Raw genomic sequence first — 72,089 nt, forward strand, 5'->3', positions numbered from 1 at the left:
AGAGAAAGATTCCTCTACAAAAGTACAAAGACAGGGGGGAAATGTGAGGCTGTCACGGCTAACGCCATGACAGGCAGCCTAGATTAGGAGTAGGCCTGGTTTCCCGGAGTAACATAATTATCAGGCCACCTGGAGCCAGCCAATCAACATGTGCCTAGCAAGAAAAAGGGAACCTATCAGGGGAAAGCTGAAAGCCCACAAGGATTGGGCCAACAAAAATTGCCTTGCAACTGTGTAACCAATCCGCTTGCGCCAACTACCCGATTGTACCCAATAAATACCCGAGAGAACTGGGGCTCGGGGCCTTTTCGTCCTCACACCCTTGGTGAGGGCGGGAGGCCCTGGCTCGAGTCAGTAATAAATTCCCCTATTGCAAGTTGCATTGTCTCGAGGAGTCTTCTTTCCCGATTGGGGATCCGGACTACAGGCAGAACAAATGAACTAACTTACAAAACAGAAACAGACTCACATTCTTTTTGTCTATTTCTAGTCTGACATAGAAAACAAACATGGTTACCAAGGGGGGAAGTGAGGGAGGAGGGATAAATTGAGAATTTAGAATCTATTGTGTAGCACAGAGGACTGTATTCAGTATCTTGTAATAACCTATAAAGGAAAAGAATCTGAAAAAGAACATATATATGTGTGTCTATATATATAAAAACTGAATCACTTTGCCGTAGACTTGAAACATTGTAAATCAACTATACTTCAATTAAAAATAAAAACTGCTGCTTTGGGAAAGACAATATCAGGGGAATCAGCAGACAAGTCACAGATGGGGAGAAAATATTTGCAAAAGACACATTTGATAAAGACTGTTATCCAAAACATGAAAAGAACTCTTGAGACACCACAAAAAGTCAAAAACCAATTAAAGGATAGGACATTAACAGACATCAACCATCAACATGCCAAAGAAGATATATAGATGGCAAACAAGCATATAAAAAGATACTCCACCTCAAATGTTATTCAGTTTCAGTTCAGTTCAGTCACTCAGTCGTGTCTGACTCTTTGTGACCCCGTGAATCGCAGCACGCCAGGCCTCTCTGTCCATCACCAACTCCTGGAGTTTACTCAAACTCATGCCCATCGAGTTGGTGATGCCATCCAGCCATCTCACCCTCTGTCGTCCCCTTCTCCTCCTGCCCCCAATCCCTCCCAGCATCAGGGTCTTTTCCAATGAATCATTAGGGAAGTGCAAATTAAAACACACCATTTTTCATTACACATCTGTTACAATGGTCAAAATCTGGAACACTGACAACATCAAATGCTGGTGAGGATGTGGAGGAACAGGAACTCTCAGACATTGTTGGTAGAAATGCAAAATGGTATAGCCATTTTAGAAGATACCTTAATAATTCTATAACAAAACTAAGCATATTCTTACCATATGATCCAGCAATTGAACTCCATGGTAATTATACTCTGAAAGGAACTGAAAACTTTTACTCACACAAAACCCTGTGCATGGAAGTTTTTAACAGTTCCATTCACCATGGCCCAAACTTGGAAGCAAACAAGATGTCCTTCAGCAGATGAATAGACTGTGGTATATCCAACCACAGAATATAACTCAGAGCTAGAAAGAAATGAGCTATCAAGCCCTGTAAGGAATCTGAAATTCATATTACTGAGTGAAAGAAGTCAAACTGAGAGTACTCCATATTATATGATTTCAATTATTTGACATTCTGGAAAGGGCAAAACTATGGAGACAGTAAAAATGATCAGTAGTCGTTGGGGGTGGCAGTTGAGGGGGAGAGATGAATATGTGGAGCGCAGAGGATTTTTAGGACAGTGAAAACACTCTGTATGGTATTATAACCATAGTTATATAGTTGTTAGTCATTTGTCCAAACCTACTGTATAACAAGAACCAAGAGTGAACCCTTAGCTAAATTATGGATTCTGGGTGACTATGATGTGTCAATGTATGTTCATACTTGGTTAAAAAAAATTTTTTTTTCCATTCTGGTGAGTGATGTTGATAAAAGGAGAGGGCTATGCATATTGGGGGACAAGGATTATATGCAAATCTCTGTACATTTATTTATTTATTTTGGCAAGATGTAGATTTATTAATATAGTATTCTTGTAGGCGATGCAAGCATGCAGCCAAGGGAGCTCTGCTGCAAGGACTAAGTAGACTACAATTTTATAGCCAAGGAAAGGGGGAGGGGCAAAGACAACCTTCTTCGAGTAGACATGAGACTTTCTGTACATTTATCTTAATTTTATTGTAAGCTCAAAACCACTCTCAAAAAATAAAGTCTTAAAAAAAAAAGTGGAAGGAGAATTGCACACAGACTATGAGGGGGTAAATGGAGACTGGTGGTTCCTGGCCCTGATAACCAGCCCCTTGACCATGTACACAGGGAACTTAAGGATGCCTCTGGATGCAGCTTTTGTGGTTGCAGAGGCTGACCAAGCTGAGGGAGGAGGAAGTGCCAGAGAGACACAAGGAGACTTCTCACCTGTGAACATGTTATTTAGGCCACAGATGCTAGGAAAATGCCAGGTATTGAGGAGTGCCTCAGGTAAGTTACAGAGTATAGGTGGATAACATGGCCTCCTCTTACCCTTCCTCAGGAGCGCGCACAGTCAAATGAGCAAGACTGGGGACAGCAGGACAGGGGTCACAGAGGCCAGCTCTGATGTCAGACTGCCCAGATGTGACTCACCAGCTTCCATCATTTGCTGATTATTTGGGAAAATTCCTTAATTATTCAGGTCAGTGTCCTTATCAGAATGGGGATAATATGACCATTGTTGTGAGACAAGCAAAATAAAATAACATGCTTATTCCCTCTAATAATTCTTGTCACCCTTATTATTATTGTTGTTCAGTTGCTCAGTCATGTCTGACTCTTTGTGATCCCATGAACTGCAGCACTCCAGGCCTCCCTGTCCTTCACCATCTCCTGGAGCTTGCTCAAACTCAGGTCCATTGAGTTGCTGATAGCATCCAACCATCTCGTCCTCTATCATCCCCTTCTCCTGCTACCTTCAATCTTTCCCAGCATCAGGGTCTTTTCTAATGAGTTGGCTCTTTGCATTAGGTGGCCAAAGTACTGGAGCTTCAGCTTCAGCATCAGTCCTCCCAATGAATAATCCCTTATTATACAGATATCATTTTACTCTTGGATAAGCAGTTTACCTTCCTTGCTATCAACCTTAACCTTTATCTCCCGATACCTAGAACTTGTGCTCCTTAGAGACCTCTTCAGAGGTCTTCCAGGTAGTGAAGTGGGAGACAGGGAGAGATGCAGGGGAGAGTTATTCAATCCCAGGGTCTGGATTTTACCTTTGCAGGAGGGAGGGACAGGAAACATTTGTTAATCTCTTACCATGTCCCAAATTGGGCTAAGTAGGCTGATTACATATGCTTTTTCATTCTAGTAGTATTTTTATCTTCATTTTAATTTAGATTAAGCCTCAATGTACAGATACATTCAGATCACATTTTCAGTAAGTGGCAGAATCAGTATTTCAGAATTCAGTCCTTTTCCTCAGGTTACAGTGAGCCTGGATTTCTCACAGTATGCACTAATTTATTCATTCACTGTTCTTTCAATGAATACTTAATAAGGCCTTTAATAAAGGGTACTGGTTGCTCTCAGTAATGCTCTCTTCCTTCTTCCTTATTTACTGAATTTTTAGTTTTTAGATGAGCACATGACTGCTAAGAAAAACCCTCAACCTCCCTTGCAGAGGGAAGGCTGCCATTCAGGCATAGCTTTTTGCAGGACAGTGGAAGCCTCAGGGTTAGGTGATGGTGGGGGCCATCAAGACTATTTGACTAAGTCCTCTGGCTTTGATTCTATACTTGCCCAGCAACTGATTATCATGTTACTTGAGAGAGAGAGAGGTGTGAAAGAATCTATGATGTTTTACTAGAGCAGCCAGCTGTCCCCCTTCTCTCTCAGTTGACTCTGCCAGAATTAATTTTTAAAAACATAGTTGCTTTGGGACTTCCCTAGTGGTCTAGTGGTTAGGACTGCAAGCTTCCACTGAAGGGGGCATGGGTTCCATCCCTCATCAAGGGCTATTTCAAATGGAAAGCCTTGCTTCTTTCAACAAAAAGGTCGTTTCGCTTCTTTTAAAATTATTTTTGTTTTCTAATTTGAGTTGCTATGAAAAGTGAAAGCTCACTCATTCAGGAACTAGGAGCATGAAATATTAACAGTTTCATAATCTTTTTTTCTTTGTGGCCAGGGCAAATCTAATGAGTGACCTTAATACTGACACACATCCAAGAAAGACCCAGACTCAAAGGTGCAAGGTAGTCAGACTGAAAAACTCGTTTGCCACATATAAGAACTTAAAAAAAAATTGCTAGAGTTACCAGTTTACATAGCCTGTTCATGGTAGACAACGGGTAACTTTCTCATATGATTATCATACTCACAAAGGTTGTAAAATACCATTACATACAGAAAGGCAAAAATATTAGACACAAAATTGAGGAGAATCGAAGGAAATATTTCAAGGCGTTATTATTTGGGGAATCAAAGTAAGTCAGGATGATTTTGCATTTTTGGTATTACCTACTATGAAGTATGGTTACGCTGGAAGTAGGCAAAGCCGCAGATGCTGCCTTAACACAGCTGTCGATACTCTAGTTATGTGCCTGAGAAAGCAGGGCACAGCGTATCTGACCTTCTGCGCATGCTCCGTCCCGGCTCCAGGGGCGGGGTGAGAGCGCGCGAGGACTTGTGGGAAAGTCCAGGAAGGCGGGGCCGGGCTGAGTTGCTGCCGGCCGGACGCAGTGGGAGCGGGGCTGGTAACGGCCTGGTGAGGTGAGCCGGCTCTGCGGTTATCCCGGGCTGAGGCAGCGAGGAGGCTTTTGGGGTCGCCCGGCGGGAGGAAGGCGTGCTGCCGTGGTCCCGCGTGAGGCGGAGAGGGCTAGGGCGAGGGCGTGCACGGGGGCGCGGCGCGGCGGTATCCAGGTAGCTGCGCTCCCGGGAGCGCGTTTCGGGAGGGGCTGGCCCGGAGCAATCTGGGCAGTCCTCGGTCCCTCGACCCCAACTGCTCTGGGCCTTCGGTGATTTGCGGTGGTCCAGGATCGCGGATCCATTCTCCCGAGAAGACCTGCGTGGGGCCCGCCCCACTTAGTCGTGGGTGTACCGTGCTCGGCCGCATATTGGGTATGAAAGTGATACCTTCAGGCGCTGGAAGTTTCTGGTTGCCAGCCTGGACGCAGGTTCCGTGGTAGCGGAAAGATGATGGGTTAAATGGAACAGGTTTCTACCTCCCACGTATCTCAGTGACTTGCGCTTTTATTTACGTTTTTGAGCCCCTCGGCAAAGCATTGTACTAGTTTTGGTTTTTAATGAGATATACATAGTGTGCACTGCCTGAAAAAAGCTTAAGTTTAGTTCCTGAGGCAAGGCTAAGGGGTCAGAAGACGTATCTGCGGTTGCAAACATCTTTTAGGAGAATCCCTTTTCTAATCTCTAATATCTCTCCCATCTTAACCTCCTCCACCTCCCCATATTCGGGGACCTTGCCTCATCACTCATCTACTCTCCTATATCTTCTTTAACTTCGTTTTTCAGCTCCTCAACAATTTTAGGTTATCAAAGATGAAATACTAATCTCCATGTAATCTCACTTATTCAGCTCATTTTACTTCTCTCCTTTAAAAAATGGCCTATTTGAACTCTAAATAATCTTTATATGACTGAATACAGTGTATTTTATTTCACACATATGACCTCTGTGGCCTTCTTGAACTCATGAAAATTCTCTTCTGTGACAGTAACTCCAGGTTTTCCTTCCAGCTCTCGAGATGCCACTGCCTGATTTTTAGTGTTGGCATTTCTTCCTCAGTTTCAGTTCAGTTCAGTTCAGTCGATCAGTCGTGTCCAACTCTTTGTGACCCCATGAATCGCAGCACGCCAGGCCTCCCTGTCCATCACCAACTCCTGGAGTTTACTCAAACCCATGTCCATCGAGTCGGTGATGCCATCCAGCCATCTTATCCTCTATCGTCCCCTTCTCCTCCTGCCCCCAATCCTTCCTAGCATTAGGGTCTTTTCCAGTGAGTCAACTCTTCGCATGAGGTGGCCAGAGTATTGGAGTTTCAGCTTCAACATCAGTCCTTCCAATGAACACCCAGAACTGATCTCCTTTAGGATGGACTCATTGTATCTTCTTGCAGTCCAAGGGACTCTCAAGAGTCTTCTCCAACACCACAGTTCAAAAGCATCAATTCTTCGGCACTCAGCTTTCTTCACCGTCCAACTCTCACATCCATACATGACTACTGGAAAACCATAGCCTTGACTAGACGGATCTTTGTTAGCAAAGTAATGTCTCTGATTTTAAATATGCTATCTAGATTGGTCATAACTTTCCTTCCAAGGAGTAAGCATCTTTTAATTTCATGGCTGCAATCACCATCTGCAGTGATTTTGGAGCCCCCCAAAATAAAGTCTGACACTGTTTCCACTGTCTCCCCATCTATTTCCCACGAAGTGATGGGACCAGATGCCATGATCTTAGTTTTCTGAATGTTGAGCTTTAAGCCAACTTTTTTTCACTCTCCTCTTTCACTTTCATCAAGAGGCTTTTTAGTTCCTCTTCACTTTCTGCCAGAGGGTGGTGTCGTCTGCATATTTGAGGTTATCGATATTTCTCCTGGCAATCTTGATTCCAGCTTGTGTTTCTTCCAGCCCAGCGTTTCTCATGATGTACTCTGCATATAAGTTAAATAAGCAGGGTGACAATATATAGCCTTGACGAACTCCTTTTCCTATTTGGAACCAGTCTGTTAGTCCATGTCCAGTTCTAACTGTTGCTTCCTGACCTGCATACAGGTTTCTCAAGAGGCAGGTCGGATGGTCTGGTATTCCCATCTGTTTAAGAATTTTCCACAGTTTATTGTGATCCACATAGTCAAAGGCCTTGGCATAGTCAATAAAGCAGAAATAGATGTTTTTCTGGAAGTCTCTTGCTTTTTCGATGATCCAGTGGATATTGGCAATTTGATCTCTGGTTCCTCTGCCTTTTCTAAAACCAGCTTGAACATCTGGAAATTCACCGTTCACGTATTGCTGAAGCCTGGCTTGGAGAATTTTGAGCATTACTTTACTAGCATGTGAGATGAGTGCAGTTGTGCGGTAGTTTGAGCATTCTTTGGCATTGCCTTTATTTGGGATTGGAATGAAAACTGACCTTTTCTAGTCCTGTGGCCACTGCTGAATTTTCCAAATTTGCTGGCATATTGAGTACAGCACTTTCACAGCATCATCTTTCAGGATTTGAAATAGCTCAACTGGAATTCCATCACCTCCACTAGCTTTGTTTGTAGTGATGCTTTCTGAGGCCCACTTGACTTCACATTCCAGGATGTCTGGCTCTAGGTGAGTAATCACACCATCGTGATTATCTGGGTCGTGAAGATCTTTTTTGTATAATTCTTCTGTGCATTCTTGCCACCTCTTCTTAATATCTTCTGCTTCTGTTAGGTCCATACCATTTCTGTCTTTTATTGAGCCCATCTTTGCATGAAATGTTCCCTTGGTATCTCTAATTTTCTTGAAGAGATCTCTAGTCTTTCCCATTCTGTTGTTTTCCTCTGTTTCTCTGTTCCCTAGATATTAATATTGTGTAGACCCCTTCACTTCCCTCCCCCATACTGTCACAGTAATTAAACATGTCCAAATCTCTTCTGCCATTATGCTAGTGACACCTGAATTTACATTTCTAGGCCTCAGTAACTGCTTACTGTGTCCTGACATCTCATAAGAGCTCAACATCAATTTATGCCAAACTGAAAAAATCTATCTTCACGCTTGTTCTGCCATCCTGAAACCTCTTTTCCTTTTGAAATTATGATTCCTGACTCAAAATGGTATTACTTATCTTACCAGGCTCCCAAACCAGAAATCTAAGACTTTGAGTCCTTCTCTGCTCCCCAACTTCTCAGTCTAATGAATTATCATGTCCCTTTTATTTTACCACCTTAATGTTTCCTGTGGCTTTCAGATCATTGGTCACATCTCATGGCCTGGCATTTCACAGTCTGTCCCATCCTCCTCCTTAGCCCTCTCTTCCGTCCTCTCCTTCCTACTCCCTCATTCTGCCTGCCCACTCCTCCACATTAAATCACTTGACTGGCCCCTTTTGAAACATGGCAAAATTGCAGCAGCTCTAGTGACTCTTTGCTTAAACCTACCACCCTACCATCTGATTTATACCTGTCCTTTGTGGTCAGTTCTGTAGCATCTGTACATACCTCTAGCACAGTGGTTCTCAACCAGGGGTTATTATGCTTCCCAGGGGACATTTGATAATGTCTGAAGACATTTCTGGTTGTCATAGTCCAGTGGGAAAGGAGTAATACTGACATCTAGCTAGCAGAGGCTGGGGATGCTGCCAACCATCCTACAATTGCACAGGACAGCTGACCTACAACAAAGAATTATCTGGCCCAAAATGTCAGTGGTCCCAAGGTTGAGAAGTCCTCCCTAGCATAATATTTTGTTATTCAGTACCTTGATATATTTTCCACTTGAGAAGGGACATTGTCTTGTTTTTGCATCCCTAAATCTTAATATAGGGCTTAACACATAGCCAAAGTGAAGTCACTCAGTTGTGTTCAAGTCTTCGTGACCCCATGGACTGTAACCCACCAGGTTCCCCATCCATGGGATTTTTCCAGGCAAGAATACTGGAGTGGGTTGCCATTTCCTTCTCCGGGGGATCTTCCCGACCCAGGGATTGAACCCAGGTCTCCTGCACTGTAGGCAGATGCTTTACTGTCTGAGCCACCAGCCAAAGTTCAATAAATGTTGAAAGGAAAAGGAGTAAAGGAGGTATTTGGTTAAATTTATAAACTCTAGAGATGTGCAGCCAATCTGCTACCATAGGCTATTTGCTAATTTCAGTAATTTCCTCCATATTGCCTTTCATTCACATTGCATGGATGCCCACAGTTTTCTGTTTATTTTACATTTGATTATTCAGCAAACGTTGATTGACTCATTTAAAACATAATATACTGATATTTTCTTCTGCATCATTTTAAGTTCCTTTCTTTACATGTATCTTGGCCATTTATGAAGAGGTAAAAATCATTAATTAGCTAGGTTTCAAAAAAAAAAAGAATAAAACAAATAATTTTATTTAATTCTTTTTAGAGATTGGTCGGTCAAAACTCTGCAGGCCATAATGGCTTCGACAAGTAAAGCAATTGAATTACAACTGCAAGTGAAACAAAATGCAGAAGAGTTACAAGACTTTATGAGGGATTTAGAAAACTGGGAGAAAGATATTAAACAAAAGGATATGGAACTTAGAAGACAGAATGGTGTTCCTGAAGAGGTAAATTTCTTAATTAAATTCCAACTTTAGCATCCAGGGAAACTCTTCATTTATTTATTTTAAAGTAAAGCACTTTAAAGTGTTTAAAGTTTAAAGTGTTTTGTGGAAATGCTGATTAAAGAGATTTACTTTCTGTCAGTATTTTGAAAAATTCTACTCTTAAGAGTCTTTGTTCTATTTGCTGGTTCCCAGGGATTTTCTCTTAAGCACCAAAAGTCTTTGTAATAATTGTATTAACTATCAATATATTAGGACATTTTTAAGGCTTAGTCCATAGTTACTGAGAGGAAGACCATGTGATAATTCTTAAGGTAAATGAATAGCATCATAAAATAGGCAGGCTTGTATATATATCATATATAATTATACACTTAATGATATATTAACATAACAGTATTGCCCTAAACACAGAGAGTACCTAGACTCAACCAAACAGTTTTCTTAGGACAGTGCATTCAGATGTGGACAACTTTTTCATACTGTTTATAATGTGGAGGCAGTTTGGTTTGCCATTGTACTGTTGCTAAATCATTGTATTAAGGCTGAAGATCAAGCAGTTTTTTAATTTTGAATTTAGGATTGCAAATTAAGTGTATCATTAAAATTTCTGGGTAATATTTTTCTTATAACTGAACAATGTTCAGTATTTGTTAAAGGATGAATTAAATTTTTCAGGGATAAGTTTATCATTAGAAATGAATGAATTGGTATTTCTAACCATTTGAAAACTAAACTAAAATTACTTTTACTTGAAAACATCCTTCAGTGAGAGTTTTAAACATCACTAGTTACACAGAAAAGTAACAGAGCTGCCTCAAAACGTGTTGTTTTCCCTTTCTAGAATTTACCTCCTATTCGAAATGGGAATTTTAGGAAAAAGAAGAAAGGCAAAGTTAAAGAGTCATCTAAAAAAACCAAAGATGAAAACACAAAAAACAGGATAAAATCTTATGATTATGAGGCATGGGCAAAACTTGATGTGGTAAGTTAATCTGACTATGTGCTTTTTAGTCTTTGAGTAAAATTTTCTTGGAGTTAGTTGAAAGTCATGGACTAAATGAAAAACAATGTAAAGTTCTTAGGGCCTGTGTCTTTCTCTTATAGACTATTTTGTGTGGAATAAAAACGTAAATACATAGCTGTTCAATTAACTTTCCTTTTCTCCTGTGGCCCTCTTTCAGTGAATAATGGTTAAAACAGCTGGATTCTTTTCTTCCTGTTTTTTCTTTTTATTTGCGTGGATAGTACGTAGAAGGGGCTTCCCTGGTGGCTCAGTGGTAATGAGTCCGCCTACAGTTCAGGGGATGCGAGTTTGATCCCTGGGTCAGGAAGATCCCCTGGAGAAGGAAGTGCAGCCCACTCCAGTATTCTTGCCTGGGAAATCCCATGGACAGAGAAGCCTGGCGGACTACCATTCATGGGGTTGCAAAAGAGTAGGACACAATTTAGCAACTAAAAAACAGCAATAGTGCATAGAGGTTTAGTGAACTCTTCACCCAGTTTCCTCTAATTATTACATCTCATTTAACTATATATTTTAGTTGCTCAGTTTTGTCCAACTCTTTGTGACCCCCATGGATTGTAGCCCACTGAGCTCCTCTGTCCATGGAATTCTCCAGGCAAGAATACTGGAATGGGTTGCCATTTCCTTCTCTAGGGGATCTTCCCAGCCTAGGGATTGAACCTGGGTCTCCTGCATTGCTGGCAGATTCTTTACTGCCTGAGCCACCAGGAAAGCTCTGTTTACCTGTAGTCCAGTATCAAAACCAGGAAATTGACATTGGTATGATGTGTGTATAGTTCTGTGGCATTTTATGACCTGTAGATTTGGATAACCACCATTGCATCACGAGAAAGATCTCTTTTATGCTATCCATTCATAGTTGCACCCACCTCCTTCCTCCTCACCATCTCTAACCCCCTAAACAGCTAGAATTCTGAGACAGTAATAATACAAGAAAAGAAAGACTCTACCAATATCTTTTTTTTTTTTTTAATAGGCTGAAGAACCTGTTGAATAATGGTTTAGAGAATGCCTTTGGGTCTGGTCTTAGGTTAGGGCTGTGTGACAGTAAAAGTAGGGCCATCTTAATCTCAGGAAGGTAGGCTTCACCTTTCTAGACTGGGGTTTTGCATGCTTCTGGTCTCCTGCACATGAGACACAGCGTAGTTGGAGAATTATTTACCATCGGTACTGTGCCTCTGTCATAGTTTATATGTGCATTGGCATTAGAAGATACTGCCAAATGGTTTTCCAAATATGGAACCATTCATTTTTTGTGACTTTACCCCTTCTTATGTAGCCTTATTCTTTTCATAAATTGATATGTGCTTATAATGCCCTTTCCTGAAAGGCCCAGTGTCAGATGATTTCTTAGAGAGGTGGTTTATTCATTCAACAGATATTGATTGAACTGCTTTGTGTGGCCCGTGCGCTCATGATTGAACTGCACTGTTTGACATTGTCATTTTATTGTATCTGTAAAAGATATTGCTGTTTACTTACCACTCCAAGCTAGTTCAGATGTGAGCAGTGGCCTTGGCGTTCTGCTGCCGTTAGTTTTCTACATGTGTCAGTGTAGGAGGGTTGGACGGTCTTGGCTTTCATATTGGTAGGCTGGTGGTATTTCTATTCTTATTTTTTTCTTTTTTTTGGGCGCTATTTCTAGAATCTTTATGCTAAAACCCATAGCTGCATTTCAGTCCATCTTTTTGTTTTGTTTATTTTGTTGTTTTTTAAATTTTTTTGGCTGCGCTGTGCAACAGGCAGGATCTCAGTTCCCTGACCCCAGCAGTGGAAGCGTGGAGTCACTGGACTGCAAGGAAAGTAACTCAGTCCCGTCTTTTAATATTCATTTATTTAATGAAACTAAGCATAGATCTTATTTCATTTTAAAATTTATCAAGTTTTTTTCTTACATAAATTGTTTAGAATAGTAATAACTTGTAAAAGACAGAAAGGATTTTATTTATGTAATAAAATTTTTGTTTATATGAGCTTTAATGAACTCTTTAATTCTCACTGGTTTAAAATTTCTTACTCAGGCATACCCTGGTGGCCTGGGATTCTGAGCTTCCACTGCTGTGGCCCAGGTTCGGTTCCTGGCTGGGGAATTGAGTTTTTGCAAGCCACATGGCATGGCAAAAAAAAAAAAAATTCTTACTAAAAATCATTCTTTTATTATATATGGTGACGCTAGTGGTAAAGAACCTGCCTGCCAGTGCAGGAAACATGAGACCTGGGTTCTATCTCTGCGTCGGGAAGATCCCCTGGAGAAGGGCATGGCAACTCACTCCAGTATTCTTGCTTGGAGAATCCCCATCAACAGAGAGGCCAGGTGGGCTACAATCTATGAGGGCGCAAAGAGTTGGACACAGCTGAAGCAACTGAGCATGCATGCATGCATTCTAAAAAAATAGTTTAAAAAAATACTGATGCAGTCCATGAAATGATTTATTACCCTGAAAGGAGTGTCTGGGTCAAAAGAAATTGGAAATTGCTGGAGGAGCTTGTTGTGTATTTTCTTTGATAGTCAGCTATATTTGAGAATACATTGATAAACAGTGTAACATAGTTATTGAGAGCTCCTTGGAGGAGGCAGACTGCTTAGGTTCAGATCCTCATTTGGCCACTTCCTAGCTGAGTGACCTTGAGTGAGTTTGCTAACTTTTATTTCTCAATTTCTTCAAGTGAAAAACATGGATGATTATTTCTACCCTCATAGGTTGCTGTGAGAATCAGGAGTTAATTGTACTCTGCAAGCAGTTTTTAAATCAGAAAGAAAAAAGGTTTTCAGACAAAACCCTTTCCCTGTTTTTGGATGCAGTTGCATAGATTTGGGTTAACTGCAAACTTCCCTCATGTAAAACAGTAATACTTCACTGCTAATAGTTGGTGATTTAGGGTTGGTTTGTAGACTTAGTTTACTTTATATGAGTTCAAAGTCAGATTGTGTAAGTGGTTTGGGTCTTGGTTTTCTAAATAAGAATATTCTATTCTCTGAATTAACTCCTAATAGTGAGAGGTTATTTGGATTATTTTTATAGGCCTTTAAGTCCTTAGGTTATAAAAACTTAAGTTCTGTTGAATGTTCTTTTTTGGGGGGGCAGTATATCTTTTTTTTTTAATGGTCATGTAATTATGACACTGTTCCCCTACTTTTGATTTCAGGATAGTATCCTTGATGAACTTGACAAAGAAGAGAGTACCCATGATTCTGTGTCTCAAGAATCCGAGTCAGATGAAGATGGGATTCATGTAGATTCACAAAAGGCTCTTGCTCTAAAAGAAAAGGTACTTTCTAGTCAGCTATGGGTTCCTTCGGTTAGGCAGAATTTGTAGAAAAATCATGTGGCCCCCAAGATTTCTACAGTGTAATTTAGTGGGTGTTCAAGTTGTTTTTGGCTATATCCCTATCAGGAGGCAGAATAGCACAGTGGTTAGGAGTGTGTGCTCTGAAACCAGATTATCTAGGTTCAAGTCCTGTGACAAGGTCTTTTAAATTGCCTGTATGTATTCAGTTTTCTTAGCTGTACAGTAAGATTAATATTATTACTAAATCTAAATGGGTTGTTGTGTTACTAAAGGAATTATTATATGTAAAGTACTTGGAGTGTGCAGAGAGTTGTTCCAGGGCTTTAAGTAGTAGACTGAACTACTAATCAGATCAGTGTGTGATTCTTGACATGTATATTGTATCCCACTACTCCATATCACAGACCGTCTTTGGTTGCATTTCGAAACATATGACATCTCCCTGAGAAATGTCTCTTTATTATTAAACTGGCTATATTGCTTTTTAAAGAGGTGGCACTCTTCAGATTAAAATTTGTCTTGATGCCTTTCTTTTGTTGAATTTCTGTGGGTTATTGTGAATAAAAAGTATTTAATGCTAGGTATTTTACTCATTTTTCTGCCAGGGCTCCTGGATTGGGCCCAAACTGGGACCATTAGCTTTGTTTTGATTACATGGCCAATGAGAGAGGAAGAGATGAATAATGAAAGAAAGTAGCTCTGGAATTCTGTGTCAGTGTGCATCTGACTTATATGCTTTTACAGGGCAATAAATACTTCAAACAAGGAAAATATGATGAAGCAATTGAGTGCTACACCAAAGGCATGGATGCTGATCCATATAATCCGGTGTTGCCAACAAACAGAGCATCAGCTTACTTCAGACTGAAAAAGTAAGGAGTTTCCATAATGTGTGTGAATATTTTATGTGCATATGGAGACTGGGTTTTTTTTTTTTTTTAATCTTTCTTACTGAAATGTGTAGAAATGCTTGAGAAAATTTTCCATTTCTTTTCAACTATAAATTCTTATTCACTCTCTTTCTTCAACTTAAGCCTTTAAACATTCAGGTGCTCAAACCATGCTCCTTGTAGCTCACTTTATTGAGGTGTTCCTCCTATAAAAATTGAATAAGATGCCCTTTTCCTAATTTACAGAAGGAAAAAAGTTAACTGGGTAAAAAAATTCTCTATAAGTTAATTTTCCTTCATTATTTTGAAATATTATATATTTACTGTTTAATACAGAGAACTTTTATTATGGTAAGCTTAAAATATGTTCCAACATTTAAATCATACTGACCCTTAAAATACATACTTAATGTTGAAGAACTTAAATGTATATGGTCTTAATCATAAGCAGAGAAATGACCTAGCATAAAAATTTTTAAAAAACCAAATACTATCAAGGAGGATGTTCTTACTGATTTAATTACTGTTTGGAAATATCAATTATATTGGTGTCTGAGTTTTTACTATTTTTAATAGCATATTTTAAAACCCCTGAAATATTCTGACAAATTAGGAGTATTTATCTTTTATAATATTTGATATCTACAGTATGTGTAAATGATGAAGAATAATTTTAAATAAATCTGCGTGTACATGCTACTCAGCTTAAGAATCAGAACATTATTTTTCAAAGCTACTTTTGATATTCTCTTCCATATCCTGACCCTTGTCCCTCCCAGTTAACCACCATCTTGAGTGATCATTCTTTTGATTAAAAAAAATTTATTATATATGTGTATATCTCTAATACATTGTATAACATTGCTTATTTTTGAGCTTTAAAACTATATCATTGGATATAGTTTTCTGTGGCTTGTCTATTTCTTTGAATACTGTATTTCATATTTTAGTTCATCTCATAAGATTTGTTCGTGTTTTGCATGTATCAATAGCTGTAGATCTCTCATTTTCACTGTTAAATGCATATGCAGTTCCTTTTTAGGAATATACCGTTATGTGTCCATTCTCTAATTGCTGGATTGCTGGTTGGTTCCTTTATTCCTCACCTTCTTGTCTTCTTTCTTTTCCTGCCTTCCACCCTCCTTCCCTTTCTTATTTAACGACAGTGATACTGAGCACTTCAGTATGTGTTTCTTGGTGCTAGGTCTTAGGATGTGCACATGTTCAACTTTTAATGATGGTGAGCAGTTGTCACAATGATAGTTGTATTTGCTTACATTCCCATTAGCAGTGTATAAGAATACATGTTACATATCCTTACCAACGCTGGTATAATGGGGCTTCTGAATTGTTTTTAGTCTAGGGGCTGTAAAGTGGTAATTCATTGTGGCCTTAATTTGCATTTCCCCAATTTCTCATGTGGTTGAACATCTTCTTATGTGTTTATTCATCACTTATCTTTTTTTCCTGTGATATGTTTGTTTTATCTTTGGTCCTTTTTTCTGTTAGGCTGTTTTTCTGTTGATTTTTAAGCATTCTTTTTTTGGGGATACTAATTCTTTAGTGTTTATATCTTCTCTCAGTTTGTAGCTGATCTTCCTTTTTAAAATGGTGTCTTAGTGAACAGAAATTCTTATTTTAGTGTGTTTCATTTATTAATTTTTATAAAATGTTGGCACTTTGAAAAGTATGATTTGTGAAAATAGTCCTCTTCTTTGAGTTCATAACAATCTCCTCTATTTTCTCCTAAAAGTTATGTTTTACTTTTCATGCTTAAGTCTCCTTGTGTGTGTGCTGAAGGTATAATTCCAGTTTCATATCCCAGTTGTTTCAGCCCTATTTATTGAATATCCATGCTTTCCCCATGGATCTGCAGTTCTACCATTGCCATATGTCAAGTTTGCATAGATCTGTTTCTCATTTCTTTATTCTCTTCATTGATCTGTTTCCCATTACTATAGCCATTCCATACTATCTTTAATTTTTATAGTATTATAATAAATCTTGGTATTTGGTATAGGGCCTTATTATTCTTTAGGAATGTTGGGTATTCTTGGACTTTTACTAATCAGTATAAATTTTAGAATTATCCTGTCCAATTCCTTGAAACATTTGATTACAATTGCATTGGACTTATAGATCAGTTTGGAGAGAATTATATTGTTGTATTTTTGTGTCTTATAGATGAATATGAAATTGCTGTACTTATCTTTCATGTCTTTGAAGACAACCTTGTAATTTTCTGCATCTGAATCTTGTACATCTTTTGTTAGATTTATTAGTTTTTTTTTTTTTTTTTTTGGTTGCTGTTGATATCTAGTAGAGTAGCCACCTTGCTTAACTTTCATTATTTCTAACAGTCTTGTCTAGATTGTTTTGAATTTTCTTGGTAGACCATTATATCATCTGAGAATGTCAGTTTTATTCCTTCGTCTCTAGTCTTTTTAGCTCTGTTTCTTTCTCAGGGAACTCAATTGATCAGGACCTCTAGTAGAGTACTGAGAAAAAGCAGTGATAGTGGGCATTCTTTTCTTTGCTTTAAAGAAACCGCTTACATCAGAAGTTACTGATTTTAGTGGCTTAACTAAAAGGAGATGGTAGCACAGGGAACTCTGCATAGTACTCTGTAATGGCCTCTGTGGGAAAAGAATCTAAAAAAGAGGAGATAAATACGTATAAATACACACACACACGTATACATATATGTATAACTGATTCATTTTGTTGTATGCCTGAAACTAACACAATACTATAAATCTACAATAAAAATTAAAAAGAAAATAGAAAAAAAAAATGAGAAACATGCCTTCAAATGGAAAGTAAATCCCCTTTTCAGAGATTTCAGAAACAAATTTTTTGAAGTTTTGGTTTAACAGATGATTTTTATTAACTTCACTTTATTTTTCTTTAAATTGCAGATTTGCTGTTGCCGAGTCTGATTGTAATTTAGCAATTGCCTTGAATAGAAGTTATACAAAGGCTTATGCAAGACGAGGTGCCGCTCGATTTGCTTTGCAAAAATTAGAGGATGCCAAAAAAGGTATTAATGTTTTCCAGGTCATCATTATCTAAAAAGTTATTTAATAGTTTAACTGATTCTATACACAGAATACTAGATAATCACAGTTACTATCTTCAGAGATCTTTCTATATTGAATAAAACTGGTTTTTGCAATTTAAAATGTATTTTGATATTTTGGGAAAAGACCATGTTATTTGCCACTGATTAAACTTTGGTTCATATTCTCATTCAACCACTGTGTTACTAGGGGAAGGTTATGTATCTTCTCTGATTTTCAGTTTCTTATATGTGAGACAGATTAAAACATCTTGTTGGCTTTTGTGAGGCTAGAGGTAATGCATGAACCTAACACATTTTTATTTATTTTAAAATTTTAATCCTTTTATTATTTCATAAAAGAGGCTTGTGTAGTGTAAATCAGAAAATCGGAATGACGTTTATGTCTGAAAGATTGTGCTCCTTCTTGGTTTTATGAGATATAACTTATGATAGCAAGTGTTCTTTCTGAGGCTTGAAGAAGGAGGTGATCTGACACAAGGATTCAGGGTTTTATCTGTTCTTGGAGAATGGAGGAAAGCCAGTGGAATAATGTCAGTATTTCTTAGTTCCTCTTAATTTTGCTTATAGGATAGTTTTGTCCCCTGAAAGGAAATGACTGCTATTTTATACAGGTTTTTGAATACCATATATCTTTTTTTGATTGATTATTTATTGTTGGTTACACTGAGTCTGTGTTGCTGTGTGCAGGCTTTCCGTGGTTGTGACTAGTGGGGGCAACTCATCATTGTGGCATATGTGCTTCTTACTGTGACTTTCTTGTGGTGGGGCCCAGGCTCTAGGGTGTGTGGGCTTCAGTAGTTGTGGCTCAGGGGCTCAGTCCTTGTGGCCTGTGGGCTCTGGAGCACGGACACGATAGTGGTGGTGCATAGGCTTAGTTGCTCTGAGACATGTGGAATCTTCTCGGACCAGGGATTGAATGCGCGTCCCCTGCATTGGCAGGCAGATTCTTATCCGCTGTACCACCAGGAAAGTCCCATATATCTTTTTTTTTAAAAATTAATATATTTTTTAATTGAAGGATAATTGCCTTACAGAATTTTGTTGTTTTCTGTCAAACCTCAATGTGAATCAGCCATAGGTACCATATATCTTTTAAATATTCTGTTATATTCTGTTTTACTCAGATTATGAACAAGTATTAGAACTGGAACCAAATAACTTTGAAGCTACAAATGAACTCAGGAAAATTAATCAGGTAAACTGTAGTCATTTAAATTAAGTGTGTTACTTATTACCTTTATTTGACAAAGTAAATGTTTTTGTATAGACTTGTACTATGTAATGTAGACATTTTTCTAATTTTAATTCTTTGTACTAGAGAGTTTTTTTAACTAAACACATTGTAAGCTAGAGGTGGTATATTGGTATTTAAAGATTCTTAATTGTTACCTTAAAAAGCTGTCTGAGATTTTTAGAACTACTGCTGCTTTATTTTATCCAGATGACAGAATTATTTTTCTTTATCCCACTAATTTTTCTAATTTGGCTTGTGCTTTGTTTTTGTACTAAACTTTCACATATTTCTTTGATTTTTGTAGTTTTAAAGTTGCTCCATCTTTATGGTTTATACAGGGAAAATAATACTAAATTTTTTAAAAGTAAGAAAATAGATATTACTTAACTGTAAAATTTGCTGTCAAATTATACTTAATAGTTATGTATTCCTTTCACTTTACTTTTGCATCATTTATAATTATTTTGCCATCTGTTGAAAGTAGCAATGATTGAGGAATGTCTGCCTTTAAATATTGCCATTACATATTGCATATAAAAACTCTTGGTAAATACATCAACTTGACTCTTAATTATGAACTGTATTGTATATTTTTGTGTTTTATCCTTGGTCAGATAATGACTATGAATAGTAAATTTGAGAAATTTGGTAATGTGGTCTCAATTACCTTCTTTGTTTTTAAAAATTGTTCCTAGAACAGTGTAGACATTCAAAAGAATCTTTGTTGAATAAATAAATGAACAGCTCTTTAGTGAATATTACTTACTTTAATTGGAATAAGATGTACATTAAATTTATTTGCTGTTTAATTTTGTTATTAGAAAGATTTTGAATTGGAGTAAATGTTTTAATTATTTGAAATGTGGCAGGAATTCTAATATGAATAGTTTGTTATTTTAAAGTGAAAAAAGTATGCATCTTCCATTATTTGTTTTATTTAGCTGACTGCTATGTCTTCTAGGCTTTAACTTCCAAAGAAAACTCATATCCAGAGGAAACTGATACAATGGTTAAGTCAGATGAAGGAGAGAAAAAACAAATTGAAGAGCAACAGAATAAACAACAGGCTATTTCAGAGAAAGATCGGGTAATCCAGGATTCTAACATATATATGTTTTCCCGAGTTTACTCTTAGTTTTTTGTGTATCAGTTAAGTTTCTGTCTTTCCTAATATTATATTAAAATTCTTCTTCAGTAGAAACTGAAAATTAAATATACTAAAACTTCTGGAGCCTACTAATTAAAACTGAGTAATTGATGACTTAATACATAATTGTAAAAAAGTATTATATATAAATTTAGGAAACAAATTATTTTTGAGCATTTTGACATATATTTACATACAGATGGTTGTAAAGTTAACATAGAAATAAATCACAGTGCTTCCCCGGTGGCTCAGTGGTAAAGAATCCACCTGGCAGTATAGGAGACACGCATTCGATCCCTGGTCTGGGAAAATCCCACATGCCACGTGGCAGCCAAGCCCGGTACCACAACGACTGAGCCTGTGCTCGAGAGCCCCGGAGCCTCACTCCTGAAGTCTGCTCTAGAGCCCGTGCTCCTCGAGAAGCCACCGCAGTGAGAAGCCCAACCGTTGCAGTGAAGAGTAGCCCACCACTCACTGCAACTAGAGAAAGTCCACGGGCAGCAATGAAGACCCAGCACAGCCAGAAAGAAATAAATAAAATTATTTAAAAAAGAAATAAATTAAACCTGATTCTTATTTATTTTTCATTTTTTTCCCCCTTTTTGGCCTCACCACAGGGCACATGAAATTTTAATTCTCTGACCAGGGATTGAACCCACGCCCCTAGCAGTGGAAGTATGGCATCTTAACCGCTGGACTGCCAGGGATGTCACACAATGAACTATTTCTGATCAAAATTTCTTTAAATGTAATTTAACATATTATAGGCTTTCATGGACCTACAGAGGATTGCTAATAAAAATTTATGGAATGATTATTGATTGTGATATATCTGACTCTGATTATAAATAAATGTTAAAATGAAAATCTAGTACACCTTCCAATACAATTTGATTTATTCTCTGTTTAGGCATATTAATGTTAATGAATAGTGAGCTGTGCAGTCTGGTACTCTGTTCTTTCATAAAAATTGTTTGGATTATGAAATTCTTTTGTACAGATTCTATTTTTTTTTTATTGTGCCTCGCAGCTTGGGGGATCTTAATTCCCCAACGAGGGATCAAACCAGTGCCCTCAGCAGTGAGAGCGTGGAGTCCTAACAGCTGGACCACGGGGAATTCCCTGCACAGATTCTAATATAATTAAAGTATTTGGGCCTGTATTTATTAAAATGTGTTTTCCATTTAAACTTCGTCTAGTCTTTAATTGGTAAAATAATGGTTAGTGCTGCAAGATAATATAGTAGTATACTATTTTTTTTAGTACTGAAAAGAGAAGAACACTATTATAGAAACCAACCCAAACTAACAGATTCTAAAACATCTCATGGATTTTTAGCAATTAAAAAATAGCTTAATTACTGATATAGTAATAATTGGTATACTAGCAGTGTTGCTAAAAATTTGAATTCAACTAATTTTTTTTTTAATTCTCCATACTTCTTTCCAAAATGGTAGGGAAATGCATTTTTCAAAGAGGGGAAATATGAAAGAGCCATCGAATGCTATACTCGAGGGATAGCAGCAGATGGCGCTAATGCCCTTCTTCCAGCTAACAGAGCAATGGCCTATCTGAAGATTCAGAAGTAAGTATTGGTTACCTTTAATTCTTTGCAGGATGAAAATGAAATTTACCATAAAATGGTATATTATCTAAATAATTAAATTTAACTCAGTCTTAAGCATTAGAAGAGAGAGGGTGTGTGTGTCATAGTACATATTCAGTAAATGTTGTTGTTGTCTAGTTGCTTAGTCGTTTCTGACTGTTTGTGACCCCATGGACTGTATGTAGCTCGCCAGCCTCCTCTGTCCACAGGATTTTCCAGGCAAGAATCCTAGAGTGGGTTGCCATTTCTTCTCCAGGGAACTTTCTGACCAAGAGATCGAACCTGCATCTCTTTTATTTAGCAGATGGATTATTTACCACTGTGCCACTAGCTCTAAAGCACTTACTCAGTTTTGGTCTGGCATTACACAGTTTAACACTTCTTTAATTGCTTTATGCTATTCTGAATTAGTGATTTAAAAATTATTTTTAATCTCAGAACCCTTTGGGCAGAATCTTATCTGGAAGCGTATGCATATATAACAAGACAGAGAACTGCTGTCGTTGAACTGCTGATTGATTACATACAGAACTAAAACTTGGTCCTGTGATACTAACCACATATTGCTGGATGCACTCAAGGGCTCCATGTTGGACAATCAGCAGAATAATATATCTGATGATAGAAACTATGTCTTTGTTGTAATACTACACACTAGTTATAGAATTAAAGATTCCTATAAATATTATAAGTAGAGATTCTAAACTTTTTGGTGCCACAGACTGCTTTGGCTGCATGGTGCACCTTTCTCAAGATAATATTCAAGTGTGTATTTATACATTTAGGAATACAAAGGAAACCAACTATATTGAAATAGAGTTTTAAAAATATTAAGATTTGTGATATTAGTTCAGTCACTCAGTCATGTCCGACTCTGCGACCCCATGGACTGCAGCACGCCAGGCTTCCCTGTCCATCACCAACTCCTGGAGCTTGCTCAAACTCATGTCCATTGAGTTGGTGATACCATTCAACCGTCTTGTCCTCTGTTGTCCCCTTCTCCTGCCTTCAGTCTTTCCCAGCATCAGGGTCTTTTCCAGTGAGTCCGTTCTTTGCATCAGGTGGCCAAAGTATTAGAGCTTCAGCTCAGCATCAGTCCTTCCAATGAATATTCGGGACTTATTTCCTTTAAGAGCTTCCCTCATAGCTCAGTCGGTAAAGAATCTACCTGCAATGAAGGAGAGCCAGGTTCGATTCCTGGGATGAGAAGATTCCTTGGAAAAGGAAATGGCAACGCACTCCAGAATTCTTGCCTGGAGAATCCCATGGATAGAGGAGCCTGCCAGGCTACAGTCCATGGGTTTGCAAGAGTCGGACATGACTTAGAGACTAAACCACCACAATTTCTTTAAGATTGACTGGTTTGATCTCTTTGCAGTCCAAGGGACTCTCAAGAGTCTTCTCCAATACCACCTCAATTCTTCAGGGTTCAGCCCTGTTTATGGTTCAACTCTCACATCCATACATGACTACTGGAAAAAAGATGGCTTTGATTAGACGGACCTTTGTTGGCAAAGTAATGTCTCAGCTTTTTATTACGCTGTCTAGGTTGGTCATAGCTTTTCTTCCAAGGAGCAAGCATCTTTTAATTTCATGGCTGCAGTCACCATCTGCAGTGATTTTGGAGCCCAAGAAAATAAAAGTCTGTCACTCTTTCCATTGTTTTCCCATCTATTTTCCATGAAGTGATGGGACCGGATGCCATGATCTTTGTTTTTTGAATGTTGAGTTTTAGGCCAACCTTTTCACTCTCCTGTTTCACCTTCATCAAGAGGCTCTTTAGTTCCTCATCACTTTCTGTCATAAGAGTAGTGTCATCTGCATATCTGAGTTTGTTGATACTTCTCCCTGCAATCTTGATTCCAGCTTGTGCTTCATCAAAATTTGTGATATAATCGTATGTATACTTTTAAAGATTAACACTCTACAGAGGCTTCCCTGGTGACTCAGTGGTAAAGAATCTGCCCGCCAATGCAGGAGGCACAGGTTCACTCCTTGATCCAAAAAGATGCCACATGCTGCAGAGCAGCTCAGCCTGTGTGCCACAATAGTGAGCCTGTGCTCTGGAGCCTGGGAGCCACAACTACTGAAGCCCATTTGCTCCCTAGAACCTGTGCTCCACAACAAGAGAAGCCACCACAATGAGAAGCCCCTCACTGCAACTAAAGAGTAACCCCTGTTCACTGCAACTTGAGAAAAGCCACACAGCAATGGAGACTCAGCACAGATATAAATAAATAATTAAAGTTATTAAAAAGAAATTAAACACACTACAAAATGAGAAACTGCATTTAAAATACAGGCACGTTATAGACAGTGTCATACTGAGCGAAGTAAGTCAGACAGAGAAGGAGAAATATAATAATAACATCCCTTATATGTGGAATCTAAAAAGAAATGATGCAAATGAACTTACTTATGAAACAGAAAGAGACTTACAGATTTAGAAAGCGAATCTGTTGTTGGCCAGGGGGAGGGGATAGTTAGGGAGTTTGGGAAGGTCATGTACACACTACCATATTTAAAATGGATAACCAACAAAGACCTATTATATAGCACATGGAACTCCTCAGTGTTATGTGCCAGCCTGGATGGGAGTGGGGTTTGGGGGAGAAGGGATACATGTGTATGTATGACTGAGTCCCTTTGCTGCTCACCTGATACTACTGTAGCATTGTTAATTGGCTATACCCCAGTGCAAAATGAAAACTTAAAAAGAACAAAAATTTCCAAACCTAAAATAAATACAGGCAAGTTAAAGGTAAAAAATTTTTAAAGACGTATTACTGTGAAAGTTTGAATAAAACCACTAGAATTTTGGGATGTTCATTGACACATCTTCTACATATTGATCAACCAGTACGTGTATCTAGGGAATGCCCAGAAAGCAGCACAGATGATTACATTACCAGTGTGATAACGGTAGCTCAGTGGTAAAGAATTTGCCTGCCAGTGTGAGGACACGCGGGAGACGTGGCTTTGGTCCCTGGGTCAGGAAGATCCCCTGGAGGAAGAAATGGCAACACAGTCCTTAACATATGGCTTCACTCTTGGAGTCTAAGTGACTGCTAGGGACAGAGTTGCCTGGTGGTTGGCCAGCTGTGTCATAGGAGCGTTTACGAACAGGTGCTGTGATCACATGCAAACAAACGTCAGGTTACACTACCCCGTTTCTGAAATAGTTGTGCTACCTCAAAGATACCTGTGACAAATGTGGTGTGATGTGAAAATATCTGTGATTTTTATTGGTGACAAAGTCATAGGTACTGTTTTTACTAATGTGGTTTATTATCTGCAGTTGTAATTGAAAGGAAAGCTACATGTCATTTAAAAGTTAATGGTAGTAAGGATGTAGTATTTTTCCCATCCAGATTTTCAGATCTCTCAAAGGATCACAGGATATCATAGAAGAAAATATTAATTTGTATTTAACTTCATTGAAACTAACAGACTCACTAGAGAGGTATTGTTTTGATTAGACCAAGTAAAAGTCATTGCATTTCTTACTAACTTAGGAAAATTTTGAATTTTGCTATTCAGGAATTGCAAATGATTTAAAAATTGTAAGGCCTACATTTTTAGGTTTGATTAATGCCAAGAATAATACCTTCTAATAGATGAGAGATTATATCTACATTTATGAGGGCTCTAATTTATTGTGTTTTGTTGCTTTAGTTGATAACCACATAAGTATATCACAGCAAGTTTTTTTTTTTTTTTTAATTTAAAAGACCTATGTGAGTCTTACTTGAATCTCTTTCTAGTATGTCTTTATTTTTTTTGGCCATACTGCCCAGCTTGCAGAGTCCTAGTTCCCTGACCAGGGTTCAAACCTGTATCCTCAGCAATGAAAACGCTGAGTCCTAGTCATTGGACCACCAGGAAATCCCCTTTAGTGTGTCTTCTAGATTTACAGTTAATATCTGAAGTTTTCTCTACTAAATAGTGAGTGCTGTCAGGTATTATAGACTAGATGAGGAACAGGGAAAAGAGCAACTTTTCAAACAGGAGTTTGAACCAAACCAAGATGTAAAGGGATGGTATGATTAGTGAGGTGAGGAAACAGGTCTGGTGTCCCAGTGCAGGTTCAAAGACACAGGATGCAAAAATTCCTTGGTACCTTCTGGAAAGGGCAGGAGGTTCATATGATGACTGATATGCAGGGGCACTGGCAGAGATAAGGCTGGAGAGTCAAGCAAGCCCCCAACTTTGTGCTTGGCAGAGAGCGCGACTTCATCCTAAGAAGTGTGGAGCCCATGCAGTATCTTGAATGGGAAGATGATGTAATCAGTCATGTAGAGAATAAACTGGTTGGGGCATGGACATGAACACACACAAACATAATCTTTCTTTTGCTCAGAAGTGAATTAAAGAATACAGAAAAAAAGAATTCAGGGCTGTTTAACCTTGTTCATACTAGGTCTTATTTTGAAGGTAGGATGGCATTCATTTAGGTCTTGGGAAGAATGTGATCACAGAAGATTCTTTTTTTAGAAAAAATTTTATTATGAAACTTCATAGTAAACTTTGTGTACCAAATCATCTAGTTTTCACAAGCCATACCTTTTTTGTCATATTTGGTTCTACTTTTTTCCCACCTGAGTTATTATAAAGCAAATCATGGACATGATATTTCATCCCTTAAGGATGCTTCATACATAAGCACAATACCATTATTATGCCAAGTAAATTCATAACAGTTCATTAATGTCATTTTAATATATGAGGGTATCAAGATTTTTATTTTTATTTTTTCAGCTTTTCTTAACTTTTTTGTTGTGAAGCAGTACCCATTCAGACTGAATTGATTGCTGATTGCATGGATGAGTAGAATTTATGAAAAGTATTAGATGATACTCTTTCATATACATAATGAATTTGAAGTACTGAGTGTGTTGTTTTCCTTAGGTGATGTGTAGTATGGGTAAATCTTAATGAAGTTTGGAGAATTGATGCCAGTTATTGTTAATGTAGTAACTGTACATGTTGAGAGTTGGTGGGGAGGTATGCTGTGGTATTTTGTCTGCTTTATTCATATTTTGCCATCATTAATTCTGTCCTTCCACCAGACTAATTTGACTTCACTTAATCTGTTACCTTCTCCCTCCTCAACCAGAAGATTCCAAAATTTGGTGAGAATAAAAAATTTAGAAATTAGTCTTTTCCCTTAAACAGAGATTGGGGAATTGGTAACTGAAATTATATGTATATTTTTTATATTAGAAACTCAGTTTACATGAAGTGTTCTATAAGCTACATTTTTCTACTTAGCATTTATATCATATTTAATAGGTATGAAGAGGCTGAAAAAGACTGCACACAAGCTATCTTGTTAGATGGCTCGTATTCGAAAGCTTTTGCCAGAAGAGGAACTGCAAGAACATTTTTGGGAAAGCTCAGTGAGGCCAAACAAGGTAAGACTATTTTTATAACTGGCACTCACTCTCCCTGTTGACAATCCCAAGTTATAGTAGCAGACATTTTCCTAGCCTTTCCATGGTTTGAGGATACAGAACTTAGAGAAGTACATTTTCTTTCACAGTTTAGGTTTGCAAATTTGGAGAAATTCAGCTTCCATAGTGGGTCTGGTTATCTTCTAATAGCAGTATAGACTGGCCAATTGTCAATCAAGATTAATGAAAAATTTGAGTTATAGGTAAGAAGGAAAAAAGCAGGCAAAAGGCAAGAGTGAAAAGGAAGGGAATCAACAACCAGGAGATAGAGGATAATATGAGATCTGTAATGATGTCTTCCTTTTTTCCTTGATTGCTGATTATTATTTTTTTCACAATCCGTCTTTTTAGTATTTATTCTTAGTCATTTTGAAGAACCAGCTTATTTTCTGTTTTATTTATTTCTGCTCTTTTATTTCCTTCCTTCAGCTATCCTTTGGCTTAATTTGCCAGTTTTCTAACTTCTTGATGCATCAGTAGTTACACAGTTGATTTTCAGCCTTTGTTTTGTGACATGTTCATTTAAATCTGGCAGTTTATAAAGTCTGGCTTCAGCTGTAGCCCATGTATTTTTTTTATTATGGTAAAATATACATTACATAGAATTTACTGTTTAAACCATTTTTAGGTGTACAGTTCAATGCATTGAGTACATTCACCTTTTGTGCAACCATCACCATTGTACATCTCCAGAACTTTTTCATCATTCCATTTTGAATACTCTTGTCGTTTGACAGTAGTTCTCTATTCCCACTTCCCTCCAGCTCCTGGTGACCAGCATCCTATCTTCTGTCTCTGAATCTGATTGTTCTAGGTACCTCATATGAGTAAAGAGTCATACAATGGTTATCCTTTTATTTCTGGCTTACTTCATTTAATGTGTCTCCAAGACTCATCCATTATTGTAGCATATATCAGAATTGGATTCCTTTTTAAGGCTGAATAGTATTCCATGATCTGGAATTCTCTTAGATTCTCTCTTACATTTGGTGAGTTACCCCATCCTTTGTTATCAGGGTGAGCTTTGATAAGTAGATGACCTCTAGCCCTCAGGCCTCAGTTGTGTCACTGTGAAGTGGAGTTGTAGTGAAGGCTACCTGAGAATTGATATATAAAGCAAAGAGAAAAACACTCAAGAAGCGTTAGTTCTTATTATTGCTCACCAGTTTCCTAGCATCCTGAGTAAAACTTCTTGAGATATAGGTATGGGATTACTAACTAAATATATGATTTCTTGAACTCCATAAGGTATTTGCATTAATTTATTATGTTTCTTAAAAATTCGTTTTAGATTTTGAAATCGTTTTACTTTTGGAGCCTGGAAATAAACAAGCAGTAACTGAACTTTCCAAAATTAAAAAGGTAAACATTCTTCTTTCCACCAAAATATGGTCCTATCTTCTGAAGCATAAATACCTTTATTTATTGTGTGATTAACCTGAGAATATTTTGATAGTCATAATTACAAATTTATTTTCAAGGAATTAATTGAGAAAGGACACTGGGATGATGTCTTTCTTGATTCTACTCAAAGGCAAAATGTGATAAAACCCATTGATAATCCACCTCATCTTGGATCAACTGTAAGTAAACCCGAATTTTTCTCCTTGCTATTTAAACATCACTGGTATAATAAATAGAGTTGAAACAAGCTGTTGAATTAGTAGATCTCTTAAAAGATATGTTGAGATCTCTTCCTAGAACCAGTTTTAGAATCTTAAAGAAATACTTCTTAGGAAGATTGGCATAAGAAAATTGGAGAAATGGAACTGTTTTAAGTTCTGGCATAACTTTTTAAAGTGTCCTTTAATATAACACTAAATATTTCTTCATATTTTCTGATTAAAAAGGAATTTGAAGCAGTTTGTGCTTCAAAATTTGTGCATTTTGTAGTTAAACATCTTTCATTTCTTTTACTGTTCCTTTTTGAGATTGGGATTTTATTACAGTATGGCAACTTCTGTGGGGTTAGATCTAAAATGAGCACTTGGGCAAAAATCTAGTACAGGCATACCTCATTTTATCGCACTTTGCAGATACTGCATTTTTTACAGATTGAAGATTTGTGGCAACCCTCTGCTGTGCAAGTCTGTTGGCACCATTTTCCCAATAGTATTTACTTTCTGTCTTTGTGTCACGTTTTGGTAATTCTCTCAATATTTCAAACTTTTTTGTTAATGTCATATTTGTTATGGTGCTCTGTGATCAGTGATCTTTGTTTCTATTACGAAAAGGTTATGAGGATGAAGGCTTAGATGATGGTTAGCATTTTTTTGCAATAAAAATTTTTAAAGTTATATACATTGTTTTTTTAAAGACATGTTGCTATTTCACACTTAAAAGATTATGGTATAGTATAAATGTAACTTTTACTATACATTGAGAAACCGAAAGCTTTAGGTGACTTGCTTTATTGCAATATTCACTTTATGTGATAGTTTGTAACTGAACCTGCAGTATCTCTAAGGTATACCTGTATAGGCAAAATTATTCTTAAGAATATATGCTGCATATTGTTTTTAGTATACCATACTGTTTTTTGTTAAGTCTCACAAAGCCAGTTTTTCCTGCAATATTGGAACAGAAAGAGTAGATGGTAAAATTCAGTGATTTGTCTTGTGTTGGACTTTTAAAATTGAATCATTTAAGGCATGTATTATTATATATATATATATATATGTGTGTTAGTCTTTCAGTTGTGTCTGACTCTTTGTGACCCTGTGGACTGTAGCCCGCCAGGCTTCTCTGTCCATGGGATTTTCCAAGCAAGAATACTGGAGTGGGTTGCCATTTCCTTCTTCAGGGGATCTTCCTGACCCAGGGATTGAACATGCATCTCTTATGTCTCCTGCATTGGCAGACGGGTTCTTTGCCACTATCGCCACCTGGGAATTCATATATATGTGTATATGAATTTATACATATACATATAAATTTGACTCTCTGGTAATTTCCGATGTTTACTTAGTATCATATATGGAAATTATGAAAGATAAAATACATATAAAAAAGTACCCAGGACAAATTAAAATTTAAAGGATAAAACCACCAACTGGGTCAAAAAATTGAAACGTATCAGCCTCCAGAAACCTCCCTGTGTGCACTTCACTGATCATAATTCCCTCCCTGCCCCTTGGGAGTAACTGTTAATGCATGGATGATGCTTTGAGAGAAATGCTGATTTTACAGTGAAGTCAGAGCAGATATTTTTATTCTTTTACAAAGGAAGAAGGTGAGGCAAAGAAAGTGTTTTGCCAAGTTCTTATTTCAAGTAAGGAACAGAAGAATTCTTTAATACATTTCCTGGGTTCCTATTTTGTCTTTATTCTTGAATTTTCTGAGATAGCATTTCATGTGCCAGGCATAAATCTAGTTGCTTTTGTACATTCATTGTCACACATCATATTTTTTACCTATTATTCTATTTTTTACAGTAAAAGTGATTAAATGATTAATCAATGTGATTTATACTTTTACATCTCTGTAAAATTTTGTCACAAAAATTAATTCCAAAGTTTTAAAAAAATAAGCCTTTGTCAGACTTTGCTTGTCCATAATTATAAAAACACTGCCATGTGGTAAATCAAATATCTGTATGGAAGAATGTTCTGTGGCCAGTGTGTCCTAGACAGCTTTTATAAATCTGTTGAGTTTTGTTCTCCTTCAGGTTATAAATCAATTATGTTAGTAATTGTGAAAATGCAACATGAATTTGAATCTTTTGTGGCTGGATCTCAAAACAGAACACCTCCATGAATTGAGAGATCTGAGTTAACCATTTTGTAACTATCCAACACAAGCAAAATCATTATCTCAGTAGGAAGGGGAAAATTTGCTCTTTATTTTTGTAATAGGTCTCCATTTTAAAATCTGGGCATTATTTTAAAAATAGTATGGCAGTTTGGTATGATGCTTTTGGTTTGATTCGAGTCCCGCCTGATAAAGGCTTCCCAGGTGGCACTAGTGGTAAAAAAAAAAAAAAAAAAAAAACCCTCTTGCCACTTCAGGAGACACAGGTTCGATTCCTGGATCAGGAAGATCCCTTGGAGAAGGAAACGGCAACCCACTCCAGTATTCTTGCCTGGAGAATCCCATGGACAGAGGAGCCTGACAGGCTATAGTTCATAGGGTTGCAAAGAGTCAGATACGACTGAAGCAACTTAGCAGGCAGGCCACTTCTTAAGCTTTAAAATCTTAGGCAAGTATAATCCCTATGTGGCTTTTTCTGCTTAAGCTGAAAATAATTCATAGGTTAGTTGAGATCAAAGAAAATGATGTCCAGAAATGCTGCGGCAGTTTCAGGTGAAACAAATGTTAATTTCCTTTTCAGTCCTCTGTGTGAGGCCACCTGAACACTGAGGAGAGTGGTCAGGGAAGGGGTTACTTTATTCAAGTGAGAGGCTCAACCACGGAGTTTTGTACTTAAGGGCTGGCAGGTTTGACTGCTTTTGGCATGTCTTCTCTAGAGAGACTGTAGGTGACCAGTAATGTAGACCTGCTGGGCCTGGAGTTCCTAGATAGGAAATGAGTTAGTTTCCACTAATTTGTTTTCTATTATTTTATTTTCATTTTCCTGTTTTCCCATATGAAAATTTCCCCTTTCTACTTGGTCTTCTCTTTCTGTTTATTCTCATTTCTGTTTTCTTTTCCTTGAAATGGTCATAATATAGAGCTAAAGAAAATGTTGTGTTTATAAATCTCAATTTAAAAAGAGATGAATTTGGGAATTCCCTGGTGGTCCAGTGGTTAGGACTCTGTTTTCACTGTCAGCCGCTGGGGTTCAGTCCCTAGTTGGGGCACTGAGATCCCACAAGCTGTGAGGTGTGGCCAAAAAAAAAAAAAAAAAAATCAATTTATGCTTTTATGTTTTCTTATATCTTTCAGCTATAGTGGTATCTTTTATGTTTTTCTCCTTTTACCAGTATACTGTCATCCCCTCATCCCTCCCAGCCATCATCAGTAACATTGAGCAGCTCTCAGGAGCCACTGGTCATCCCTTAAACAGATCATCTGTTAGGAAATTCATTAACTTAGATCAGTTTACACATCTCTTGTCATTGACAAGATTTGGGTTTTGTTTTTTGCCTTATGGTGTGACATGCAGGATGTTAGTTCCCTGACCAGGGATTGAACCTGTGTCCCCTGCAGTGGAAGTGCAGTCTTAACCACTGGACTGCCAGGGAAGTCCCCACGATTTGGTTTTAAATGGGACTGCGTCAATATAATTCAGTAGTCGTAGTCTATTTTTTACAGTCTGTTCTTTAACACTATTTTTTAACATAAACACATGTTCATTCTTGGTCAATATTTTGATAGAAAGCTTACTGGTTTTGATAGTTCTCAGCAAAACAGAGGCCTTAGATTAACATGACTATCCTTTACGATAGAACTGCTAACAGGATTCTGTTAACAAACTTATAATAGCTTCTTTATTTATGTGTATTCATCCAGTAACACTCAGTTGTTACCATTAGGTCGTTTCTTAGTTATGCTAATGAAATGTCTGGTTTTAACACTGAGTTTAGTATAAAAGGTTTTTATATTTCAATTTTTTAATTTAAAATTCAGTCGTATAGTTGGAATGAAAGCAATATACTGAAGAAAGTCTTTTTTTAAAAACTAAAGTATTACATGTAAGCTGAGGAAGAAATTGAAAATGTTTAACATCTGTTATGATTAAAATAAATAGTGAATGCTATTTATTTTAATAAATTAAAAACCATTATTATGGTCAAGTTCTTACCAACTTTGTGAATATTATTTGACAAATCTTTAATCCTGGGCTGGTTTTATCCAGCTGCTACATATGTAGAAGATGCAGTTAGGTTTAAATATTAGTCTCTTTCATACAAAATGCTGTTCATTGCCTGACCGTTCTGCTTAGCTAGCCTACAGTACTGATGTCATTTGGCTGTATTTTTTCTTGGTTTTGTTGCCTCTGGGATAAACTCAAGACTCCCTGAGATGGTACACAGATCCCTTTGTAAGCTGTCTTTAAGCAGCCTTTCCGGCTGTGTCTCACCTCTCCTCTTGCACCAGCCGTGGTGGACGTCTCACCTCTCCACTGGCCGTGCTGTGCCCTATCACACTGCTATTCCTGTGTGCTTTTTCTGTGAAGCTCCCTGATGTCAATTTTTATCTTCCTTCCTCCGTTCTTTGGGCACCCCGTATCTTCACCTTTTATAGTGCCTTCTAATTATTTCTGCATGCACCGTCTTTCCCCCATTTAGACATGCATATGGTAGGTGCCGTGACTCTTTTTGTTCTTTGCATTCTCAGAAAGTATGACTCCAGATTGAATTTACTTACAGCTGAAATATTGGCTGAAAGAACATTGCAACCTTTAAATTTGTGACCTTAAAATAAGAAACCTTCATATATTGATGTAAATAATTGATTTTAATTGTTTCAGAAGCCACTCAAGAAGGTTATTATTGAAGAAACTGGTAGTTTGATACGGACTGTTGATGTGCCGGATAGCACCGCTGCGGTGGCTGCTCCAGAGTGTAACCCTGCTGACCTGGCGCGTGTGGCAGCAGTCGCGGGCATGGCACACAAGAACTCAAGCCAGGGTGACCTTGTGCCCACAAGTGGCGTCCCGAAAGCCAAAGTACTGAAAATAGAAGAAATTAGTGACACTTCAGCTCTTCAGTGAGTGGAAATACTCTTATTTGATCTGAATGGTAATAATTCCACTGGAAAATTGATAGTACTGATAAGACTTCTGGTTGTATTCTTCCCCAGAACCTTTTGAACTATCCAACTTTAGATTCTGTTCTTTTTTTTTCTTTTTACTTAAATGTAAGAGAGGTTTTGCTGAAGGAATTATTATTCCTTTACCATAGTGAGGAATTTAGAAATGATAAAAGTACATTGAACACGTTGATTTCATCTATTTTCTTTTCTAGAACTTAAGTAAATATGTTTCACTTTGTAATTCAGCAAAAACTTTTTATTTTTTGGAGGGAAGCTTCATAAACAATGTAGAATTTAGGCATTGTCATTATTCTAGCCATTGATATTTATGATTATTTGTGAAAGTGAAAGTGAAGTCACTCAGTTGTGTCTGACTCTTTGCGACCCTGTGGACTGTAGCCTACCAGGCTCCTCCGTCCATGGGATTCTCCAGGCAAGAATACTGGAGTGGGTTGCCATTTCCTTGTCTAGGGGATTGACCCAGGGATCGAACCCAGGTCTCCCACATTGCAGGCAGACGCTTTAACCTCTGAGCCACCAGGGAAGAAGGCTCTTTAAATTTTTTCAGAATTTTTTTTCTTAGGTTCACAATTTTTTAAAAAGTCATATGTTTTCTTAATCATGAGAATATAAAAGACATAGATTAATAGTTTACTTTGGGGTATTGAAATTTTATTATATATTCTTTCATTGCTACTCAACAGTCCTATTAAAAACGTTTTTTTTTTAAACTTTGAATTCTAGTAGTTCTATTTAGAGTGAGTATAGATTGTGGGAAAACTTTTAATTAGGCAGACTTTTTTTTTAAAGGAGAAAGCATTTCTTTCTTTTTGAAATCTTTCTTGAAACTGTGATAATTCAGATCAGAGTGAAAGGTTGAGTTGTGAGAATATGTGATATAATAATGCCGTATGGGTTTCCCTGACGGCTCAGACGGAAAAGAATCTGCTTGCAATGTGGGAGACCCAGGTTCGATCCTTGGGTCGGGAAGATCCCCTGGAGAAGGGAATGGCAACCCACTCCAGTATTCTTATCTGGAGAATTCCATGGACAGAGGAACCTGGTGGAATACAGTCCGTGGGTTTGCAAAGAGTCAGACACGACTGAACACTAACACTGTTACTATTAATGCAGTATATGGAAATAGTTTGTCAAAAAGTGGCAAGGCTGTTAGCTCAGCTAAGGAGAATAGGCAATATATAGTCAACACACGAAAATTTGTAGAAGTAAAATGTCTTGCCAAAATTATACATATATTATCAGCTGAAAGAATTTACTACTGGCAGAATATAAACGGATAGCACACTATTAATAAAGTCAGAAATTTTAGAATCTCTGTTGATGTTTCTGTATGTAAACTTTGACTATTTGTGTTTCTTTTCTGATTAGTTGATGTTTCTGAAATATTTCAGCTCTCATGTCAGTTTGAGAAAGGACGTATGTCAGTCCTTCAGTGAGAAGACTCCTCTAGAGGTAGACAGAGCACCTGCCCAGTTTATCAGGACTGTTCTTCCTCCAGTGCCTGCAAACTCATTTCAGCTTGAATCTGATTTCAGACAACTGAAAAGTTCTCCAGATATGTTGTATCAGTACTTGAAGGTAAGACGTAGGAAGCTAGTAGTTCTCTTGTAAGTTAAAGGTCAGAGAACTTCTTTTGTCTCTATATAATAGTAGGGTTGTATTTGCTTTGTGAACAGTATGATTCTGGGCTTCCCTGAAAGCTCAGTTGATAAGGAATCTGCCTGCAATGCAGGAGACCCCAGTTTGATTCCTGGGTCGGGAAGATCTGCTGGAGAAGGGATAGGCTACCCACTCCTGTATTCTTGGGCTTCCCTGGTGGCTCAGCTGGTAAAGAATCTGCCTGCAATGCAGGACACCTGGGTTTGATCCCTGGGTTGGGAAGATCCCCTGGAGAAGGGAAAGACCACACACTCCAGTATTCTGAGTGACTTTCACTTTCATGTTTCTTTCACAGTGTGATTGTAGAAAATGCTCTTATTCCTTGCCTAATACATATATCATCCTGATCAGGCCATTTTAAGTATTTGCAACCAGGGAACCTTTGAAATAGGTTCTGTGTTAAATTCTGTTTTCTAACAGAAACTTAATCTAATTTCATACATCATGACTTAAACTTAATTCTCCATTCTTCAAGATGAGGAAAGAAGCTAAAATACATTGAGTGCCTTCTGTGTGCCAAACTATGCTTACAGTATTTAGGTAATCATTCTCCTGAAAATGAACTTTTATTTGCTCAAGGAAAAGATTCAAATCATATGAAATTCACCAAATTATGGATTTTTTAGCACTTTTTCAAGTGTAATTACTATAATAATTTCTTATAATTGTGCGGTATATAATATTTCAAAATATATTAGCTCATGTAGTTCTATTTTTTAAACTCTCTTTTTATTGCTCCTTGAGCTCTCTTGTTTCCTATTTCTCTTGGGTGATATACATCTCTCCATGAGATTTTTCTGTGAATTGAGCAGAGCGATTATCTTACAGTCCCTCTAACTTTCTGTCATAGTTACATTTCAGTGTGATTCCCTGTTATTATTCATTAAATACTTATGCATAGTAGTTATTCTTTACTATGTTGATCTAAGCAATTATTACATAAATAATTTGTGATTGGGAATATTGCCATAATTTTCTAACTCCTTATATTTTTCCCAAAGCAAATTGAACCATCCTTGTATCCCAAGTTGTTTCAGAAAAATCTAGATCCAGATGTATTCAACCAAATCATTAAACTTCTGCATGACTTTTACATTGAGTAAGTAAATTTAGTTATACTTTCCTACTGTAATGCTCAGCTACTTTTAGTGATTTGGAAAATTCATCCTTTTTGGTATCATACTGCTACCTATTATATTGCAGAATTAGCTATATTGTAAATTTTACTGTGGCAGTAGTGTAAAGAAATACAAGTATAAACAATGAAAAGGGAAATGATTAGGAGAGAAAAGGACTTACAGATTTTTTTAGAGAAAGGTGGAGTATAGAAGTGACAAGTATTATAGCAGATTAGTAATGTCTATTCTATGCCTCATATTTAAGAATATTAGTTTCTTCAGTTGACTTGATAAGCTCTTCATTTGGGCACTTAAAATATAGACAGTGTGCAGGAACAAAAGATAAATGAAGACTTTATTTATATATAATTAGAAATATTATTTTAGTAAGCAGAACTAAATGAGCTGCTTTTAATTGATCATTCGCTTTTTATTTGGGCTTCAGGAAAGAAAAGCCGTCACTCATCTTTGAAATCTTACAAAGACTTTCTGAACTAAGACGGTTTGATATGGCGGTGATGTTTATGTCAGAATCTGAGAAGAAAAGTGAGTTCTATAAAAAAAGCTTTCTTTTACTCTTTATTCTTGTGTGTTCCTTTATTCAACAAATGATAGAGAATATTTATTGAATTCAATTATGTACGGGTGCATGCAACTTAATTGCAGTTTATTAAATTGAGTTACAGCTAATTAAGTAAAATTTTTTGGTCTGAAAACAACATTGTGAGGTGTAGGTATGATTATCATTTTGTTTTTACAAAGGGGGAAACTGAGACATGTATAGGTAAGGAACTTGACTGAGGTTCCACAGCTAGGAAGCCAGACCCAGGATTTAAACCAAGGTGGTCTGAACTCTTCTACTTGAAAATATAGTATCAGTGTAATGGTTGAGCTCCTGGCATGGTGGAACACGTGCAGGGTCCCTGCCACAGGAGCATGCAGCGGGGTGGGTGCATAGGTGGTCGCATCTGTTTTTTTCGGCTAATATCTTTGAGTTTGTTTGATTTAAGCTGAATTCTCAAAAAACTACAGGAGTCAGATGAAGGGAGTGAGGATGTGTAGAGGTTTTGAGGCAGGAGAGGGCAAATTGAACTCAGAAAGTTAAAAGGAGTGCAGTGTGGCTGAATTGTAGAGTTAGAGGGTAAAGAGAGGCAGGTGATGAACTTGAAAAATTATATCCCTTATTTATTTCTACATCTCAGTCTTTGGTATAAAGTCAGTTTTGCGGAACCCTAATTTAAGTAAAATCAAACTATGGAGACACTTCAATTACAGTTGTCCCTTGAACAGTGTGGGAGTTAGGGGAACGAGCCCTCCACACAGTTGAAAATCCACATACAATTTTACAGTCAGTCCACAGCATCCGAGGTTCTTCATCCAGATTCAGTCAACTCTGGATCATATAATACTATAGTATTTCCTACTGAAAAATATCCATCTGTAAGGGGATCTGTGCAGTTTAAACTCATGTTGTTCATGGGTCAGTGGTACTCAGAGTTTTAAGCTATAGTCTAGTTTTAGAAAGAGAAGAATCATTAGGATGTACCTCCTGGACTAAACACACTTTGGGCTCCTTTTCTGTTTCTTCTTTATGTTTGTAGCAGTGACATTGAGTCTGAATCACTAAAGAAAATACTCTTTATGTTGTATTTGAGGAAGTGGACCTAGTTTAGAGAGATTCTTAATAAACTTAAACGAAAAGAATTCTCACTTAATCTTTAGTAACAGTCTTCAGAAACAGTCCTGAAATTCCCTGAAGGTATTAGTTTGTTATTACTATTCTGACTTCATTTTCTATCACTGTTTAAAGTCATTCTGCCTACCACACTGACTGTGTTTATTAATGCACCAAATTGCCAGGCTTCTTGTAGCCTCAGAGTCTTTGTGTTTGACTGTTTCTCTCAGCCGAGACTATCCTTCCCTGCCTCTTCTTCATTTCATTCAGTTTCCACCTAATAGTCACTACCTCAGTCACCTTTCCTCACAGACCTACTCACATTAACTGCCCGCCTCCCCTTCCTCATCACCGTCTGTCATCTTACCTGGCTTTATTTTCTTCATAAGACAGAACTGCAATAGCAGACAGTATTTTCAGTATTTATTATTTCTCTATCCCTAATAGAATGAAAGCTCCATGACAGGAGGAACTATCTCCCTTGTTCTCTAGGTCTCAGAGTATTAGAATAGTGCTTAGTACATAAAAACCTTAGTATAAGTGCTTGACTGAATGGATTTTTTGTCACTATGATGTGATTACTTGAAGTGTACTCAAAGAATGTGAGTTGGTCCTTCAAACTGGCCTACCAACAGTATTGTCTTGGTTGGATCACTGCTCTCTGCTAGGTTAAACATGGAAGCATTTAGAGTAGTTCCTAGCATGTAACTAAATATTCAATAAATAGTAGCTATTGTCTTTTATTATCATTGTTATTAGTAACAACTGTTAGCTAGTTTTAATGTTGAGGGATGTAGTATGAACTCTATAGCAGTGTTTTCCAAAATGTTAACTGTGAACGGTTTACTGGTATGAAAAATAAAGATTTTATATGACTCATAAGGAAATCTTATTTTTAACTTTTAATTGTTATATATCTTATATATTTAAAAAATACATAGCTTGCCCATCAAACATGATTTTTGTGAATATTACTGCTAATTTTCTATTTATAGTAGTGATATAAAATTTTATTTTAAAATAAAATGTTTTCACGTTTGAAAAACAGTTAATTGGAGTATTAAGTAAATAAAAGTATACTTGTTACACAGGGCAAAAATCTTTTTAGGTAGTATAGAATGAATTATGTTTAATCTGCAAAGTTCATGTCATTAAGGATATAGGGAAAACTGTTTATTGCTAAAGCAAGATATTCTGGCAAGAAGCATCATTGGGTTGCTATATAATTTTCTGTTCTTAGGTTGGCTCTTTAAATATCTGAATTAGAATTTACAAATAACCCTAATGATTGCTTTAAAATGTAAAAAGTGTTTAATAGACTTTATTATTCCCTTTAATTTTTGCTTTACTTTATAACAGTGGAGATTAAAATGAAATTTTTTTCTTTTTCAGTTACACGTGTATTATTCAATCACATAGACAAATCAGGATTGAATGATAACTCTGTTGAAGAACTCAAGAAAAGATATGGTGGTTGATTTCCATTTTTGCTGAAATTATTGCCTCTTTAAATTTAATATGTAAATTTTTTCTACTGGAATGAAATGTTTTGCTTTTTAAGAAAATAAAATCATACAGAAAAAGGACTATTTTTGGACATAGGCTAATTAGCTGTAAAGTGAATTGTGATTAACTAGTGAGAAATATACTTAAGTGAACTATTTATAAGTTTTTTCTGAAAATAAAAATATAAATAATGAGGTGTACTTGTAAAGATCAGTATTTTATTTTGTAAGTCACTTTAAATGTTTAGATGTATTCTTCAGTGCCTCATGTTACATTATTTTTATATTTTCATGAGTTTTTGTAACCACATGATAAGGTTGCTTCATAAGCTTATAATAAAATTATATTTATATATAGAGAATTAGGTAGATAATCATGTTTCATTATAAAATGGTTTCATATCATTGTGCCAGTTTAGTAACATAAAATTGCTTAGTTGCAGGATGTGTATTTTTAGTGTTTATTTTGAAGGGAGACTTTATTATTTAGATTTTTTGAAAGATTACTTGGAGAGTCACAGCATCCTTAAATTTTAATGCTACAGCTTTTTTTCCACATGATAGCCATGTTATATGTCAAATATAAGACAGATAGTCTAAAGCAAGGTGGAAACGTTTAAACAATTGGAATTTTCAGGTAGTAATTAGTGTATAGCTTGCGTGTAAATGGTTCATGCGAGTGTGGTGACTGTGAACTTTTGAAATCTGAGCTAATGTTCTACTTATCCTTGTTCGGCATGGTACCTGGCCCAGTCCTTTGCATAAAGTTAGGTGCTCGCTTGATATTTATAAAATTTAATGGAACTCATGGCAAGAATCAATTTTAGTAAATTTCAAACTAGCAACCTAGCAAATTTTGGGCATCCTGTAAATATTGCTAAAGTCAATTAATTTTAGAGACCTCTGGTCACCATCTATAGCTGTTGTTAGCATCAACAAGACAGTCAAAGTTAAGACTTTATTTTTGTTGGAGCATACATATTATTATGCTTGTAATTACTTGAGGAATAATCAATCTGTTTAAAAAAGATAATTTCCCCAGTTCATGGTATAACTTATTAAGATGATCACAATTTGTATAGCTCAATGTTTTACAACATACTTGGAGTTTATATATTATATGTTGCTAAATGTTTAGTCTTGCTATGATATATAAATAGGCAATGAAGTTTAGCCATAAAGTATAGCTTATACACAAGTTTATACATAAGCTATGTAATGAATTTTAAATGACTTGAATTTTTCCTAAGTCATTAAGAAGAAAGTGATTTTGCTGAGATTTGCATGCAGGAGGGTGCTTGCAAGGCTTGGCTGTGGGGAGATGGTTGAGGGAGTGGGAGTCAGATTACGAAAGGCCTTTCATGAAGTGACAAAATAAGCCAGTTTTCTGAAAGTGATGGGGAACTAGTGAAGGGTTTTAAGTAAGGGAGCGACATGTGGTTTGATTTTTAAGATTATTCTGGTAGCAGTGATGAGGGTTGGATTGCAGTGATGGTGTGGCTGGAAACAGACCAATTAGAGGAATATAGAAGTTGAATAACATTTGAACTAATAATAGTGAATAACATGAAGTACTTATTTGCCTGACATTAGGGACTTTATGTCAATTTTTTTTTTCTCATTTAAATCCTCAGTAACCTTAGGAGATAGGTTCTGTTATCTCTGATTTACAGATTGAGTAAATTGAGGCATACGTAGGTTGTGTGACTTGCTCATGGTTACCTGGTAATAGGTGGTCTTTACCCAGAGGTTTCTTGCTCAGCTGTCATTCTATACTGACTGGTGCACAGGATTGGAAGACAGGATGAGTTTAAGGTTTATTAAGGACGGGGAATCCACAGGGATTAGTGGTATTCATTCACTTCCATTCAGACATTCCTTAAGAGTCCATTGCGCTGGAAGGTGACTAAGTGCTGGGTGAAACACAGGCACAGTTCTGCTCTCTGGTAACTCAGTGTAGCTGGGGAGTTAGATAAACTAGCATTTATGGTATAGTGTCATGAGTGCGCTGATAAGAGTTTGGAGGGGGCACTATGGAGGTTGCAGCTCTGAATCCGATTGGGTGACACGGGGTAGGAGGAGGCAGCGTTTTATATGAGACTTGAGCTGTGGGAATGATGGTCCAGGTGCATGAGGGGAGGGACAGGGTCCTGGCAGAGGTGAAGGTCATGGAACGTGTTAGAGCCCCTTGACTTGCCCTGGGGATCATAAGCAATTCCATATACCATCAGGGCTGATGTATGGGATAGAATTAGAATTTGATTGGCTACATTCTCCTTTCATTTGTTTCTTATTTGTTAATTTTTCATGTATGTACATCCTGACTCCATACTAGATTTTGAAGCTGCTTGAAGGTCATGACACTGTCTTGTATGTCCTTAGTGCTAACATTGGCTTTGTCCACGGCAGAGGTTCAGTTAACATTTATGGCTGGATCAATCTAGATTATTACCACCTTTCTTCCCAGATTAGGTTTGAGTTAGTGCATTTCTTCTCTCACTGTGGTTATTTAATGCAAGACTGTCATTAATCCTGGCTCTTTGAAGCTACAGATATATCACATCTGCTAAACAATTGGTTTCTCCTTAGTAAGGTTCAATGATGTTGACGCAAACTCCACAAAGAAGCTGTCGATTTAGCTTACTACGTATCATCCTGTTCTTTTGGGGGGGAGTTGCTACTGATTGATTATGATAGCAGACAATTTGCTACAGCTAATCTTCACAGATGTTTTTAAAGAAATCATGTTTTCATGCTTTTACAAATCTGAGAAGGTGGGAGGTAGACTTTCAGGAGCTTTTGCTTTTGTAAAAGAGATGAGAGGTTCAGTTGTTTTCCGGAAGTGAGTTATAAAGCAGGTGGCATTAAAAAAGAAAGAAAAACTTCTGATTCACTGGAGAAACACACTGTTCACAACTCTTTCATAGAAATCACTTGGAAAGTAGAAGAAAAATGAAGCTATACATGATACAGGTTAACCCCAAATCAGATGGATTAAAATCAATAATAATTTGGACCAACAGAAGCACTTGATTAAAAAATCCTTGTTAGCTGTTTTATTGAGCTTATATAGGTTTAACAATTCAATTATTTCCTCTTGAAGTGTGAGGATGCATAGCTTCACTTTAACTCAGCCCCAGCATCAGCCCATCTTGCCATAAGACATTTAACATGATGAGTGACATCTTTTATTTTCCATAGCAGTCTTTGTGGCCTTCTAATCCCAACGTGGCAGTGGTGAGGAGGCAGAATTCCTTAATCTCTCTTCTGAAAATGTCTGTTCCTGCTTGAGCACTTCAGTACTCTGGAAACCTTCAGTAACTGATGCTTATTGTGGAGTTGAAGCAAAAAAGGCCTCTGGGTGATTGTATTTCCTAAATATTAAAAATCTATGTATGCCCCACTCGATGTGACTCTGGTGGGGTCTGTGGTTAACAATGCAGAGGGTCTGCGGAAGGTTTGGCCTCCTTGATCGCCCTGGCTCTTCCTATCCCAGGATGCAGAGTTGGGGGCAGCTTATCTAAGAAGACGAGGCACCTTCAGTTTGGGTTGACTTCTCTGGGAGATAAGCGGGTCCCTCGTGGCTCACGGGATCAGCTGCGGTGGCAGCTGGTGACCGGCACCCTGCTGACAGCTGTAAAACCAGAAGGACCGAGGGTGGTGAAAGGCCCAATAGAGGAATATGACGGATGGTTCTGGAGCTGGAGATGTGGGCAACAGGGAAGATTGCAGGGAGGAGGTGGGGTCTGAGTGGGTCTTGAGGGACTGGTCGGCTCTGGCTAGGTGGGGGCGGGGTGACGACACGCTAACTACCTTGAGTTGATGATGGATAGTGAAATGACAAATTAAAAATTGCTGTGACAGCCATTTTCTGACGGCACAGCAAACCCAGACCTGCTCACAGAGGAGAGGCTGCAGGGGGAACACTGTAGTTGACTTGTCATTTCATGTGTCTTCTGGAGGATCTTATATTTTATGTAATGATCTTGCAGCCTTTAAACTAATGTTTAATGTTTCATGTTTTGAAATAATCAGCTTGAGCGGTCAGAGGAAAACAATCAAAGGGAACAGATGGTCATGCAGTTGACATGGATAAAACTAAATTTAGGCTTCATTATAATCCTTCTTTTGTTTATTATCTCTCTGGGGAATAGTGTAAATGAGGAAGATAAAAGTCTGAGTTCTTGGCTGTCTGGTTTAATCTACTTACTGCTTGCTTTACTGATGACGTTTAAAACCATCAAAATGAACATAATTGATGATGACCTTGAGGCTGATAATAGGGGAAAATGTTTCATGAAACCAAGGACATCCCTTGGGTAGTGTGGGGCAGATGAAATCAGGATAAAATGAGCAGCTTAATAAAGGTTGAGTGTAGAAATAAGAAATACTGAAAAGTATGTAAAAATGTCATCAGTAATAAAAGATTCTCAGCTGCTAATACACCACTGAAATACATCAAACACTCTTCCAACCCCTGTCTGGTTGTCTTGTTGTCTTTCACTAACGAGTCTCCGGAGTTGCTTCCTGTCTCCACGTGGAGGCCTATTTGCATAGAGCAGAGCGCAGTGCTGGATAAACGGCTCACTGACTGGAAGGCCAGGGGAGCTGGAGAGAGTCGCTGTGTATTGTTCACAAACACCAGGCAAAAGCGATTCTGAATTAATTTGATTTACAAAAGGAGAGTTTAAAAAAGAAACAGCCATTCTATAGCCAGAATGGTGAAAACACACAGGGGTAATGACTCAGTCTTTTCATTAGTCATGTTCAGTTCAGTTCAATCGCTCAGTCGTGTCCTACTCTTTGTGACCCCATGAACCGCAGCACGCCAGGCCTCCCTGTCCATCACCAACTCCCGGAGTCCACCCAAACCCATGTCCATCAAGTTGATGATGCCATCCAACCATCTCATCTTCTGTCGTCCCCTTCTCTTCCTGCCCTCAATCTTTCCCAGCATCAGGGTCTTTTCAAAGGAGTCAGCTTTTCACATCAGGTGGCCAAAGTATTGGAGTTTCAGCTTCAACATCAGTCCTTCCAATGATGGACTGATCTCCTTTAGGGTGGACTGGTTGGATCTCCTTGCAGTCCAAGGGACACTCAAGAGTCTTCTCCAACACCACAGTTCAAAAGCATCAATTCTTTGGTGCTCAGCTTTTTTATAGTCCAACTCTCACATCCATACATGACTACTGGAAAAACCATAGCCTTGACTAGACGAATCTTTGTTGGCAAAGTAATGTCTCTGCTTTTTAATATGCTATCTAGGTTGGTCATAACTTTCCTTCCAAGGAGTAAGTGTCTTTTAATTTCACGGCTGCAATGACCATCTGCAGTGATTTTGGAGTCCAGAAAAATAATGTCAGCCACTGTTTCCACTGTTTCCCCATCTGTCTGCCATGAAGTGATGGACCAGATGCCATGATCTTAGTTTTCTGAATGTTGAGCTTTAAGCCAATTTTTTCACTCTCACTTTCATCAAGAGGCTCTTTAGTTCTTCTTCACTCTCTGCCATAAGGGTGATGTCATGTGCATATCTGAGGTTATTGATATTTCTCCTGGCAATCTTGATTCCAGCTTGTGCTTCCTCCAGCCCAGCCTTTCTCATGATGTACTCTGCATATAAGTTAAATAAGCAGGGTGACAATATACAGCCTTGACATACTCCTTTACCTATTTGTAGCAGAATGGAATTTGCAGCACTGTTTAGAATACATCTGAAATTTTGTCTTAAAGAACCAGGGCAAGAGAGAAGATAATAAAGAGTTTATCCCAACAGTGAGAAGGTATAGTTTTCTTGACACTTTGTTGGTCCTATATGACCCTTGAAACTGTCTATTGAGATATTTAAGGCAGCACTTAGGTTAAATTATTTGCTTAAAGTCATGTGAATAGTGATAGAACTCAGAACTCAATACTGGTTCTGGAAACCTCTAGTAGGTCTCTTCACATGGAATCCAGTAATGATAGGGACTTCACTGAGTAAACATTTCCATCACAAACCTTTGAGCGTGGACTCAATGGGAACTAGACAGAATCCATACCAGTGGGGTATAAACATGCAATGTACTTTCAAGAGATGGTTTGCACAACACATTACTTGTCTCATAACAGGAAGTTAATAAATATTTGTCAAATAATGAATGAATTCAAACACTATAAAATGAGCTGAAGAATCCAGATGAACAGCCTTTTAAGTTTTGCTCAAAGCATTTGTTGAACATTAAAGACCTTTTCATCATCGATGGGGATTATTTCAATTCTCTTTTATAGAATTGTGTTTAAAAAGCTCCTACCTGCAAACGTTTTTTGAATACTTAACGAGTGTGTAAAGGGAATAGGAATTTTGTCTCACGTGGAACTCTCCTATTGGTCCTAACGTTCAAACAGGCTTAGTGATAATATTAAGCTACCATTTGTATGCACTCTATTGTGTGCTGTGTACTGTATCAGGGCTTTGCATATATCATCTCACTTAATCCTAAAAGCATGCCCAGAGAGATAGGCTGTCCTGTGAAGCTGGGAGTCCAGCAGAAGTTAGACTGACTTAGACTCTCATGCTCTTCCTTCTACGCTGCAGTCACGGCTGAACAATCTTCATGATAACACAAAAGCAGGACCAGGGAGGGGACAGGCTGGCAGGTGGATTTCTTTGGTATTACTGTCACCCACTGGATGTTCAGGAAATAGCATGTATGTGGCAGAAAGCATTCTGATGGAATCAAAATGAAAGTTTATTTTTTTTATTGAGGTGACTGGTTTATATGTAACATATGAGTTGCATGTGTATAACATTATATTTCTACTTCTATATACACTATAGTGTGTGCTCACCACCAAAACCTTAGTTTCCATCTGTCACCCTTCAGCTGAGCCCCTTTACCTATTTTTCACACACCACAGTCAGTGTCGTAAACTGACCACATCGGAAAGCCCACCTTCTTACACCAAGCAGAGTCCCTTTTTCCAGTTTCATAAAAGCGGTAGGGTGTGTGGAAAGGTATCTTTCTTTTAATACTTTAGTGCATGGGACCTGGATCTAAAATAAATAACAGACAGGACTTTGAAGAGGAAGAGATGTCATGAAAATGCAGTCAGAAAGAAATGTACAGAAATGTCTCTTTCCTTGGGACGGAGTGGGGGGGGGGGTGTGTTCCTATGTGTTTTTACACGCACGTGTGATTGGTGGGAAGTGGCTGTGTCTGTATGTGATACTCAAGTCTGTTTTAAGTTGCAGCATACAGGGATACCTGTTTCTCTTTTTTTCCCTGCCTCCCTGCTTCCATCACTAATAAATCCTTTTGGTATTTACAGGGTCCACTGAAGTAATAAGATGTAGTGATTTTGCTGTTTAGTCTCACTGGAATCCTTGAATATATATGTTCTGTAACATCAGAGCAGAAACTGTAATAATAATGAATTCAAGGCAGATCCTGGTAAAGGAGTGCATTTGCAGTGGCAAAAGGCCAGACCAAGAAGTTGTCATCGTTTTGTGGTCGTTGGTCTGATACCCCAAAGATTATATCATGTTTCATCCTCTTTTCTACTCTTTGTACCAAGCCTTCTGTGAGTGCTAAACATCCTGGAATTCTTTGTGATTAGTTACTGCTCATGCGGCAGGTGGTAGTTTATTAGGATGGCAGGAAAACCAAAGGAAAGTACTCAGATCCATTTATTAGCCAGCAATAAATAGAGACCACTAATGTGCCAATCTGTTTCTCCAGCTACTGGTCTGATTTTAGCGCCAGGAACCTACAATTCAAGACCAAACACTGTTATCAAGAGTCTGGCAGGAGTGGAATCTCTGCTTGGTTATAAACTTGATCATGTCCTTGGCTCTGACCCTGTATTAGTGACAGAGGGCCCCTTGCTGGTTACATCTCCCCACTGGCTCCCTGCAGTGCCTGGATAAGCTATTCTAGACCTCTTGGAGACAGTTTTACTTGGCCCAGGCATGATAATAATTTGAATTTGAGCTGATTGGTCCATTAGCAGGGATAATTTTCTGTGATAAAACCCATGCCATCCTCATGCCTTGGAGAAGAGGATTCTGAAAAAAATCCAAAGGCAGGCCTTGGGAGACCAAAGCCAATGTGGAGTTTAGGGTCATCTGGAAGGGAAAAAGGTGATCTAACTGGGGAAATGGAGAAGAAGAGGAAGGTAAGAAGCCTGCCACCTCCTACAGGCTCAGAGCTTTGTCTGAGTGAGGCCTGGAGAAGCTGAGGTCTCGGGATCACAATTTGACAAGAGTATCCATGGGTCTCCAGGGTGAGCAGTCTCCTGAGTTGGTTCAGTGCGAGGCACTCCTGACATAGTTCTGGTTATTGTTACCTCAGTAACAACGAGGCTGAGGTTAGTGGAGGGTGAGGATGGTATAAGGTAGCCCCATCTGCCTTTAGCCCTTCTGCAGATCAAACAGCAGGGCCATCTGAAGCCCCCCAAGATGCAGAATCCAGAGAGGGTACCACGGTCAAATTGACTTAGGTATTATCACCAGGGATCCAGCTCCAGGGGGTCATTCATCACTCTGATCCTCCCAAACATAGCCTGAGCTCCTCCCTATGTCACTGGAAGCCTTTTATTGGGTTCCAGTGACATCGAACCCAGGGAGTGCTTACACATGCATAGGTGCCCCCTGACTGCCGGTCAGCTCATTTCTGTATGACTGCAGCAGGTTTCTCTGCCATGGCCATCTCCCAGTCTCCCTCCAGCTTCTGCTCCTCCGCAGGCCGGCTTACCCAATGTGTGGGCACGGGCTTCTCCATTAGTTTCCCAAACTCAGGTGATACCGGATGCAGAGTTTAATGAAATGTTGCCAGACACTTGATGCCATCGGGGCATCAGGGGACAGAAAAGGGAACAGGTATCCCTGCATGTGGAATCCACTGCTTCTTTGCATGGGGGCCCCTTCTTCACTACCAACTGATTGAGTCAGGTGAAACAGATTTGTAAACCCCACAGTTTGTGAGCAAACCTCATAATCTCTGCAGAGATTCACAGTTTTCTGTGAAGATGGGCTTCACATTTAAAGGCTCAGCATCAGCCAGCAGCCTCTGCTCTTGCACTTATATCATTCCTACTTTCTGGACTTCCCCAAAAGAGTGGGTAAGCACATAACCTTATATCTGCTTGGCCAAAATCCCAGTTGTGTTTCCCAGAAAAATGGGAGAATCTTCCTGAAGGGAAAAGAAAATCCAGGAAACACACTAGAATGCAGAAATGCTTGCTTGTCCCCAAATTTTGGCTTTATTTTTACTTTGATTTTGTCTGTTACACTAGGTACCTGGGATTGGACTTTGCCCTTTGACTCACCCTATCACTTTTCTCATCCAAGGAAGCCTGATTTGGGTAATCAGAGTCAGTCATTCAAAATGTGGATGTATAGTGTCTGGAAAAAACTCCAGCCTGCAGTCTGAAATGCTACAGTCAGGTTGCACTGCATGTTTGCCATCTCACTTTTCATTACATTTAATCTGCCATTGCTTCTGATAGAGGAAAGAAGAACAAAGTTTTCTCTAACTGACCACCAAAGAATTTTGAATCCAGGACATTTTTGAAAACAGAAAATCATACAAGGGAATGAGGCTCCTTAGAAAAACTTGGAAGGCGGTTTTAACAGGTCACTGTAACTAGCTGTAAAATACGTGAATTCAGGACCAAGATTTTCATTATTATAGTGATCAATATTGATTTTAATTATCCTTAACATTTGTTACAAGGAAAGCAGAGTCTCATTTTCATGTGTAGTTACTTCCCATAGATCTGCTTTTTACTCCGAGCGGTATTTGTTTTTTCAAGGGCTGCCTTATTAGCTTTGATCCAGGAGATGGCAGTGTGCTTTTCATTTTGGGACTTGGATGTGACCTCCTATACCTTCTTCTGTAAGTTGTCATGTGTAATAGGGTGGTGCATTGTGAAGTCCATGATGTAATATGTTCATTGACCTACCATACTGAAACATTAATAAAAAATCAAATCTGAATTATAGAAACTGGGTTATATTATAAATTCATAAAACTAATATACTTATTTTTATTAATCAAATAGTGAACACTTAATACTGTAGTGGATGTTCTATGGGTAAATAGAAATGTTAAAAGCCATTATTGCTTTAAAAAGCCTAAAACCTAGATATGGGCCCACAAAGCTAGTAAAAATGAAACAGAAGACAGTTATATGTTAAGTTAATTAGGAGTTAAGAGATTACTGTGGTCAGCAAGAGGACTTCTCAGAGGGAGGTGGTAATTAAAAGGATGAGTAGGAACTTTTGGATAAAGAGGGTGAATTAAGCACCATAATTTTCCCTTCTCTCTTCAGATCCTACTAAAATGATAGTATAGGATTACAAATTGATAAATCAGAACAGCAAAAATAAAGGCAACATTAGGAAATAAGATATCAACAGATTTTTGAAAGATGAAGATGGAGAGAATTATAAAAAGGATTTCCGTGAAGGAGCATGGAAAGACCTTACTAAGTAAGGTCTTTATCAAGTTAAAGAAAGTGCATTTTATTTCTATTTTTCTGAAGTTTTTTTTTTTTAAATCAAGGATAGTTAAATTTTTTCAAGTACTTTTTTTTTTTTGGCACTGTTGATAAGATCATGTGATTTTTTTTTTTTTTTTTTTCTATTAGCCTTCTAATATGGCAGATCATATTGGTTGACGTTCATGCTAAACTAGCCTTCCATCCCTGGGATAGATCCCACTGGGTCATAGTATAGAATTCTTTTTATATAATGCTGAATTCTATTCACTAATATTTTGTTAAGAATTTTTTTGCATCTATATTCATAAGGAATATTGACCTGTAGTTTCCTTTTCTCCCTCCCTCTCTCCTTTCTTTCCTTCCTTCCTTTTCTTTCTGTCTTTCTTTTTCATTCTCCATCTTTGGTTTTGTACGAGGGTAATACTTCAGAAAATGAATCGGAAAATGTTCTTTATTCTTCTATTTTCTGGAAGAGATTGTGTACAAGTGGTACTAATTCTTCTTCAAATTTTGGATCAAATTCTCCAGTGAAACAATCTAGGCCTGGAGATGTATTTTTGGGGAGTTTAAATTTCCTTAATGTTATAGAGCTATTCAAATGATCTATTTAATATTGAGTGATGTACTTAGTGATGATGAGTGATGGTAATTAGTGTTTCTTGAGGTATTGATCAGTTTCTAAATTGTCAAATTTGTGTGTATAGAGTTGTTTATAGTATTCTTTTATTGTCCTTATTATTTTAAATGTGTTGAGGTTTGTTTTATGACCCAGAAAATGGTAAGTGATTTGTGAGAACTTGAGAAAAAACTATGGATTCTGCTGTTGTTGGGTGGTGGGGGATTTTATAAATGTCAGTCTGTTGTTTGATGGCATTGAGTGTTTCTATGTCTTTGCTGCTTTTTTGCCTAGATGTTGTCTTAGTTTTTGAGAGGAATGTTGAAGTCTCTAACTGTAATTGTGGATGTATGAATTTCTCATTTCAGTTATACCAGCTTTTGCTTCATATACTTTGTAGCTCTGCTGTTGGTATGTATACATTTAGGATTGGTATGTCTTTTTGGTGGATTGATCCCTTTGTCATTATGTAATGTCCCTTCTTGTTTCTAGTAATTTTCTTTGTTCTGAGATTTACTTTGCTTGATAACAATATAGCCACTCCTACATTTCTTTGATTCATGTTGGCACGATATGCATTTTTTCATCTTTTTACTTTCAACCTTCTTATAGCATTATACTTGAAGTGAGATTCTTATAGACAGCATATAGCTAGGTCATGGTTTATAATCCAACCTGCTAACCTCTCTTTTTAATTTGTATATGTAGGCCATTTATATTTAATATAATTATCAATATGTTAGGGCATAAATCTGGCATTTTATTTTATTTTTGTTTGTTTTCTTTTTGTTCTATTGTTTCTCATTTCTTTTTTCCCCTCACTTTCCTGTGTGCTTCTGGAACATATTTTTAAATTATATTTTATCTTTTAAAAATATGTCTTTAAATATAGCTTTTTATTGGTTGCTCTAAGTATTATCTTATATATACATCTAACTTATTGCAGTCTACTGTTGGTGTCATTTTACCAGTTCAAGTGAAGTATAGAAAACTTACCTCTCTTTTTGTCCTTATATCTTTCCCTAGTCATATTTCCTCTACATATAGTATTTCCTCTATATACATTGTCCTCAGACAATGTTATAAATTCTGCTTCACCCTTCAAACATTAGAAAACTCAAGTGGAGGAAAGCCTGTTATATTTACTTAGTTCCCTAATATTCCCAGATTCTCCCTTGTATTGTTTTCTTTCTGTTCAGAGAAAATTTCTTTAGCTATTCTTTTTGTGTAGGTTCCCTGGTGAGACTTTAGCTTCCCTTCATCTCAGAAACTTTAGATATCTATGTCATTGATGAAGAATATTTTAACTGGATACTTGATTCTTGGTTGACAGTTCTTTTCTTTTGTCAGTGAAAAATGTAATGCCACTTTCTCTAGCCTCCACAATTTATGATAAGAAATCTGCTGTCATTGTTATTTTCCTGTAGGTGAAATGTCTTTTTTTCCTGGCTGTTTTCAAGAGTTTCTCTGTTTTTTAGTTTTCAGAAGTTTAATTATGATGTATCTTGGTATGGATTTCTTCAGGTTTATACTGTTTGGACTTTATTCTTAAACCTGTAGGTCTTTTTCTCCTGGAAAGTTTAGGAAGTTTTTAATCCATGATTTCTCTTGAGTGCATTTTCAAGCCCTGCCATTTTCCTACTTGCCTTGTAAGACTCAAATTACATAAATGTTAGACATTTAAAAAAAAATCCTACAGAACTTTGAGACTATTTTTTGTCTCTCTTTTCTGTTTTTCAAATTGGGTAATTGCTAATGTTCTGTCTTTCATTTCACTCTTTCTGTCCTATGTTTTCTCTTTTTGTTGTTAAGCACATCCACTAAGATTTTTATATCAGTTATTGTATTTTTCAGTTCCAAAATATCCATTTGTATCTTTTATTTCCTATTTTTATTTGTTTGAAGTATATTTGTAGCTACTTGTTGAAGCATTTTTATTGTATCTGCTTTAAAATCTTTGTCAGGTCATATTAATATCTCTGTCATCTTGGGTTTCGTGCCTTTTTTTTTTTCATTCAATTTGAGTGCTTCCAATTTTTTGAATAATGAATTATTTTATTGAAACCTGGATATTTTCATATGAAGTATGAGATTCTAGACCTTATTTAATCCTTATTTTAAAAACTGATTTAATCTGACTTCTCTGGCAGTAGGAGTGGGTTGGGGTGGGGGGCGGAGTGGGGAGGGACATCACTGCCTGGTTGCTGTCAGCTGGAGGTAGAAATCTATGTTCTCCACTCAGTCTCCTAAGTGGTGGGGTGAGGGGGAGAGTTTCTCCTTGCTGATGGGCAGAGATGGCAGTGTTGTCTCCCCTTATGGTCTCCACTGACACTGGTGAGGGCAGAATTTTTATTGCTGAGTGTTGATGAAAGTTATGATTTTCCATCAGGCCTCCTCCTCCTCCTCTGACACCATCTTAGTGGGGAGGGGGATGGGTACCTCTCATTGTTGGGTAAGTGTAGATTTCTGTTTGTTCTATGGGATCTCTATTAATACCCTGAGGGTTGGGGTGTTTGTTACTGGCCAGTGGGGGTAAAATTCCTGGCTCCTTACTTGGACTTTTCTTATGCCAGCTCCTTGGGTATTGGAGCTCCTCATGAGAGCCTTAAGAAAGTGGGAGCCTAGACTTTCTACTTGGGTTTTGCTGGTATGGACAAGAGTGGAGCCACAGATTTTTCTGCAGTGTTTGCCTGGAGTAGAACAGTTATTATCTAAAAGTTTCTGTCTTGCTTGGCTGTTCCTTTCCTAGTCATTTGGTTAGAGAGAGCAGACTTTTGGGGGAATTTTTTTTCAGTGTGTGACCCCTGTATTGCTATCCTCAAGGCCAGGGTATTCACCACTGTGTTTTTTTGGGTCCTAAAGTCCCAAGTTGGTTTGCCTTCTCTCTACTTTTTAGAGTCTTCTTATGTTTGGGCAATAAGTAACGCCCAGGATTTTTAATTGTACTTCACAGGAGCACTAGGGGAAAGTACATTTACTGCTAATTGTTTTAAAATATTTTCTGCATTTTCAAACTTAACCTCAGAAGCAAGTCAAAATCTCCACATCAGGCTTGGTTTCCTCACCTTCCCTGATTTTCCTCAGTCATCCTCAGTTGTATCTCTGAATTCAAATCCTCTCCCCTCCATCTTCACTTCCATCAACCAAGGTCAAGCCAGCATCTCTTTCATAGACTACTACAGTCTGGAGCAAGCATTTGTTAGAGTGAACTTTTCAAAACATCAATCACTGCACATCACTACTCTGATTAAAGAAATGATACAAATGAACTTACTTACACAACAGAAAGAGACGCACAGACTTAGAAAAGAACTTATGGTTGCCAGAGGGGAAAGGGACAGTTAGGGAGTTTGGGATGGTCATATACACACTGCTATATTCAGAATGGATAACCAACAAGGACCTATTGTATAGCACATGAAACTCTACTCAATGTTATGTGCCAGCCTGGATGGGAAGGGGGTTTGGGGGAGAATGGATATGTGTTTATGTATGGCTGAGTCCCTTCGTTGTTTACCTGAAACAACCACAGCATTGTTAATCATCTGTACCCCAACACAAAATAAAAAGTTTAAAATTTGAAAAAGACTCTAAAACGTTTTTCATTGCACTTTGGATAAAATATGAATTCCTTTTCCTAGTCTGTTAAGTCCTCAAATAATCTACCCTGTACCTGTCTCTCCAACCTCACTCCTCAGCCTCATGCCTCTGCTCCTCTTGTAAGTGAAAATTCTCTCATAATACTTAGCTCATTTTCCTCCTTCTGTACTTCTATATCATATCTGTTTCAGGGTATGAACTTGCCATTGGAGACCCCAGAGTGCTCTTATTCCAGTTTGTTTTTTTTTGTCCTGTAGTTTCCAGCTTAAACATCACCTCCTCTGAGAAGCCTTTTCCACTACCTCCCTTTGCCCAAGTCACTTTCTGTATTAATACTCTGTTTAATTTTCTTTAAAGTATTTTATCACTGGTATTTTCTTGTATATTTATTTTTGTACTGGTCATCAGCTGTCTTCTCCCTCTGAGATATAAACTCCATGAGATCAGGGTCATTGCTTCTTGTGTTTACTGAGATTCACTGGGGACACATTATCTAAATAATTTTTATTGAATGGATGAATTTAGTCAACTCCTAGTGAGCTAATTATATACAAGGGTTTGTGTTTGGTGCAAGACAATATTTCATGTCAGACATATCACTGAATCTGAATCCTGACATTTTGCTGTAGACATTTTTGTCATCTCCTATAAAGGAGGAAACGGAACCTTGAGGAGATCCAGTCCTCCCCCAAAGTTAATGAATTTGATTCCACCAACGTTTACTTAGGGCACATTTACATGCCAGGCACAGTGCCCGATACCAGGAATACAAACATGAATAAGGCAGGCCTCTTGCCATCTAATTGCTCACAGCCTGGTGGGGAGACAGAGCGCAAACCACTAACTCTACTACAACGTGATGTGCAAATAAACTGGGGCGAGCCTTATGCCAAACGTAGGAACAAAACATTAGGAGATAAAGAATTGTGTGACTAATTTTGCTGGATGGTTGGATGAAGGTTTTTTTTTGTTTTTTGAAAAGCTTTCCAGAGTAGATGGCATTTGAGTAAGGCCTGCAAAGATGAATAGTCTTTTGCCAGGTGCAGAAAGGGTGATAAGAGCTTTCCAGAGAGAGAGGGGATGTGAAAGGAGAGGGACTTGAAAGAAGGCACATCCTGGCTAGTTAGCTGTGTGAGAGCAGGCTAGACTTTTCACAGCACTTGTGAAAGGCAACATCGACGTGCACCCGGCCCTAGAACTGAACGAACAGACTTTCATTTTTTTATGAGTTAATAAATTTTTTATCTATCTCCAAGAGTCAGTAAAGTTTGCTTTGTCTAAAATTTGACTTCCAAAGATTTATGTGGTTCTCCTCCATCAGCCCCTTCTGTTTGAATGAACTACAGCCACCATGAAGAAGAGGGCATGGGGAGGGGGCATGGTGAACTCACAAACTGCAGCCCTGGTTAGCTCATCCTACAGGCTTGGTATAGGTGATGCGCTAGAGTTAGGAGAAGGCTCTCTTACCCTCTGCCAGTATGATCACATAGCATGAAAGCTCTGACCTAGAAATTCTTTGCTTTGGATTCAGATTTGCTGGCTGGAACACAGATATCCCTGGCAAAAGAAACACATATAAGATTGTTATTGGGGACTTCCCCGGTGGTCCAGTGGCTAAGACTCTGCGCTCCAGTGCAGTAGGGGGCTAGGTTCGGTCCCTGGTCAGGGAACTGGATCCCACTTGCCCCGCAACTAAAGATCAAAGGTCCTGAGTGCTGCAACTAAGACCCAGTGCAGCCAAACTAAATATTAAAAAAATTAAAAAAAAAAGTGTTGGATATTAGCATCTTCATGAGAATGAACTTGTGAGCATCTTCCATCTGGGCTAGCCAGTGTCCTTAGGTATTCAAGGGGATGCATATTTGGTCTTCGGGAAAGGTTTAGTACTGAATATGTCCCAGATACAGAGCTAGGGGTTCTGGGCCTTTTTGCATTTTAATTTTTTTCAACACTGTTCTCTTAATTTTGGAGACTGGCCCACTGGGGCACACAGAGGTTAGGTACTTGCCTGAGGTCACTCTGTTAGTGGTAGTAAGGCTGGAGTTCGAAACCAGTGCTGCTTCTATAGCTACGCTGCCTTTCCACACAGCATGGCATCACAAAGGGGTGGGGTGGTGGTGAGAAAGGTAAGAAATGACAAAGATGTATAGTGTGGACGTCAAAGTTCACTTAGGTCTCAGTCACACTTTGGGTTGACCCTGAGTAGAGTACTGCCTCTCTCGGTCAGGTGTCTCTTTACCGTATCTTTGTGTGATCTGTCCATAGCACTTGGAAGACTAGAAGCATTGTCTGGTTAGGCTGATAAAATTCTCAGCAAAATAAGAACGTGCCAGATGACTATTTCAAGTGGCCCGCATGCTTGCTTCCCACGGTGAATCTGTGACTTGGAGATAATCAGAAAACCTTTTTTATCAGATGGCATATCACAGATGAGAAAAGCAGTGTCAAGGAAGCTAGTCAGGCAAACAGTGTCAGGTGTGGACTTGCTGAAGCCCATGGTCCCCATCCTTGGGAAGACTGATGTCATATTTCACCAACTTCCCCTCCTGCACATACTTGGGATTCCTGGAAGCAGTAAGCATGGCTCTGCAGAATCAGCCACCCAGAAATGAGACCTGCCCTCCATGGGGAAGTGGCATCCTCCCATATGTCCCATGCTGTTTATCCTCCAGAGATTGAAGAGGATCGGGAAAGTAGCCGACAAAGGAAGCTGTTGTGCTGGCTGTGGATAGGGGCACCACACACACACACCCAGCAATGACACACCCATCTCCTACTCCTTGTATTACAGGTGTGCAACAAAATGCAAAAGACCTTTGATTTGTGGTTCTCCCTTCCTCTGTGTTTCTGGGATTTTCAGCCACGGGCAGGCAGCGGAGGTGGGAGGAAGAACACTGCACTGCATCCAGGGTGGATACAGGATCCACCATCCGATACCTCCTTCCTCAGAGCCCGAGGCTGGGTATTATTTTCTCCTTCAGTGACTGTTACATGTACCTTGAACACATCACTAAGTGCTGTTGAACCAGTGGTAAAGGAGAAGTTGGCTCTTTATTACACTGGCAATAAAACCTCACTTCCCACATCAGGTGTCATCTCCTTGTTCATTTCACTTTAGCCACACGAGCCTCCTTTCTGTTGTTTGAACATACCTTAAGCCTTTGCCTGGTGCTCCCTTCACCCCTCATCTTGCAGGTGCTCCCTTCACCCCACATCTTGCAGGTCTCAGCCCAGATGTTAGCTCTTCAGAGAGGTCTTCCCCATTGAGACATAAGTGAGATGAAAGAGGAGGTAGAGGGCAGGCTGCCTCAATGACATCTAAGCTGAGACCTGTTCAGACAGATCATTGACGAGCCTCATCCATCTAGTTATGCCCATGACTGAAATCAACAAACCCCTCTGAGGGAGAGACCTCGGAGACGAGGGTCCTCGTTGGCATCACAGTACCAGCCGGATCATACCCGAGCGCCCGTCCACTTAACTACAGCCCAAGGGTCAGGCTCTTCGTTACAGTGAGGCAGCAGCCCCAAAGCAGTGAGTGCACTTTGGCTAGGAATGTGGTGAGTGACTTTAATAATGTGATGTTGTTGAGATCACTTTCTCTCATTTGGAGTCCGGGTCACGTAGTGGAGGAAGCATACTAGCACTTTATCTGCTGTCGGTTCAGATTTCATGCTTCCTTCTGCACTCTATCTAAATTAAATCTCACTCCACTGGGGAGCCCTCTGGCTTTTTAGCTCCTATTTTTGGAACAGTAGTGGAGACTTGGATCTCCCAAGAAGGGGGCCCCCGGCTCCTGCTGTGGCCTGGATTTCCCCAGGCTCTGCCTGCTCTGTGTACTCAGCCAGACCACAGTGGCTCTGAGAGTTTGTTTTTCTTTTTCCGCCACCAGGAAATTGTTCAGTGAGTGCCACCGGTGGTGTCTGAAAGTCAAGCCTTCATCCACCAGCAGTTCTAGGACCTCCCCCCCGCCAGGCTCTGAAGCCAGGGGTGCAAGGACAGCATTGAGGTTTTGCCTTTCGTGCTTGTCTGGATCTTTTTTGGATGGGTAAATAGACTCCCACAAAGAATGACAAGAAACAGCAAGCTAGAGATCTGCAGGGGCAGTAATGGATATGGAAGCACAGATTAATATGCTGGATTGAGAATATTGCCAAAGGTCAGCTATGAACAGCCCTGGACCCTGTTGCTATTTTCAGTAACACGTGGGTAGAGCTGGCGTGGAGATAGGGGTAACTGATGGTGCTTTATGACTGACTATTGTTGTTGTTCGGTTGCTTCATGTCCGACTCTTTGTGTCCCCATGGATTGTAGCACTCCAGGCTCCTCTGTCCTCCACTATCTCCGGGAGTTTGCTTAAATTCATGTCCACTGAGTCGGCGATGCTATCCAACCATCTCATCCTCTGTTGCCCCCTTCTCCTCCTGCCCTCAATCTTTCCCGGCATCAGGGTCTTTTCCAATGAGTCAGTTCTTCACATCAGGTGGCCAAAGTATTGGAGTTTCAGTTTCAGCATCAGTCCTTCCAGTGAATCTTCAGGGTTGATTTCCTTTAGGATCAACTGGTTTGATCTCCTTACTGTCCAAGGGACTCTCAAGAGTCTTTTCCAACACCATAGTTCAAAAGTATCAATTCTTTGGCACTCAGCTTTCTTTAAAGTCCAACTCTCACATTCATACATGACTACTGGACCTTTGTTGGCAAAGTGAAAATTCTGCTGTTTAATATGCTGTCTAGGTTTTTCATAGCTTTCCTTCCAAGGAGCGAGCATCTTTTAATTCCATGGGTGCAGTCACTGTCCACGGTGATTTTGCAGCCCAAGAAAAGAAAATCTGTCACAGCTTCCATGTTTTATCCTTCTATTTGCCATGAAGTGATGCCACTGGATGCCACAATCTTAGTTTTTTGAATGTTGAGTTTCAAGCCAGCTTTATCAGTGTCCAACTTTAACCTTCATCAAGAGGCTCTGACTATAGTTACTAGCTAATGGAAATTGTCAATGTGTTTTACAATTTCTAGGTTCATTGGGTTGCCAACATTTTACCTCTAGTTTGACTTTTCTTTTTGTAGTTGCCTATCATAGCATTTTCCACCCTCATCTAATTTATTCTAGTGTCCTTGGTGGCAGGAACAGCTTTTTTTCTCCAATAGATCCTCACACTAAGAACAGTGCCTGGAGATTTGGGGTTTCCATAAATGTTGGCTGAATGAATAAATAGGCAAGCTATTAATAGTTAACCCAGGACCTGATAAAGATTTGTTTTTCTGGTCTAGATCATTGCAGTAACCCACTTCCACAATGGCCCCCAATTGAATTTTCTTTTTGCTGAGGAACACCCTCTAGTAGTTTATACAGAGACAGAGAGTGGGTGGTAAAAACAAAAAGCAAAAAATGATTAGTTTTGTATATTTAAAATCTGTTTATTTTGCCCTTATCTTCAATGATCATTTAGCAGAGTTCAGTCAGGAGAGCATGGGACTCTTAATCCCAGGGTTGTGGGTTCGAGCCCCACCTTAAGTGGTTGCTCTTCAATGTTTACAGGTTTCCCTCGTAGCTCAGTCAGTAAAAGATTCTGCCTGCAGTGCAGGAGACCCAGGTTTGATCCCTGGGTCGGGAAGATCCCTTGGAGAAGGAAATGGCAACCCACTCCAGTATACTTGCCTGGAAAATTCCATGGACAGAGGAGCCTGGTGGGCTGCAGTCCATGGGGTCACAAAGAGTCGGGCACGACTGAGTAACTAACACTTCACTTCACTTGATAGTTTTTATTACATTTTCTTTTAGTACCTTGGAGATATTACTTTATTGTCTTCTAGCATCCATTGTTGCTGCTGAAAAGAATGAGCATGGATTATATTCTGGAGACAAAGGGGAGACTTTAGAGGGATTTGAGTTCAGAAGTAATCTGATGAATCTGCCTTTAGGAAATTGGTCTGGCTGCAGTGTATAAGATGATTATATTAATTCTAGTTGCAGAGTTGTAGACAGCAGTGTATTGAATGAAAAATCATGACATATAAACATTTGATTACAAAACCATAACTCTTACATTATGTTGTGACAGAAGAATATTTTAAGATAACAACAGATTTTTTTTTCTCCCTGAATTTCCTTCTGCCTTTTTTTGCATTTAAACCATTAGTTGGTCCTGTGCTTCTTGCACAAGGATGAGAATGGCATAGAGATATACAAGTGTGGAATCTTCTTGTGTTTCCTAAACTTCAAGGAACAGGGAAGTGATTCTGAAGAATAGATGAAAGTTCCTGGCCAGACACTGAAGGGAGGTGTGATTTCTCAAAGATTAGAAAAAGTAAATTTCTGCCTTGTCCCAGGGTGGGCAGAGAGGGTGAGACGTGGTGAGAGCATAGAGAAGCTGCACCCTGCTTCCCAGTCAGAGCTCACAGTCAGAGCCTGCAGAGGCACCAGGCTTCCAGGCTCGGCAAAAGGAGGATGTGGCCTCCGGCAGCTCCCCAAAGGCCTGGGACTTTGTGTCCCTGCAGCACCAGCGCCCGGGACCTCAGCGACACCCAGTGAGAGCAGATGACAGGGTGGCCAGAGGGAGCCCTGCCCATATAGCAACTTCATGCTGGGCCGGATTCTGGGAGGGGCTGACCAGGGAGCTGACACTTGCCCTTTTGTCTACTTTACTCTCACACTATGACCTCCCTCACAAACTGCTGACACCAGAGGTGGGTGGGTCGTTCCCCACACCAAGCAATTTCTGATACGAGCAGGGTGTCCTACAAGTTAACTGAATTCAGATCCTGCAGATTAAGTGTTTGGTCCATGGACAGAGGAGCCTGGGGGGCTACAGTCCATGGGGTGGCAAGGTGTTAGACACGACTGAGCGACTAACACTTTCACTTTTCCCATAAGATTGCCCTCCATCCACTTCAGATGCCAATCCAAGTGGGTGGTCTCCAGGTTACCCACAACTTCTGTCTGACTTGCCACAAATCAGGGGTTCCCATGACCTCTTCCTCCTTGGATATGAGTATTTGCTGGAGTGGCTCACAAAACTCAGGGAAACACTTACTTACTTACTTTGTTGTTGTTCAATCGATAAGTTGTGTCCAACTCTCTGAGACCCCATGGACTGTAGCATGCCAGGCTCCTCTGTCCTCCACTCTCTCCAGGAGTTTGCTCAAATTCATATCCTTTAAGTCAGTGGTGCTAAGTAACCATCTCCTTCTCTGCTGCCTCCATCTCCTTTTGCATTCAGTCTTTTCTAGCATCAAAGTGTGGAAGTGTTAGTTGCTCAGTTGTGTCTGACTCTTTGAGTCCATGGACTACAGCCTGCCAGGCCCCTCAGTCCATGGAATTCTCCAGACAAGAATGCTGGAGTGGGTTGCCATTTCCTTTTCCAGGGGATCTTCTTGACCTGGGGATCAAACTCGGGTCTCCTGCATTGCAGGCAGATTCTTTACCATCTAAGTCACCAGGGAAGACCCTCCCAGTAACAAGGTCTTTCACAATGAGTTGACTTTTCCCATCAGGTGGCTGAAGTATTAGAACTTCAGTTTCAACAACAGTCCTTCCCATGAATATTCTGTGCAGATTTCCTTTACTTACTTGCTGGGCTTCCCTGGTGGCTCAGGCAGTAAAGAATCTGCCTGCAATGCAGGAAACCCAGGTTTGATCCCTGGGTTGGGAAGATCCACTGGAGAAGGGAATGGCTACCTATTCCAGTATTTTTGCCTGGAGAATCCCCATGAACAGAGTAGCCTGGCAGGCTACAGTCCATGGGGTCACAAAGAGTTGGACACAACTGTGACTAACACTTAGGATAAGATAATGTATATAGATGAATAGCCAGATGAAAGGATCCATAGAATGAGGTCTTGTATGGTAAAAGCACAGGAGTTTCCTTCTCTGTGGAGCTGGAGTGAGGGGGTATTATGAGACAGGAAGGGGACAGGGCACAACCTTTAAAAGAATGACGTCCATCTAGTCAAGGCTATGGTTTTTCCAGTAGTCATGTATGGATGTGAGAGGTGGACTATAAAGAAAGCTGAGCAGCAAAGAATTGATGCCTTTGAACTGTGGTGCTGAGGAAGACTCTTGAGAGTCCTTTGGACTGCAAGGAGATCCAACCAGTCCATTCTAAAGGAGATCAGTCCTGGGTGTTCATTGGAAGGACTGATGTTGAAGTTGAAACTCCAACACTTTGGCCACCTGATGCAAAGAGCTGACTCATTTGAGAAGACCCTGATGCTGGGAAAGATTGAGGGCAGGAGGAGGAGGGGATGACAGAGGATGAGATGGCTGGATGGCATCACTGACTCAATGGACGTGGGTTTGGGTAGACTCCAGCAGTTGACAATGGATAGGGAGGCCTGGCGTGCTGCGATTCATGGGGTTGCAAAGAGTTGGACACAACTGAGTGACTGAACTGAACTGAACTGAACTGAGGATATGAGATGAACTGGTTAGAACCAACTAGGTCCAAGATGGCAGACGACTGACTTCCCCTAGACCTTGAGCATTATTCTAAGCTCATTGTAACACATCAGCAAGCTAAATGATGCACCCACAGGCACCATGACGGTTCTGAGGCTGACCACAAGAGACCGTAAGAGGCCCACATGGCAATGTCCACCCCTTTCCTGAGGGAATAATCCTCCCACTTATTAGCCTATTAAATTACCCAGCCCATAAAAACTAAACACCCCGTATTTGAGGGCCTCTCACCTTCTGAGATGGCCCACACTCTGTCTATGGAGTGTGTATCTCCCTGAATAAACCTTTCACTTTACTATGGCTTGCTCTTGAATTCTTTCCCGTGTGAAGCTAAGAACTCACACTTGGCGGCTGTCCCAGGGACTCGCCTGAGATCTGGGTGTGATCTTTTTTCACGCCCCACTTTCTTTCCTACAACACTTCCAGTATGTGACGTGAGTGTGTTCACAGTCTGGAAGTGCTCCAAGCTCCATGCTTTGGGAAACAGGCATGATCAATTCTTAACTCCATTTCCAGTCCCTCTCTCCTCTCTGGAGAATGAAGAGGTGGGACTGAAAATTCCAAGCTTCTAATAATGGCTTGGTCTTTCTGCTGACCAGTCCCCTTCCAGAAGCCCACCCAGAGTTGCCTCATTAGAACAGAAGATACTACTATCACTTTGGAAGTTCCAAGGGTTGTGCATAGGGGTGGGTCCAGGGATCAGTTGAGTGCAGGAGGGCATGTGCAGTCCTCTGCTTTTGCTCCCAACACCCTGTTTTTTCTCCCGATTCTTTAGAAGTTGCAGTTGGTTTTATTTTGGTCTTTTTGTATCTTTCTGTCCATACTTGGCTCCAACTGTGCATGCAGGCAGTTATTTTTAGTCCCTTAGAGTTTCTTTGAATTTTGTTGCTCAAGGAGACATTTGTCCAGTTGCAAGCATTGCAGCAAACGGTCCCAGGGCCCAGTGTGTCTTAGGTCTGAAAACTGGAAAACACAGATTAGCAAGATAAAATTATATAAACTTATTTAATATAAATTTCTCCTGGCACAGGAGGCTTTATAAGGAAATGAAGAATGCTACATAATGAAGCAGTTAGACTGAATATTTTAGTGCTGGGTTTGATGAAGAATGGATAGCCATGGAGAAATAGGATAGGTTAAAGAGCATGAGGTAGGTATAGTAAACGGGAAACTTGGTAAGACCTACTTCTTAGGATTCTTCTTGGGATTCCTTTGTCTTCAGAGATAAGGATGCTCCTTTCCTTCAGATAAAGAGAGGGCTCTTCTCACAGGAGAGTTTTATGACCTGTTTCAGGGGGAAAAGATGGGGAGAAGGCCAAAGTGGCCTTCCTGCTTCTTTGCTTTTTACATATTTCTCCAGCTTAAAACACTCAATATACAAAGGTGCCATATTTGGGGGTAGTGTGTCCTGAACCCCATGATTACAAATGGTTGAGATGATTTAAAATCTGTAGTCCTAAGTACTGCTAGATAGTTCTGTGATAGTTAAGTCTGTGTGGAGTAAGATGAACCCAAGTTTTAATTCTTCTACTTAAAAAACATGTATTCTTAGATATCCATAAAATAGGATATTAATGGTACCTATTGAAACCGTGTACATGCCCCTGTGTCCTTGTCTTTTGAAGTAAAATGTTGACTCAAAAGTTAATGATTGGGAAATGTGAAGATACAGAAATATTCCAAAGAATAGCTGTTGGACTAAGGAACTGGTAACAATTTAGACTATAATTCTGTCATATAACAGAATCACTGAACCCCCCAGTTCCCTGAAAGATATAAAGGTTCAACACACATTCTTAAATTTTTATAGGAAGTAGACCCCCCCTCCAGATGAAAACTGTTGACCACAAGAGCATAGACTGTAGACTGGTTGAAACCAGAAAGTTGATGATGCTTGAAACTTCACCTTGATGCCAACCAATCCTGGAATTGTCCATGAATTGATCATGCCCTTCTCCTTGGACGCTATAAAACTATTCACTACCCACTCCTGGGTGGGTCACATGGTCTTCAGGGCATTAGCCCCCTGCTGCCTTTACCTGGCAAAGCAATAAAAGCTACTCTTTTCTACTTCAGCCAAAACTCTGTTTCTGTGTTTCTATTTGGCACCAGTGGAGAGAGGCTGAGTTTTGGCAACATTACCTAATGGTGTACTTATGAGGCTTCATTGAGCTAATGGATGGAAGGTGCTTAGCCTTGAGCCTGCTACATGATAAGTGCACAGTAATTATATTTAGTTCCCACTGCAGTTGTGCAAATATGATGTAAGATCATCAAAGGGAATCAAGGAGACTTGGAAGGGAGTCATTGAACCAAGGATGTCTTAGTGTTTTCTCTGCTCTCAGGGCTGAGGGGCAGTTTCTTTTGCTTGCTGCCAGTTATTGGAAGGGGGACAGAAATTGCCAAGTTTAGAAGGAGAAGAAATTTACAAAACTTTCTGAGTGTGTTAAGAGACAGAGATAATACCTCTGTGATCATTTTTGACAAGTAAAAAGTTTTTCTGAATCTTAGCCCATTTTATAAGCTCAGAAGAAATCAATAGCTGATGCCTACATTTTACCCCAGGCAAAAGCATCCCTCCTACACAACTGTGGATTCACTGTAGCCTTAGATGTATCGCTAGCCCGAGGTTAAAACTCTTCCTGCTTGAAAGAAACAGACCCAATTTGGGTCACAGCATCAGTGAACGGTGAGCTGGCCCTGCCCGATTTCTTCAGATTCCTGAGCACAGAGGGAGAAAACAAAGAATTAATCAAACAGAACTTGTCAGGGGAGTTTCAGGAGGGGCTCTGATCCCTTTTAATATAGGAAAACATTAAGATGTAACCACACAGAAAGGTCAAAATAAAAGCTAGATATTAATGACAGCAGCATCCATTTAAAATAATTTTTTGAGCTTGTTTAAGAAATACGAATATTTGTTTCACTGCCTCTCTTGTACTAACTGTGTTGACTTTTCAGGGACCTCAGAGATTTAATGGAAAAGTGAACTGACAAGCACGTGATTAAACCATCAGACCCTGTATCCATCAGATAAATGGAAAACCCAGCTTTTCCCTCAGCCTGTTCTCTACGGCCCCCATGCCCACCTTGACTTGAGGTGCAGATTTCTTTATGATGCCTTTTGTCTCTTTTCCTCTTTCAGTCTTTCTCTCTGGTGTTTTCTTTTTTTTTTTTTTCTCCTGGTCTTTTCTTTACCAGGTTTTTCTGTCCTAAACCTCTCACAACCCAAAGTCTATGTTGCTCCCTTATAAAGTCATTTTCAGTATTTGGTAGGCCTAATTGCTAAAATAATTATGCTATTCCCTGAACTGATGTGCTGCGGTATGGAGTGGAATGAAGAAGTGAATATCTGTTTATGACACTTGAAGGGTGATAAACAGATTTACATCAATCAAGCTGCATAGTCTGAACAGACACATAAGATGCCCCTGGGGAGTGACTGATTTTTTTGCTTTCTTTTTTTTTTTTTCACTTGAAGTACTTGTCATTTCTTTTCATTTCATATTTCTGCAGAGGCAATCAAGGCATGTTAGTGAATATAAAATGCACAAGTCAAACATTTCTTTAAAAAGCAACTGTTTTGACATAATATAGCCTGTAGAAGTGAGATGCATTTTTCTTACCCTATGAGAAACTTGCTAATGTAGTAGTCTTATTATGTAAACCCATCTGCATATGCAGTGGTAAACAGTTCCTTAATACCATCAGTCTGGTTATGAACTAGAATTACAGGTTGAAAAAGAAATTATGCTTCCTGTTAAAAATACATAATTTTCTCCTTTCTTGCTGATGGTTCCTGTAGTTCAAACTAGGGTTGTCTGTGAAGTCTCCTGCATACATTGGTTTGATTTCTCTTGTGACACTCTTTAGATTAACTTGTTGTTCTCATGTCTCTTCCAGTTTGTTCTTGTCTCATTTTCTCTTTCTTCTCCCGGAAAAATCGTTTAGAAAATTTATCATTAGTCAACATGTGTTGACTTCTTCCCATTATAGGCTCTTTGTGGTTTGGAAATTGGAGAGATGTGAATTAAGCAGTGGGAGCGGCAGCCTGTGGAATGAAGCAGGCTGACCTGGTCTAGCAGGCTGATGTCACCACATCAATCACTTTTATCACCCTCGCTCTGCTTCCTCGCTCTGTCCCCACACCTCCTCCCACTATTCCCAATACTTTAAACCAAGGCAGTAGAGAGAGCATGAACTCTGGCATCAGATAGTCCAGTCCCGTCTTTGAATTCTGCTGCTTCTTAAGCTGTGTGGCTGGTCAGGCACTTGGTTCTGTCAATCAGGGTTTTGTTAGCTGGGATGTGAGCTGGGTGACCGTCTGCCCCACCTTGTCTGGCCGATTTTGTGTCTTGTCATCCTTATTAATAATATCTCCTTTCACTGTCTCAAGTGCCCTGAGAGATTATATGGTGACCCTAAAAATGAAGACAACTGCTATCTCCCATCGTTGTATCGAGAACGACATTTCAAGTGTCTACTGTAGTGTCTGGCACATAGGTTCTCGAGATGGTACTTTTCATTGTTAGTAGTAATTTTTTGAAATTGTGCTCCACCTGACCTAGTGGTTTACTTGGTGTGGTGAGTCTGGACAGGAGCTTAGAACCAAAAAGCTCATTTCCATTTTATATTCTTGAATCTTTATGTTCTATGCTTTATTTTAGAAATGGAATTAACTCCTACCTAGGGTTTTTAGGCTCTCAATTAGAGGTAGGGCTCACCAAATAAATTTACCAGTGTCAGAAGCAGTAATGATGAGTTGGAAAAGTTGAAAAAGAGGAGAAATGAGGCACAATATATACAGAAAAAAGTGCTGTTTAAAACAAAAAACAAAACAAAAAAACGAAGCATTTCAGGGAAGGGTGGAATTAATCATAGGCGTAGATTGCTTTTTCAAAAGTAATCTTTCTGAATGAGTTCTATGGGTAGAGGCTGAAGGATGAACAGCCTCTGGTAACAAAATCCAGAGGGCAGAGGTCCTCAGAAAGATGGGTGGGGGTTGGGAGAAGGTGTCCAAGTGATACTCAAGGTAAAACAACATTCGAGAAGTTCTCTACAGTGAAAATGGCAGGGAAATTTATGGGAAAATTTGCTGGGGAGAAAACCAAGGGTTGGCCCTATCTGTGTCTTTCCTAGAGTCATGAACCAGCTGTCAAGCATGTTAACTGCACACCGTTACGTGGCAGACCCTGGATGAGGGCCCAGTAAAGCGGGGATGTGACTCCTGAGCCCTGCCTCAAGGAGCACAGATCATAGAGGAGAGACTCATGAACAATGGCAGTCCTCTGTCCTGTGGTACAGGTGTGCCGTGTGGTTGGGATGGATGCACGGCTGCAGCAAACAGCCTGAAACCCTCCGGTAACTCACCACATACACGTATGTTTCCTTCTTGTTTTAGAGTAGTGAGGTGTTGGGAAAGCAGTCCTCATGGCTCCAGCAATCTCCATGACCTTCAAGTTCTCTTCTGGATCCTCTGCCTCCCTTCATTAGATTGAAGAAAGAGGACGCTGAAATGTTGTGCAGGAAGGTTTTTTGAGATAAGTTTGGAAATGGTGCCCACAAGCTGTTTGTCATAGCTTAGTCACACTGGCTCATGTAATGCTGTGGCCAGGCAGCCACTTTCTGGTGATAATTCTACACTATGGAAGAGGAACATTAGCCTTTGGTGAACAGCCAAGTGTTTCTGGGACTTATACAGTGAGGAGGAGTATAGTGGGAGCTTAGAAAGCAAGAGAAGTGCAAGTGTGTGTATGGTGGGGGGTGGGAGGAGGGTAGGGAATTGATGGTAAAAGCCTCTCAGAGGATTAATATTTAAATCAAGTTTTGGAAGATCAGTAGGATCTATATCATAAAGAATAGTGGAGAAGAACAGTTTAAATAGAAGAAAAAGCATGTACAAAATCACTATGACATTCATTTATCCATCTATGCAACAAATCTCTGTGAAATTGCCTTAAGGTGCCAAGAATTATTCCAAATGCTGGAAATGGCACTATACAAAAGCCAGACAAGTTCTGGCTTTCCCATTTTCATGACCCTACATTTTAATGAAGAGCAACAAACCATAAATAAACAAGCCAGTAAGTACACAACTCAAAACATCAGCGTGTCGTGTCGGGGAGCCACAGGTATTTAAGTAGGGTTGGGGCAAAGGGTGGAGGGTGAAGGTGGGGATGGAGGCTGTCATTGTAGAAAACCCTGCTTCACGAAGATAGGATGTTGGAAAGGGAAGCAGGCTTTTCAGTGCTTTTGTGGCAATCTCAGGGTATTCTGTTTTGACTTGAATCCAGAACATTTGGAGGTTTGAAGTTGTCTCAAACATACTTTTAATGCCATTATCATTTTCAATATCAAGCAGTTGATCTTCTTCTAGCATGGACAAAGTTGATTTGCCTGGCTTATTCACAAATGGGTTGTGGATCCATTCCTTCCCAGGTCGGGGTCTTCTGTGGTTGGGAAGTAATGCTTAAACTCTTTTGAAAGCTAAAATAGGTGATCATGTGCCAGTTGCAAGAAAGAAAGCCTTGGCTCAGTCTCTTTCAAAATCTCTGCTAATATTTGAAACATGTCAAAATCCCAGTGTTCATGTATCACCTCCGTAACTCCAGTTTGGCTTTGAATGCAGCCACTTAATCTGCCAACTTGAACATAGTTGTCCTTCTCCCCTGAAGTGACAGATTGAATTCACTGAGTAGGTTGCATATGTCACACAAGTAGGCAAGTTTTGTGACCCATTCTGTGTCACTGAAATTTGTGCCAAAGGTGACTGTTTTTCTATTTTCTAAAAGAAATCTCTGGAGCAGCTCTCATAACTCAAAAACCCTGGCCAGTAATCTACCTTTAGAAATAATATCACTTCTGTGTATAAGAGAAGATGTGTGTGCTCTGTGTCCATCTCACAGAGCTGCATGAATAGATTGAGTTAAGGGTATGCACTTCAATGTAGTTGATAGTTTTAATTACATCTTGCAAATTGTTTTTAAGTTCAGGTGATGTTTTTCGGCTAGGCAGCATGTCTCAATGGATGACACAGTGCATAGACTCTCATTCAAAAGCAATCTCTTTGACCTGAGTAGTGAAACCAGAAATCTGTCCAGTCATGGCAGACACTTGGTCTGCTCTGACACAAAATGATCAATTCAGTTTTCCTGATATGTAAGGTTTGTATAATTAAAGCTATGGTTTTTCCAGTAGTCATGTATGGATGTGAGCGTTAGACCATAAAGAACACAGTGTTGGTGGGAATGCAAACTAGTATAGCCGCTATGGAGAACAGTGTGGAGATTTCTTAAAAAACTGGAAATAGAACTGCCATATGACCCAGCAATTCCACTTCTGGACATACACACTGAGGAAACCAGATCTGAAAGAGACACGTGCACCCCAATGTTCATCGCAGCACTATTTATAATAGCCAGGACATGGAAGCAACCTAGATGCCCATCAGCAGACGAATGGATAAGGAAGCTATGGTACATATACATCATGGAATATTACTCAGCCATTAAAAAGAATTCATTTGAATCAGTTCTAATGAGATGGCTGAAACTGGAGCCCATTATACAGAGTGAAGTAAGCCAGAAAGATAAAGACCAATACAGTATACTAACGCATATGGAATTTAAAAAGATGGAATGATAACCCTATATGCAAAACAGAAAAAGAGACATAGATATACAGAACAGAATTTTAGACTCTGTGGGAGAAGGTGAGGGTGGGATGTTTCGAGAGAACAGCATCGAAACATGTATATTATCTAGGGTGAAACAGATCACCAGCCCAGGCTGGATGCATGAGACAAGTGCTCGGGCCTGGTGCACTGAGAAGACCCAGAGGAATCGGGTGGAGAGGGAGGTGGGAGGGGGCATCAGGATGGGGAATACATGTAAATCCATGGCTGATTCATGTCAGTGTATGACAAAAACCACTACAATATTGTAAAGTAATTAGCCTCCAACTAATAAAAATAAATGAAAAAAAAAAAAAAAAGAAGGCAGAGTGTGAAGAATTGATACTTTCAAACTGTGGTGCTGGAAAAGACTCTTGAGAGTCCTTTGGACCATGAGGAGATCAAACCAGTCAATCCTAAAGGAAATAAACCCTGAATATTTGTTGGAAGGACAGATGCTGAAGCTGAAGCTCCATGCTTCAGCTCCAAGCTCTGAAGCTGAAGCTTTGGCCACCTGATTCAAAGAGCCGACTCATTGGAAAAGAGCCTGATGCTGGGAGAGATTGAGGGCAGGAGGCGAAGGGGGCAACAGAGGATGAGATGGTTGGATGGCATCACAGACTCAATGGACATGAGTTTGAGCAAACTCTGGGAGATGGTGAAGGACAGGAAAGCCTGACTTGCTGCAGTCCATGGGGTCACAAAGAGTCAGACATGACTGACTGTTGAAAGAGCAACAACAATCATTCAGAGATGAATGGTTCTGCATCCGTGGTGTTGGTTGACATCAAAAGTGCACATAACATATACTCGTGCACATTCTCCTGAAAAATATATTGTATAAAAACAAGTATTATTGCCTTGTTGTCAACACTGGTAGACTTGTCAACCTGGGTTGCATACCATGGTGACTCATTAATCCTCTCTAACAATTGTGCCTCAGTAGCTTCTGCTAGCTCATCAATTCACCTAATTATGATGCCAGCCAAAAGAGGAGCACAGGCCTCCTTTTGAATTGCACCCTTTCCTAAAAGTCCACAACAAATGTTCTTAGCAGCAGGCAGGATCAACTCTTCACCAATAGTAAAGGACTTCTTCATTTTGGTAATGTGGTCAGCCACTAAGAATGATGCTCTCAGTGCAGACATATTTGATGAAGTGGTGGCATTCGATAATTGCTTCTTTTCTTCATGTTTTTTCTTTCAAAAAACTCTAAAGGCTTATCTTTTAATGCAGGGTGCTTGGTCTCCATGAGGCAAAGTAGTTTTGAAGGTTTCATTGGATAGCCAGCCGCCACATATTATGCAAAACATACTTGGAGAATGTGAATCACCTGTTGCAATGAACCTGTAATTTAAGTAGAACTCTGTTTGCAGTCTTAGAGTCTTCTGTTATCTGTCTCATTACTGGGTCATCCCCCTTTTCAAAGAAGCTCTCCAGTGACATTTGTTTTTTTTTATCATTTTGGCTAGGGTTAGCTTGTGGGCTTACCCAAACTGGGCTTACCCCAGAGAC

General features: G+C 39.1%; 1 protein-coding gene across 3 annotated transcripts; it reads left to right on the forward strand.

Moving 5' to 3' along the window:
- The first annotated feature begins 4,735 nt into the window (after positions 1-4,735).
- Positions 4,736-39,949, forward strand: RPAP3 (RNA polymerase II associated protein 3). Of its 3 annotated transcripts, none has more exons than XM_061129242.1 (17): positions 4,736-4,808; positions 9,156-9,339; positions 10,181-10,321; positions 13,511-13,633; positions 14,399-14,526; positions 17,463-17,584; positions 18,751-18,821; positions 19,822-19,947; positions 21,465-21,592; positions 26,906-27,027; positions 28,358-28,428; positions 28,548-28,649; positions 33,479-33,717; positions 35,175-35,361; positions 36,444-36,541; positions 37,006-37,106; positions 39,628-39,949. In XM_061129242.1, exons 2-17 carry the CDS (start codon positions 9,187-9,189, stop codon positions 39,711-39,713), a joined length of 1,998 nt encoding a protein of 665 aa, XP_060985225.1. In that variant the 5' UTR covers positions 4,736-4,808; positions 9,156-9,186; the 3' UTR covers positions 39,714-39,949. The 3 variants fall into 3 exon arrangements, with proteins under 3 accessions (XP_060985225.1, XP_060985234.1, XP_060985219.1); XM_061129236.1 differs by lacking the exon at positions 4,736-4,808 and adding an exon at positions 7,266-7,376; XM_061129251.1 differs by lacking the exons at positions 9,156-9,339; positions 10,181-10,321 and having other exon boundaries at positions 4,762-4,808.
- The last annotated feature ends 32,140 nt before the right edge of the window (positions 39,950-72,089 follow it).

The sequence above is a fragment of the Dama dama genome, chromosome 3 (assembly GCF_033118175.1).
Source record: "Dama dama isolate Ldn47 chromosome 3, ASM3311817v1, whole genome shotgun sequence".
Lineage (NCBI taxonomy): Eukaryota > Metazoa > Chordata > Mammalia > Artiodactyla > Cervidae > Dama > Dama dama.

Coding starts and splice junctions, on each gene's coding strand:
- RPAP3 (XM_061129236.1), top strand. CDS start 7,327: ATGCTTTCTGAGGCCCACTTGACTTCACATTCCAGGATGTCTGGCTCT. Junction 17,585..18,750: donor ATTAGAGGATGCCAAAAAAG/GTATTAATGTTT, acceptor TGTTTTACTCAG/ATTATGAACAAGTATTAGAA. Junction 35,362..36,443: donor TGTTGTATCAGTACTTGAAG/GTAAGACGTAGG, acceptor TTTTTCCCAAAG/CAAATTGAACCATCCTTGTA.